Source organism: Lissotriton helveticus, chromosome 1_1, assembly GCF_964261635.1.
Source record: "Lissotriton helveticus chromosome 1_1, aLisHel1.1, whole genome shotgun sequence".
In the NCBI taxonomy this organism is placed as follows: Eukaryota; Metazoa; Chordata; class Amphibia; order Caudata; family Salamandridae; genus Lissotriton; species Lissotriton helveticus.
The window spans coordinates 950,276,752-950,348,840 of record NC_136057.1 but is presented as its reverse complement, the minus strand read 5'-3'; positions in this window follow the sequence as shown (position 1 = coordinate 950,348,840).

Here is a 72,089-nt window from a genome sequence, read left to right as displayed (position 1 = left end):
CCATACAACATAACAAATCAGAATTCAGAACTCCTTAAAATTAACTTACTTTCCATGACGTCGAAGGATGTCCTATGAACAGCTTACACTCTGTTGTGCTGTTATTACTTTCAGCCCGCCACTTTCTGAAAGAAAACCTCCATCGTTTTGAAAAATATGTTACATACAATAAATGACTTCTCGCTCTCTACCACACGTTTCCACAAGGCCAAATCATGTAAGAGCCATTTATAACTCTTGGAATTCTTGTAAGCCAATCCCGTCATTTTGTATTTCCGCAACTTTCAGAATTAAAATGTTGAAGATCATTTTCACAATCCTGGACTAGTAATATCTTACCCTTCTTGCTCACTCATGTTCTACATTTCCTATGACACTGATACTGCTTACTATGAAGCAGACTTACACTACCTCTATGACTACTACAATTATTTAATTCTCTACATCACTTTTAATCACAAAGCAATATAAAACAGTAGACAGCATTGCAGACTTACATTCCCTGTACTCCATGTTTTGATTGGCTGCTTCAATTAGCTTATAAAAAGAAACAGTTTTTCTGAACTCATTCAAAGTGCAGTTATTTTTCCATTACGTCAAGTGTTATGGTAAGAAGTTATGTCTCTGTACTACACTTATCCTCAAGGCCAAATCGTGTAGGAGCCATTAGAACCTCTTGAAATTCCTCAGAGCACATCCCGAGATTCTTTCCCTAAAATTTTGGTTTTAAAAACACCAGGTAAGAATTTTTAAGGTCATACGGCAAATTTTTTTTGAAAATTAAAACAGAATCGTTGCAGAATGACCAGCCATTTCTAGACTTTAAATAAGCTGTGTAATGTCCTGATGTTATTGAAGGACCGTCATGATATATAATTGCTGCAGTTACAAAAGTCCTTCCTGATATTGACAACTGTGAAGCCACAAATTTTTTAATTAAAGTTGTCCATTTTGTTCCATCAGGCCTACATCGTTGGAACATTAAAATGACATACTGGCCATATGTTCGTATAAATAATGTTGACATCATTTCAGATTTACATTGGCTACATTCCATGTTGTGATCAGCTGCTTTTACTAGCTTATTAAAGGAGACTGATTTACTGTCTGGCAAAGTTAAATATATAAATCTTTCTGAGTCTACACTAGTAGTACTTGATACCCTACAGTTCTCGCAGTCATGCTGCCATTGATAAGAAAGCCCAAACAGGTGATCTACATCTACACCTTCAGCATGCAATACATCAAGCATATACATTAAAAACTCCTGACAATCTTGCTGAATATTTTGAGAGAATTGTGTTTGACCTGAACATCTGTCTAACAGATTTCGAATTTCAGACACACTTTCTATTTTTGTTCTATCAGTGCTACATTTCTCTAACACAGAATTTAACAAACTGCAAAATCTTTGATCAGAATTGACCACAATCTCTTCTTTTACATTTTCTAGAGAAAACAAAACATTAACCACTACATTAGCATAGCAGTTGACACCAGAACTGTTTTCAAATTGAAAACCAACAACATCTTCAACAGAATCCTTTTTGTTTCTGCTTATAATTTCAGGTTCATCGACTTTTCGTCTTTTTGCTACAACCTCCCTAGTATTGGTCACATTTCTTCGTTTCCGGCCTACCACACGTTTCTCAAACAAAGGATATTGAGGCAAATGTGGCGCATACTCTCTTCTTAACCTATTGTATTCCTTAACACAATCTAGATCCGCACAAATGTTTGTGACATCACACTCAATCAAGTACAATCCCGATAAAGTTCTAACTCGTGACAATGCCACATATGCCATACCCTCCTTGAACACAGAACTGCCAATATTCACCAATGCACTGTCTACACTTAAACCTTGCGATTTATGGATTGTCACCGCATATGCCAAGCAAACAGGAAACTGCTTACGGCGAACATATAAGTCTTTTACAAGCAAAAATCGGGCAGAACAACGACCAATTAGCTGTACTTCCTCAATGCCATCAAATTTAATTTTTAAAAATTCAATTCCATCTCTATTTCTGTATTTCACAAAATCAACAACATTACCCATTGATCCATTTACCAGACCTCTTTCAACATGTAAATTCCTTCTTAAAATTATACGGCAGTTTAAGCACACATTCAGAGTCTTTTCAAAACCTGCAGTTTTAGATATAGTCTTCTCTAATGAATCCAATTTTGATTTCAAATTCTCAGACAAAATAATTGTTGATCCCATATGCTCTACTCTGTCAATAGCTTCCAGTTTCACAATCTCTTGGTTTTCTAAATGCAACATTTTGTTGTTGAAGATGGCACATTCTGCAAGAGTTGGCATCAAACATATTCCGGATTTCTTCTCAGTAATTTTCTGAAAAATATTCTCAGGCACAACATCTTGTTCTGGATATAAATTTGACAGTAATCGTGCATGTAAAGCTTCTTTCCCATGCTCGGTCACTTTTCCAATTCTAACATCTTGTAGAATATTCTTGTAAACTTCATCCTTCGCCTGACGCATATTTTCATGCAGTTCAGCATAATTGAAGTTTAACCATATATTGACGTTGCCAATGCTCCCTAGGCACTTCCTGGTATCTTCATGCGTGAGCATTTTGAACACAGGTTGTCCTTTCACTGGTGTCAGCTGCAGAAGATCTCCGAAAACAATGATGTGTTTGCCACCAAATAACACATCATACTCTGTTTTGAGAACTTCTTGCATTCTCAAATGCACAAAGGCAAGCATGACATTGGAAACCATGCTTACTTAGTCAATGATAAGAAGTTTCATTTTCCTCAAGACTCTTGAAACTTCACAACAAGCATCTCCAGATAGTTTGTGATATTGTAATTTGTTGTCATGCTCCACTGGCAGCATCAGTAAACGATGTAAAGTAATCCCTTTAATGTTATGTGCTGCCAGCCCAGTTGGAGCGGTAACAACACAAGACAGCGGTGATTCAGTCCTTTTCTGCAGATAAGATGCAATTGCTTTAATCAGAAAACTTTTTCCAGTTCCCGCTTCTCCACTCACGTACAGTCGGACAGGCTTCAACGACGTACATGAGCACTCTTTCTTCTCATGACTTAATCCATTATCAATTTGCTTGGTAACTTCGTCATATATTTTCCTCTGCTCAACGTTGAGTTGTCTTTCCAAGTCTTCTAAGTTAACCGCATCCTCCTGAGCATGTGCCATGGCTCTTTCCACTTCATTCATGGCAGTGGCAGCTTCATTTTCGATAACAGGTCCTCCTAGTGGATCCTGACTCAATGAAACAGAACTCTGACTGTCCTGAGAACTGTCTCTGGCAATCTCGGCTGCAACGCATTCAACATTTCTACATATTTGGGAAAAGCAGGACATTCTATGGTCTCCTTGGCGGCAGTGAAAGAGTCTTCATAACAGAGGAAATCTCCAAGCAGTTCCTCTTCTGCACGCCACGGCTTGAAAAGTTGCAAAAGTGCTAAATAGAAAAACTCCTTTTTTTCAGGAGATTCGCCACTCAATTTTCGATGGTTTACCAAGTGGCATTTTCTTTGCTTGACCAGACATCCCTCACTTCCAATTACAGCATACACTCCTTTCTCAGTATCTTCTTTGATGTTCCTCTTGAATATGTAATTTTGTAGAACCTCATACAGAGAAACATTCTCGAGGTGACTGCTTCGATTTGGATAATATGTATCCAACATGTTGGTCTTCAAAATGTCGGTACTGTTTGGCTCCTTTTCTGCCAAATACTCAATTTCCCGCACAGGTTTCAGAACTCGATTACGCGTTGCAGCAAGACCAAGACTCGCCCAAACGATACCCCTAGATTTGGCATAGAGACTTGCTGAAGACAACCGGTCAGAACATTCGTAAGCTCCGATTTCTCGATGCGACAACATCTTCAGACTGAAACTGTACAACTTCTTACTGAGGCTCTTTTCATGGGAAATGTCCTCCCACATATCCTTCAATTCTGTCTTTTCTTTTTTGGTGATGTAAGATGTCACATACCGAGCCACAGCCATACAGTTATCAGCCACAAACTGTATATCCATGTTAGCATTCCACATGGACAAAATCACTGGGTTGTAGTCGTTGATGTACTTGGACTCTTCGTTCCTCTTCAAATTGTATGTGTTTTTAGGTGATTTCTTCATCACATTATGTCGCAGCGAAGACATCAAACTGTTTACTCTTCCTTTAGAAATCACCGGTCGTGGAAAGCCGAAACGACATTTGGTGTAGAACTTGTCCTTGTTTCGGAATTTACGACGACAGTACTTTCCACAACGATGGCTTTGGAAACGTAGAACTTTTTCTCTTAGGCTTTTCTTCTCCTTTGCGTTTGGAACAGCACACGTAGAATACTGTTGTATGAAACTCATCACTGAGTCTTCTGGGTCTGTTCCAAATTTAGGTGCATCCTTGATCCACAGCAGCATATGTATATGAGGAGCACCTCTTGCTTGGTACTCCTTTCTCCAGAAGAAATCCAACACCTCTCCAAGAGGTGGATTCTTCTTATTCATGATGAAAGACATCATAGCTTCAAATCTATGATTGAAGTACCTGCATACATTGACTGGATCCAAAGAGCACAGTTCTCCGGATGTCTTGAATTTGATGTTTTCAATGTTTCCATTTGCCTCTCGTAGAAATTCAAGTAAGTCTTCCCAGCCATACTCGGCACAGCTCAGAGTGAGGAACCATGTGGGAGTTCCTAAGTTCCTCAGCATACATTTTAAATCACCATGACGACGGTACCAGTACTCATTAGTACCACGCTGACACGCCATGAGATTAATCAGGTGACAATCCAAAATACTGTCTTGGACATTGACTTTATCCATAAAGTCACTTGCCGAGATGTTTTGCATGTGTATACCACTTTTCAAGATGTGGTTAACTGCATATGACAGTCCAGACAGATCGCTTTCAAACAGGAGATGAAACAAATAGGGAATACATTGTCGAAACCTAGCATCTCCTGCATACAATCGCAAAGTCCGGTATTCAGAAGCAGGAATTTGATGAGGTCGCTCATCATATCTTCCTCCCTGACCTGTTGGAAAAAGCTGTGGGAAACACAGAGCTTCCAAACTTTCCTCCCAAACACTAATGGGACTCCCTTTGGCTTGTTTCATTTGAAACAACTCAATAGCATTTCCCATGACTTCCTTGGAATGCAAAGGATGAACACTATAATGTTCATATATTTCTTCACTAGTAGAGGGTTCTACTTTCTCAATTTGACCAGCACACAAATCACTATCCTCTTCCTCACTTACTTCCTCTTCTGCAACATATACATTCTTATAGTACTTATTATTTTTTTTCCAATACAATGTTGCCTTTTTGACTTTCCTAACATCCACTAAATTTTGCCATATTTTCTTATTCTTTGTCGGAACCCCATTAACTAAGATAACCAGAGGTTCCTCTTCCACTTTTTCTACTCCAATTGTGTTAATGTTTTTCTTCAAATCTAGAGGCAAATAAACAACTCTTCCCTTTAATCCTCTCTGTAAATCTGATGGAGGCAATTTCCCTGTCTTTGGCTCCATTCTTACAATAACCTGAAAGGGATGGATACTTTGAATCAAAATAGATTCATAAGTATTTAAATCCTTCAATTTAGAAGGAATCTCAACCAATTTCAGATTATTATGAACTGCTCTAGCAGGCATCTGGTTTTGATTTAATTTGTTACAACAATAAGTACACACACGTTGATCCGATGCCAAATCAAAACAATTTTCTACCATCAAGTATGTTGTGAAATCCTTCCATTCACTATTATTTTCCCTTTCACTTTTTGCATATAAATCCACTAACTTAGTATGATTCTTATAATAAGTGCGTCGACAACACACACAAGTGAAATTAGGCCTCTCACTTGATTTCACCTGAAACGTCGCAATTTCCCTCTGAAAATTATCTGTACTGGAAACCTGTACACTATCTTCCACATTACCCTCTTCTTCTTGGTCAATTTCAACATTCTCCTCTTTACTTCCAAAGTAACAAAACTCAATTTCTGCACGAATATTCTTCACGTCTACTTCTGAACCATGCAAAAGAGCAGCGCATAATTGTTTAAGCATAATTGCTGGACTCTTAGCATAATACAACATTCTAACTAATTTCCTCACTTTATTATGATGCACTGCTAGCATCCTAAAATGATGAAAAACACTCTGGCATACTCTCCTGGAAAGACAAGCCAGTGAATGACCATGCAAACCTGTCACTTCTCTCACTCTGCAAGGATCTAATTCTTGCAACAACATCATTTTCTGCTTCAAACTTTTCTTATTAAATGTCCTTACAAAATCACAAAGCAAATTGATGGAATCCTGTCGTACACTGCAAATACTACTACACTTCCAGGTGTACACAGGTCCCTTAGGACGTCTTCCTAAAACCTCATTACCTAACATCTCTTCTGCCTCTGTTGTCACAAGTTTTTCTTTTTCAACTGGACAACCATCTTTCACCTCATAAGCTCGACCGCTGGTGTCAACTGCATGCACCAAATCATTATCCTGGAAATAACTCTCCTCATTGAAAAATGCCTCACAACTTGAACTATGCATCCATTCTCCGGAAAAAACTTCACAAAAATTACTACGATTAACTATTCTCTTCCATCTACTATTTCTTTTGAAATCATAAATTGCCTTGTTTAGCTTCCTAATTCTATTGATTATCAAAATAAATAACGTTCGTTTAATTTCAAATGCCTGATCAATAACTTTCTCAACCTTTTTTTTTTTCTCTTATAAAAAACCACTTTCTGTTGACCTTTCTTAATATTTTTTAACAAATTGCCAATTATCCTGTTGCGGAACATTCGTTTACGAATGTCCCTAAACTGTTGTTTCCTTCTACTATCATGCACAGAGTTATCTCTTGCTCTAGCAGTAACATTTTTCATTGGCCTTTCCTTTCCGTTTAAATTGCTTCTCTTTTTCTGGACTGAAACATTTTCTGTAGTAATACTTTTTTTACTACAAATATTACTTATGAATGATTTCGTGGTCTTACCCGGTGCTTTCTTGGTGACTTGACAACTTTTTTTTGAAGAGGACTGCTGCAGTATTTGATACACCTGCTGTCTTTGACGTTTTGTAGCCTTTCTAATATGGCCGGGATGCCCGCCACCCCCTCCCAACACATATCCCCAAGGATGGGAAGTCGGACAATTGTTGAACTTTTGGAAGACGGGAGGGAGTCACCCTCCCGGCCGTATTTATTAAAATATGAAACAAAATGTAAAACATTAAATAAAAGTTTCATCATTATGCATTATGTACAATTTGTCATTTATTACATTTCGATGCAGTCATGTACTTTTAGCTAACATCCTGAAAATGCATACACTCTAATTCAAATTGTACATCCTAGCATTAAGGGCCAACGGCAAGGTCTTAACCGGTGTCAGATCCCTACTACCAACTCCCGCCCTCACTGTGTGAGCGGCGCATGCGCAGAGGGCTCTACCCTCATTGCCAACTGTAACTTCCCTTGTCGTGGTGGGGGCCCCCTTTCTACTCGACGCCATCTTAAGGGTCGTCCGAGTTCCCGTATGAGGTCTCTGTAGGAAGGACAGCGTGGACTCTCCCCCCCAACCCCACACTCTCTATCCGCCGTCGCGGATATCCGGCCCCCGGGAAATTAGTAAGGAGGGGCATATAACCGCCTCCCCCCCTGGGAGGGGCCCATGGCCATCTCCCCCTAGGCGCCCCATCCTTAGTGGGTGCCGCCTCCCCGTGGAAGGGACCAATGGCCGTCTTCCCCCGTGCGCTCCCATCCATTGTGGGTGGCGCCCCACTCTAGGGACCTTTAAATTACTGCTCACCGATCATGACCTTACCGCCCGACAAATAAATACGACAGTTGTTTACCTATTAAAAAAGAAAAAAATTCACATCATCTCACTGTTATTACTGATCTTTCCTGCAAGAAGAAGTTTCTCCAATGCGAACCGTATTTACATTCTCAAAATTCCTTTATTCACTCCTTCAAGGAAAAAAGGCCTATACTTTCACCACTCAGAAAAACTTTATTTTTCTCCAAACATTTGCTATCAGGGGCTGGTGGGTGGGTCAAAATTGCTGCTTGTTCCGTCGAGGGCTCACGAGCAACGAGTGGGTGCAGCCTTCCGATCCGAGGAACAAGAGGACGATCTTCTGGATTCCCGCTCCTTTATCCTTCTGCGGGAGGGCGTGTACCCGTCCCCGATACGCCTACTGGGCGTGGTCTTCCATCGAGGTGTCTAGGACAACCCCTCTCGGGCGGGGGAAGGCGCGCCCCGGCTACGCCGCTTTGGGCATACCAGCCGGGCTACGCCCACCCCGCCCAAAATGGCTTCCCGGGAGGTTCGGGCACCCATCCATACGTTCGGGGGGACCGAGCGTTCGCCCCTTTCCATATGGCCGGGATGCCCGCCACCCCCTCCCAACACATATCCCCAAGGATGGGAAGTCGGACAATTGTTGAACTTTTGGAAGACGGGAGGGAGTCACCCTCCCGGCCGTATTTATTAAAATATGAAACAAAATTTAAAACATTAAATAAAAGTTTCATCATTATGCATTATGTACAATTTGTCATTTATTACATTTCGATGCAGTCATGTACTTTTGGCTAACATCCTGAAAATGCATACACTCTAATTCAAATTGTACATCCTAGCATTAAGGGCCAACGGCAAGGTCTTAACCGGTGTCAGATCCCTACTACCAACTCCCGCCCTCACTGTGTGAGCGGCGCATGCGCAGAGGGCTCTACCCTCATTGCCAACTGTAACTTCCCTTGTCGTGGTGGGGGCCCCCTTTCTACTCGACGCCATCTTAAGGGTCGTCCGAGTTCCCGTATGAGGTCTCTGTAGGAAGTCCAACTGAAGAACAAGTTCCTGATCAACTTGTATCCCTGGGCACAAGCTTATGCTGAAACACAGCTACAAATTATTTCCAAAACGTTGCTTCACTCAATTTCATTCAAAAAAGTTTTTCTTTTATTTAGTTATCATTGCTGGATAACGACATTCAAATGTTGCTTCACATATGGTATCCAACCAAACAAATTGCTTGTTGCAAAATTCACAAATGTTTGTAAACATGGCCTCCCATGGCCTCCCGATGCATTTTGGCGCTGCTATGCGCCTTTGTCAAGGGATCTGTAATTTAAATATCCATAATTAATACTACATCCTAAGCCAACAACATAACCTACAACTCGCTACATAGCGAGTTAACTAAAGTTACTGCTTGTACTTATTACAAAGAACAAATGTATATAACAACCAGTTAATTTAATCGTAGCTCATACAAGCATCAACTGTGTCCCAGAAAGCTAATATGCCACTTTATGAGTAAACTCCACCCGCACGGGGATAACTTTACCAAAACGATATTACACTTACGTAGGATAACCGCTATGAAACGCTATGGAAAGCGCCCCAAATATCTAAAACTATGCCGTGTACGGCGCTCCCTACTGTTATGCGGGAGGCATTGGGGGATGTCGTCGCTTGTTCTCAACTAACCACCCATGTTTATGAGCAATTCATTACGCGCACATTGCTTTTACTAACAATACGTACTCATGACAGACAGGCTTACCGAAGTGGATAACTAATCGCTCACAGGAGACTGCTGCGCACCGGCATAACCATCACGGCGCGGCAAATGACCTGTGGCGGAAGTAGTTAGACTAAGTTATACTCGCTGCTCTAGCGCTATGCATCCTGGAACATGTATGCTAATACTGGTGTAATGCCTTAAATTTACAATGGAAAACAAAAAAACACAGCACTTCATACATTGCAGTTATAAGAAACACAGATACAGTTATAAATAGCAAAGAAATTCCACCCTTTCGTTGAGCCCAAACGGCTTAAGGGATTTCAAACGGTAAATCCAATGATTCTCTCTCCTCAAGAGTTGGGTTTTGTTATTAACCCCTTCACGTTTATCAACAATTTCCAAAATGCAAGCTTTCAATTCTGTAATTTCGTGTTGAGCTTCCACAAAGTGAGTGGCCACCGTTGATTTGAGCATTTTTGTACGAATGTTACTTTTGTGCTCGTTAAGGCGGATTTTCAACTTACGCTCTGTGTGTCCAACATAGTGCAATTTACAAGGGCAACTCAATAAATAAATCACATTCAGCGTGTACCCGTCCCCGATACGCCTACTGGGCGTGGTCTTCCATCGAGGTGTCTAGGACAACCCCTCTCGGGCGGGGGAAGGCGCGCCCCGGCTACGCCGCTTTGGGCATACCAGCCGGGCTACGCCCACCCCGCCCAAAATGGCTTCCCGGGAGGTTCGGGCACCCATCCATACGTTCGGGGGGACCGAGCGTTCGCCCCTTTCCATATGGCCGGGATGCCCGCCACCCCCTCCCAACACATATCCCCAAGGATGGGAAGTCGGACAATTGTTGAACTTTGGAAGACGGGAGGGAGTCACCCTCCCGGCCGTATTTATTAAAATATGAAACAAAATTTAAAACATTAAATAAAAGTTTCATCATTATGTACAATTTGTCATTTATTACATTTCGATGCAGTCATGTACTTTTGGCTAACATCCTGAAAATGCATACACTCTAATTCAAATTGCACATCCTAGCATTAAGGGCCAACGGCAAGGTCTTAACCGGTGTCAGATCCCTACTACCAACTCCCGCCCTCACTGTGTGAGCGGCGCATGCGCAGAGGGCTCTACCCTCATTGCCAACTGTAACTTCCCTTGTCGTGGTGGGGGCCCCCTTTCTACTCGACGCCATCTTAAGGGTCGTCCGAGTTCCCGTATGAGGTCTCTGTAGGAAGGACAGCGTGGACTCTCCCCCCCAACCCCACACTCTCTATCCGCCGTCGCGGATATCCGGCCCCCGGGAAATTAGTAAGGAGGGGCATATAACCGCCTCCCCCCCTGGGAGGGGCCCATGGCCATCTCCCCCTAGGCGCCCCATCCTTAGTGGGTGCCGCCTCCCCGTGGAAGGGGCCAATGGCCGTCTTCCCCCGTGCGCTCCCATCCATTGTGGGTGGCGCCCCACTCTAGGGACCTTTAAATTACTGCTCACCGATCATGACCTTACCGCCCGACAAATAAATACGACAGTTGTTTACCTATTAAAAAAGAAAAAAATTCACATCATCTCACTGTTATTACTGATCTTTCCTGCAAGAAGAAGTTTCTCCAATGCGAACCGTATTTAAATTCTCAAAATTCCTTTATTCACTCCTTCAAGGAAAAAAGGCCTATACTTTCATCACTCAGAAAAACTTTATTTTTCTCCAAACATTTGCTATCAGGGGCTGGTGGGTGGGTCAAAATTGCTGCTTGTTCCGTCGAGGGCTCACGAGCAACGAGTGGGTGCAGCCTTCCGATCCGAGGAACAAGAGGACGATCTTCTGGATTCCCGCTCCTTTATCCTTCTGCGGGAGGGCGTGTACCCGTCCCCGATACGCCTACTGGGCGTGGTCTTCCATCGAGGTGTCTAGGACAACCCCTCTCGGGCGGGGGAAGGCGCGCCCCGGCTACGCCGCTTTGGGCATACCAGCCGGGCTACGCCCACCCCGCCCAAAATGGCTTCCCGGGAGGTTCGGGCACCCATCCATACGTTCGGGGGGACCGAGCGTTCGCCCCTTTCCATATGGCCGGGATGCCCGCCACCCCCTCCCAACACATATCCCCAAGGATGGGAAGTCGGACAATTGTTGAACTTTTGGAAGACGGGAGGGAGTCACCCTCCCGGCCGTATTTATTAAAATATGAAACAAAATTTAAAACATTAAATAAAAGTTTCATCATTATGTACAATTTGTCATTTATTACATTTCGATGCAGTCATGTACTTTTGGCTAACATCCTGAAAATGCATACACTCTAATTCAAATTGCACATCCTAGCATTAAGGGCCAACGGCAAGGTCTTAACCGGTGTCAGATCCCTACTACCAACTCCCGCCCTCACTGTGTGAGCGGCGCATGCGCAGAGGGCTCTACCCTCATTGCCAACTGTAACTTCCCTTGTCGTGGTGGGGGCCCCCTTTCTACTCGACGCCATCTTAAGGGTCGTCCGAGTTCCCGTATGAGGTCTCTGTAGGAAGGACAGCGTGGACTCTCCCCCCCAACCCCACACTCTCTATCCGCCGTCGCGGATATCCGGCCCCCGGGAAATTAGTAAGGAGGGGCATATAACCGCCTCCCCCCCTGGGAGGGGCCCATGGCCATCTCCCCCTAGGCGCCCCATCCTTAGTGGGTGCCGCCTCCCCGTGGAAGGGGCCAATGGCCGTCTTCCCCCGGGCGCTCCCATCCATTGTGGGTGGCGCCCCACTCTAGGGACCTTTAAATTACTGCTCACCGATCATGACCTTACCGCCACAGACCGGATAGTTGACCGACGATCCGGTCCCCCCCAACTCCTCCTATAGGTCATGCTTCCTCAAACCTCTTAGCCATGCAACAAAGTCTCCTATGAGTAAATCATTCCCCTCCCTGGATAGGTGAACCCCATCGTTCAGATACATTTGGTCACCCCGGATACACCCATGAGGAATGACATGCAACTGTGCAGAACGGAACAGTCTACCAATCTTATTATTGACCCGTTTAACTGAATGGTTCAGAGCTGACACCGAAAGGCCCCCCTGCCACCTCCTTCTAGGAATCATGTGGGACCAGGCAATCGTGCACCCCGGGACTCTTTTAGCCAACCAGCTAACAGCCGACAAGATTCGTTCAAGTAACACTTTTCTCCCCAGTGTCACCAAATCGTTGCCTCCCAGGTGTACTATGACTATAGATGGCGGTGACCTATGCCGCCCTAAAAGTCCCTCGAAAAATGACTCAAATTTGTCAAAAACGAGCCCACCTTTCCCATGGAAAGCCACTCTGAACCCGTATTCCCCAGGTGCGTGAATCGCGTCACCTTCTTTGAATACGTCACCGGCACGCCTCACGTATGAGTGGCCCACGACCCATACCATCCTCACTCCAGTCGGTGATCTCTGACCGCTGGTCTCTTGATGCAGGGTCGACCTCCAATTCCGCCCTGCATGGCAGGCTCGCGAAACTGCAAAGTAAACAAAAGACAGAAAACGTGAGTGCATGTCAATTGATCACTTACAACATGTGCAAGCGCACATACCTCTTGAAGCAATTCGAGGACCAACGGCCCAATTGTTTCACTTCCTCGGCACTCTGACCCCTGGCTGTAGCCTCAGTAGCAGCCCCTATCCTGAAAGAGTGGGTCCCAAAATCGCACGGGTCCATGTCCGCGTCAGCGATTGCCAGTGCCAGCACCCTCTGAAACTGAAATCTCGTCAGTGGGGTGCCATCCTTGTGTCGGAGCAAGCTCCCCCCCCAAGCGGCCGCTCTTAGCGCCAAATAGTCTTCCACACACTTCAAAGGACAGACGGGGGACCCACGCTTGCGCTGTACGACCACACTATCTCCCGTAGCCCCCTGGTCAGTCTTGGACATGGCTATCATGATTACCATCGAATCACCCCTTATCTGGATGTGATCCCTGCACAAACCTCCCTCCATATCTCTCTTGTTCCTTGCGACAAGCTCGCTCACCCTCATGGCCCCATGGAATGCCAATGTGAATGCTGCCCGGAACAGAACTGCTTCGTAATGGGAGGAACACGTCTCATCCAGCTTTGCTAAAAGCAGAGACAGTCTGTCTAAGCCAATCGGGTGCCTCGAATCTCTCTTGCGACCCTCAAGGCGCTGCCAGCCGCGAAGGGCTTTCTTCACCAAAAAAGAACCTGTAGGGTCTTCTATGCCGTGTACCTGGGCCATGAAGGAAATGGCCGACCTATGCCTACCGGCCGTTGCTGCTGATCGGCCCTCTCTGTGTAGTGCAACCAGGTACCCCAGGAAGTATTCCTCCTGACCCCAATTCTGACTCCCTGCAGGACCCAAATATGTGCAATAGGAACGAAACGCTCCTTCGTATGCTTTCCTCGTCCTGGGGGCTAGACTCGCTGCCACGAGGTCCTGTAATCCGAGGCACCGATTAGCCATAATGCTTCTGGGAATGGTGCTGCCTCTAGGTCTGCTGTGGGCAGATAACCCCTGAATGCCTGTATATGTGAACGAGAGAGTGCATCAGCCGCATGATTCAGTACACCTGGCACATGTTTCGCCCTGAACAGTACATTCAATCTCATGCAAAGCAGCACAATCTCTTTCAACAATCTCAAGATCATTTTGCAGCGTGCTGCCTGTTGGTTAATGCAATCAACGACAGTCATATTGTCGGACCAAAACACCACTGAACGGCCCCTGAAGTCGTCAGCCCATGTCATCAGAGCAACCCAGATGGGGAATAACTCCAGGAACCCAATGTTACCTGTGAGACCGTTGAAGTGCCACCATGTTGGCCATGTTTGTGCCGACCATCGATCACCAAAGATGGCGCCAAAACCCACGCTCCCTGCCGAGTCGGTCCATAGACCTAATTCCTCCGAAGACTCTGGCGGGGAGCTCCAGACGACTCGACCGTTGAAGTCCGCCAGAAATGCCAACCAAATACGCATATCCTGGCGAACCTCCCCAGACAGTCTTGTACGGTGGTGAGCCTCTTTGAGACCACCCATAGCCTGCGCGATAGAGCGCGAAAACGGGCGGGCCATAGGAATCACCCTCAAGGCAAAATTAAGCTGACCCACTGTTTGTTGTAACTGGTGCAGGGTCACTTTCTCCCCACCCAGGCATTGCATCAAAGAAGCCTGGAATTTGAGCACTTTGTCCACTGGTAGTCGGAAACACCCCTCCACCGAATCGAGCTCAATTCCCAGAAACTCCAGTGAAGTAGATGGTCCGACCGTCTTACCTGGTGCCAATGGGACACCGAATTCATTCATGAGGATGCAGAAATCATACAGCGCCTGTGCGCAATTCATATTCCCGGCTGCCCCCAAAAACAGAAAGTCATCCAGATAATGCATAACATGTCTATGCCCTGTAGCTTCGATAAATGCCCATTCCAAAAAACAGCTAAACATCTCAAAATATGCACATGAAATGGAGCAACCCATGGGCATGCATTTATCCATGTAATAACTTCCCTGAAATGCAAAACCTAGCAGGCGCTGATCCTGCGGGTGCACCGGAAGCAACCGAAACGCTGATTCGATATCACATTTCGCCATCAGCGCCCCAGGGCCTAGGTGGTTCAATATGGCCACGGCATCGTCGAACGATGCGTATCGTACCGAACAAACTTCTGGGTCAATGGCATCATTCACCGAGGAACCCCTAGGAGCAGAAAGGTTATGTATGAGTCTAAACTCCCCCGGATCTTTTTTCGGGACAACCCCTAACGGGGAACAGATGAAATCGGCCACCGGCGGGCAGGAAAAGGGGCCAGCCACTCGTCCTAAACTGACCTCTTTTGCTATTCTCTTTTCTGCCACGCCTGGGTCGTGCCGTACCGATAACTGGTTTCTACAAAAGGAGTTCCCCCGAACTTCCCCCGCCGGGATGTGGAAGCCATGTAAGAATCCCTTCCTCAGCACCCCAGCGGATACATGATCAGGGTATTTGTTTAACCACGGAATCATAACCATGAGATCAACGGGTGTAGGCAATCGGTTACAAAGGTCCACCTCACTCCTGCTTAGGTCCTCCTTTTCCTCCCGTCCCGCCATTCTTTGATCTACATGCACTTTCCGGGTGTGAGGAATTCCCACAGCCGGCACACACATGCTTAAACTTGCATGTCCCCTGTGGTCTGTTACAATTGCCTCGATTGAAGCCCCAACAGACCCCTCCTTTGCCGCCATTCCCGCCAACTCTAGGCTGATAGCCCCCACCTGTGCCTGCTCAGTCATAACCTCAGGTTTACGTTCCCCCATAACTGCGGTAAATATAGAGAAGGCCTTAACCCAGTTCGTCACTGTCTCTTCCACCCTGAACTCGGCCATCTTGGCGCGCCAGACACTAGGGTGCCACAAATCTTTCTGCGTTTTAGCATACTCCATCTCACGATGGTCCGTTAACAATGAAAACATGTTGACATATTTGTCTCCCCATATTAACTCTTTCGTGGCCAAGGGAATGTGCTGTGCAACTTTTTCCCGCCTTGAGGGTATCGAGCCCTCCCCCACCATCGGCAATGCGAGCTTACCCGGATCGGCTGTTGTTGCCGCCGTCTTTTCTTGACCAGCTGCTGGTACTCCCGGCGCCACCTGTGGAGGAACAAGAGGAACACTCGCCTTCGCGACATCTCTCGATTGCCGCAACTGCTTTATTAACACTCTGGCTTCTTCGGCCGGATCTCCCGGGGTCGCTGTGCCCCCCACCTTTGTTCTGAGCCATGCCGTCAACTGTGCGGCCAATTCTGGGGGTATTTCCTCGTCCTCGACAGAGGTGATCACCACCGGGATAGGCTGGCCTACATCTGGGTTCTGAACCGGGTTATCGAACGGTACGAGGGGGGCGATGAGAGGTACCTCTGGAACTGGGACCCCCCCCAAAACCGCCCTTTCCTTGACCCGCTTCCCTCTTCCCCCGGGGACTATTCCCGGCAAAGCCGGGCCTATCACCTTTTTTGGCTGACCTGGGTCGTTCAATGCGGCCAATTGCTTCTTTACCTCCGCTAAACCTCTCCCGAGCGACTGGACTTTTTCCGAGCTTTCGGTCCATACAAGCCATCCGATTCGACAACAGGCGTAACATCCTCTCTGTCTCCGAACCCTTTCCTGCTTGCTTGCTAGGCATGGTTTCGAGTCTTCCGCCCTTGGTCGATCCACGAGGTCCTGAAATCTGTGGGCCCTCGAAACTGAAAGAGAAAAAACAAGATTACCACGTTCAAAATTGCTGCTTGTTCCGTCGAGGGCTCACGAGCAACGAGTGGGTGCAGCCTTCCGATCCGAGGAACAAGAGGACGATCTTCTGGATTCCCGTTCCTTTATCCTTCTGCGGGAGGGCGTGTACCCGTCCCCGATACGCCTACTGGGCGTGGTCTTCCATCGAGGTGTCTAGGACAACCCCTCTTGGGCGGGGGAAGGCGCGTCCCGGCTACGCCGCTTTGGGCATACCAGCCGGGCTACGCCCACCCCGCCCAAAATGGCTTCCCGGGAGGTTCGGGCACCCATCCATACGTTCGGGGGGACCGAGCGGTCGCCCCTTTCCATTCGAGCCTTAGTTGGCATTTTCAAATTTTGAAATGGTGTGCAGTTGAATCTGTGGTAAAATATAATAAAACATTTTATTAACCATTATTACCAAACAGTAAATCAATAACAGTCGTCAAAAACTTAACACACTACTTGACATTTTTACATACAATATTTTTTAGTGCTTTGGCAAATTTAGAATAGACAAATAGCAGAAAAGAAATGGAATTCTTCTTCATTTACCTGTCCTGTTTTATATGTGAATCTGATCTAATTTTATGAGCATATTTTAATATTTTATTGAAGACACTACACATAACCTGTTTTTGAAGGTGTGTTTAATTTAAAATTAAACAGTTTACATTTTTACTTTTCATTTATTGTACATTTTAAAAATAAATGTTTATAGTTCCATAGGCTCAAGCAGGTCAGCTTCCCACCCTATGTCATACAATTCTGACAAATCTGCATCCTCATCATGTTCTTCTTCATCCTCAGGATTTAAATCATCCAAGGGATCTACTTCCACTGATGTTTCAATTACGAGTTCAATGATGAGGTCGAGATCAACTGATTGCTGATTGTCGCTCATGTTGATGTTGTCGTTATCTTTAAAGAAAGATAACAACAATGAGATGTTGCAGAGTAAGAGACAAATCTCAGAGATTATAATAGTAAAATTGTTTAACAAGAGTAATATTTTGCAGCTATTATTTAGCCATGTCCAGCGATGCTGAGGAGGTGAGGCCTATGTCCAAGTTTTCAGTGAACAGGACTCATCTCTTCTTAACCTTGGATAAGCCTCACCGACTCTGTGTCCCCTGCTCATACTTAAATGTACAGGGGCAGATTTATGCTAAGTGGCGCATCCCCACGGATGCACCAGTTAATGTGCACCGCTGCTCTGCCAGCCATAGTGTGCCGAATTTACAATGTGGAGCACCATTGAGCAAAAACAGCACAGATGCGTCACGCATCTGTGCCGCAAAAGCAGCACATTGCAGGAATCACGTCATAAGCGCAACATGTCTACTGCAATGCACAGGAGGCCCCTCACATTGCATGGTGCATCACTTCTTATGCCTGCTTCAAACAGGCGTAAGGATTTGATTCAGCAATTCTATAAAGCTGACTCAGTGAAATCTTCTAAATTTCACTGTGTTAGTTTTACAGGGCTTTCATGCAAATTAATGCATACCTTGCAACAAAACACCTATATAAAAACTGACCCAGGTTTCATGTGGCACAGGACTTTACAGCATGACACATCTGCCTAGATGCATCAACTTGTAAATATGTCGCCACATAGCAAATCTTTTGAACCGCCGCTGCGTCACAAAAGTGACGCACAGTGACACAAAAGAGTCATACACCTATCATAAATCTGTCCCTAACATGTTAAATGATTGATTCAGGATGACATTAAGGTGTGGCCTATCCAGAGGTTTGTTTAAGGTGAGGCCTACTCAGGGTTGCAGATTAAATTTACGCTTGTTGAAGAGTATAGAGGAGATAATACATGTGAAGACCTACCAATGAAGTAAGTCATGTCCACTTCACTCTTGAACAAAGGCCAGACCTCTTCTGTGTCCGTGGACAGACCTAAACCTCATCTGCACAATGTCATTCGTAAACTTAGGAAACACAGGTGATGTAATTGAAAAATGTGGAGTTTCTTTTCCTCATTTCACAATCACATCACCTGTGTTTCCTTTGCTTAGGTATCTCATAGTGCAGATGGACTCTAGCATATGAAAGAGTACACATAAGCTGAGCAGTGTATACAACAATTTTGACATTTACAGAAGATTCAGCTTCTTATCTTGTTGGAGATAAAATGAGGCCTGTCTTGCAACATGGTGCATGTTTTACATCACTGCTGCATCGGTTTCATGTGGCACAGGACTTTACAGCATGACACATCTGCCTAGATGCATCAAGTTGTAAATATGTCGCCACATAGCAAATTTTTTGCACCGCCGCTGCGTCACAAAAGTGACGCACAGTGGCGCAAAAGAGTCATACACCTATCATAAATCTGTCCCTAACATGTTAAATGATTGATTCAGGATGACGATAAGGTGTGGCCTATCCAGAGGTTTGTTTAAGGTGAGGCCTACTCAGGGTTGCAGATTAAATTTACGCTTGTTGAAGAGTATAGAGGAGATAATACATGTGAAGGCCTACCAATGAAGTAAGTCATGTCCACTTCACTCTTGAACAAAGGCCACACCTCTTCTGTGTCCATGGACAGACCTAAACCTCATCCGCACAATGTCATTCGGAAACTTAGCAAACACAGGTGATTTAATTGAAAAATGTGGAGTTTCTTTTCCTCATTTCACAATCACATCACCTGTGTTTCCTTTGCTTAGGTATCTCATAGTGCAGATGGACTGTAGCATATGAAAGAGTACACAGAAGTTGAGCAGTGTATACAACAATTTTGACATTTACAGAAGATTCAGCTTCTTATCTTGTTGGAGATGAAATGAGGCCTGTCTTGCAACATGGTGCATCTTTTCCATCACTGCTGCATCGGTTTCATGTGGCACGGGACTTTACAGCATGACACATCTGCCTAGATGCATCAATTTTTAAATATGTCGCCACATAGCAAATCTTTTGCACCACCGCTGCGTCACAAAAGTGACGCACAACGGCGCAAAAGAGGCACACACCTATTATAAATCTGTCCCTAACATGTTAAATGATTGATTCAGGATAACGATAAGGTGTGGCCTATCCAGAGTTTGTTTAAGGTGAGGCCTACTCAGGGTTGCAGATTAAATTTACGCTTGTTGAAGACTATAGAGGAGATAATACATGTGAAAACCTACCAATGAAGTAAGTCATGTCCAATTCACTCTTGAACAAAGGCCAGACCTCTTCTGTGTCCGTGGACAGACCTAAACCTCATCTGCACAATGTCATTCATAAACTTAGCAAACACAGGTGATGTAATTGAAAAATGTGGAGTTTCTTTTCCTCATTTCACAATCACATCACCTGTGTTTCCTTTGCTTAGGTATCTCATAGTGCAGATGGACTCTAGCATATGAAAGAGTACACAGAAGTTGAGCAGTGTATACAACAATTTTGACATTTACAGAAGATTCAGCTTCTTATCTTGTTGGAGATGAAATGAGGCCTGTCTTGCAACATGGTGCATCTTTTCCATCACTGCTGCATCGGTTTGATGTGGCACGGGACTTTACAGCATGACACATCTGCCTAGATGCATCAATTTGTAATTTTGTCGCCACATAGCAAATCTTTTGCACCGCCACTGCGTCACAAAAGTGACGCACAGTGGCGCAAAAGAGGCATACACCTATCATAAATCTGTCCCTAACATTTTAAATGATTAATTCAGGATGACGATAAGGTGTGGCCTCTCCAAAGGTTTGTTTAAGGTGAGGCCTACTCAGGGTTGCAGATCAAATTTACGCTTGTTGAAGAATAAAGAGGAGATAATACATGTGAAAGCCTACCAATGAAGTAAGTCATGTCCACTTCACTCTTGAACAAAGGCCAGACCTCTTTTGTGTCCGTGGACAGAGCTAAACTTCATCTGCACAATGTCATTCGTAAACTTAGGAAACACAGGTGATGAAAGTGTTTTTTTAAAGCCTTTGCACCATTTTTGGGTCACTTTTAACATGGCTATGTAACTCAAAGAATCAAAATACAAATTTGCCAAGCACAGGTGCGAGCATATTTACAAGGAATTTGCACCACGGGGAAAGGTCTTAAATTAAAATGGGAAAAATAACATCAGAGACACTCAAATGCCTTATAAATATGCCCCAAACAACCTATGAAGCTCTAGCAGTACATATCCAGAAATGTAATTGATTTCAAAAAACGTTTTTAAACACAACATATAAATCAATTGTATACCTACATTCATGGGGAAATGACTTAAAATGTCCTTAAGACACATGAAAGCGTTTTTTGATTGCCCTTGCACCATTTTTGGGTCACTTTTAACAAGGCTATGTAACTCAAAGAATCAAAATCTAAATTTGCCAAGCACAGGTGGGAGCATATTTACAAGGAACTTTCCCCACGGAGAAAGGTCTTTTAATTTAAAATGAGAAAAAAATAACATCAGAGACACTCAAATGCCTTATAAATATGCCCCAAACAACCTATGAAGCTCTAGCAGTACATATCCAGAAATGTAATTGATTTCAAAAAACGTTTTTAAACACAACATATAAATCAATTGTATACCTACATTCATGGGAAAATGACTTAAAATGTCCTTAAGACACATGAAAGCGTTTTTTGATTGCCCTTGCACCATTTTTGGGTCACTTTTAACATGGCTATGTAACTCAAAGAATCAAAATCTAAATTTGCCAAGCACAGGTGGGAGCATATTTACAAGGAACTTGCCCCACGGAGAAAGGTCTTAAATTAAAATGGGAAAAATAACATCAGAGACACTCAAATGCCTTATAAAGAAGCAGACACCATTATTTCCTTGTCATAAATTTTAAAAGCATTCCTTTTCCTCAAAAACGATTTTCAAGTCATAATTTGAAAACACTGCACAGCTCCTATGTACAAAAACACCCTGTCAGTACTAATACTTCACATTATCTCCAATTACAATTTCTCAAAGAAACAAAATCTATTTGTAAAACACTTGAGACAAAGCAACATTTTAAAAACACAACTTTCTTCATAATTTTCTCCTTAAAGCATACTATTCTCTATCTAAATTAAATAAATCTTTTCTCACCTTAGCAAATACTTTATGAGTTTCAAAACAGTCTCAGAAATACACCAATTTGTCTTCAGCAGAACAAAGGGTATGCACTCCAGAGGCTGTAGCTATAGAAAGCACAGAAATGCTGTAATTCATCACACATATCTCTCATGTCACCCAATCAAAACTCTTCCCTCACTTTTTTCAAATCAACACCCTTCCCCCCTCTGCCCTTTCTGCTTTTTTTGCATAGCAACCACCTCCTGAAAGACCTCTCATGTTTGCAAGTTCACACAACAATGTTTCAATTGAACTCTGAACTCTCAGTGCACCTGCGTATCCAGTGCAATCTTTCATTAAATGATTTTTTCTTGACCATTCAAAATACATCTTTCAAAGAACTCATCCATGCACCCTAACTTTCTGTTTTCAGCAATCAAAATCCACCAATCACTGTTACTGCTTCATCAACACAGAAACTCCACAGTTTTTTTCATTTTAAACTCTTATTTTTTCAACTCCCATTTCATTACCACACTTCATCTGACTGCAGCAGAACCTTCTCTCACCATGTTTTCTGTCTGGATTGTTGGACATAGTAACATCTATTGGGCTCAGAGGTATGCTGAGAACAGAAATTTACCTAACCTCAATTTACAAGATGTGGAAATTAAGTGGTTTGGCCACAGAGGATTAAAATGTCACCAATTGATACCATTGGTGAAAACCTTTATGCATTTGCCAAAACCTGACCTGTTAATTGTGCACTGTGGAGGAAATGACTTGGGCACTTTGACTGGAGTAGGTCTGGAAATGCTTTTAAAGGACACCTTTGAGCAATTACTGGCACTTTTTCCTCAAACTGCCTTGGTATATTCAAATATATGCCAAAGACAGAAATGGAGGTGGTCGAACCAATTTTGTCCACAAATTGAGAAGTCGAGGAAGCATGTAAACAAATCTGTTCCAGCTTACATGAGAGACCATGGAATGGGCTCCATGTACAACAATAACTTGCGTTACTACATGCAAGATATCTACAGAGGAGATGGAGTTCACTTCTCAGATGAGGGCAACAGAGTTTTCATTTTGAATTTAAGACTGTGCATTGGTACCTACTTATAAGTACCTAAATGTACCATAAACCCAAAAGCTCTTCTCAGAGCTACCCTACATCTGATCACTCACAATTATTATTTTACTCTAACTTTTTTCACAAATTTTCAACAAAGTACGCTCCCCGGAGCGCTACCCGGTACGCGAACCGGAAGCTAACCGCGCGAAATGTAATTTTTTTTTTTTTTTTTTCGCACATATGGGCCTCCTCAGCCATCCTCAGAAAACCTAGGGGGTCAAAATACGTCTACCGTGTCCCCTTCTACCCATTCTGAACATTATGTGCCCTCCATCTTGTATCTTAATTCGACCGAAACACAAAATGGTGGACTCCCATAACGCTTAAGGTTCGCGTACCGGGGCGCTCGCCAGTTCGCGTACCGGGGCGCTCCCGGGAAGCGCTCCATTAAAAAAGGTGGGAAAGTAATTTACAGAAGAAACCCTTGAGACACTTTCACCAAATATAGATTTGCTCATACTACATACCAATCCCTACCATTTTCACAAATTTGGTTGAAATTCCATTTAGCCATTTAGCCTGTAGACCTCTCTAAATACCCTGAGGTAAATTACTTCACAAAACACATCTGAAGTGTTGGAATTGACAACCAATTAAAATGTTACTTTCATTTTCTATTTTTTTTTTACCTGACATTTGATTGGTTATGTACCTGAATATATATAAAGGAAGAGAAGGAAACACAGCCATTTTGACTACTACTTCCTGGTGTACATTTCAATAGGATTTTCACTAATCACTTCAACTTCTTTGTAAAGGTAAGTTGTTATTTTAAAAACTGAAGTATATTTTGCACTATAAGTTAATATGGTAAACTTTTTCTGATAGTTATATACTATCCCTCTGTAGTAGTTATAGATTTAGATAGACTTCTCTGTTACAGTTATGGATGGAGTTAGGTTTCTCTTGTATAATTATGAATTTACTTACGTTAAATCACATACACTTTTTTATATTCCTACTTCCACTCTGATACTATACACTGCCCAAAGATAAATTCACTGTTAAAAACTGCCTATCTAAAATTAATCCCAACAGTGCCCTATCTCTACTAATATATTCTTTATCCAAATTTCAGACAAAATGGAAGGCGAACACAAAGTTTCATTTGAAATTGTCCTGCAAGAGACCAACCAAGAAATAATTGATCCAAATTATATAGAATTTATGGATGAAACTTGGGATCAAGAACTACTGCAATGTGTGCAAGCAGTAGATGTCCTCCTTGAAAATGAGGACATTTTACACACTCAAACATTACAAGCTATGTTCAATGAAAATAACGACATTTCAGACAGTGAAATGTTAGACATTTTATTAAATTTTGAAACACAATCACAATAATAAATAATTGCTTAAAAAATAAAGAAATAAAAAAATAATCAACAAAACCAACAATCAATTAACATACAGTATTTGAAAAGTCTATCATTCTTTTTTCCTTATAGTACGCTCCCCGGGCCGCTTCCCGGTTCGCGAACCGGGCGCTATCCACGCAAAAAAAAAATATATTTTTTTTTTTGTTGCCCCGCAGGGCCCTTTTAAAGCCTCCACATCAAACCTAGGGGGTCAGGGAGGATCTACTATGCCCCCTTATGGTCATTTCCCCCTTTGTTTTGGCCTCCTCTTGTCTCTTGATCCTACCGAGAGACAAGATGGCGGCCGCTCCAGACTGTTTAGAATGTTGACAGACACCGAAGAGCCAATCAGCTTCGCTTCGCGAAGTTCCGTTACACATCAAGTACACGAACCGGGGCGCTGCCCGGAGCGAGTTTACAGATATATATCTTTTTTTGAACGTTAATTTCTCAAAATCCACTGGAGCACATATATTGAGACCTAGCAAAGGCACATCGGGCTAACAGTCCCTACAATTTTGCCAAGTTTCGTGCAAATCCATTCAGCCGTTCGGGCTAAAAGTGAGGCCAACCGCCCTATGGAAATTAACATGGGGAAAACACGTTTTGGGACCCCCCTTTTTTCTCGGCCCCCCCTTGACGAACCCCCCCCAAATTTTCAGGGCCTGCCCAGAAACAAAATGTTCAATTTTCCTGAACATTTCAGCCAATTCCGTCCACAAACGCCAAAGTTATTAGACATAGAATTTTCAAAAATCCCATAGAGAAAAAATCCTAACTATATATACCTACTGGCGACCGCCTCTGTGTAGGCTGAAACGTTATGCTGCCGTGGCGTGCTAAGAAATAAAGTAACTCACTGCATCTGGGTCTTCCGTTTTTCCTTTGGTGTGATGGCTCTGGACTACGGGCGTCGTCTGGAGGATAACGAATATGCAATATATATATATATATATATATTACCTACTGGCGGTCGCCAGTAGGTATATATAGTTAGGATTTTTTCTCTATGGGATTTTTGAAAATTCTATGTCTAATAACTTTGGCGTTTGTGGACGGAATTGGCTGAAATTTTCAGGAAAATGGCACATTTTGTTTCTGAGCAGCCCTTGAAAATTTGGGGGGGGTTCGTCAAGGGGGGCCGAGAAAAAAGGGGGGTCCCAAAGCGTGTTTTTAACATTGAGTTTTCCATAGGGCGGTTGGCCTCACTTTTAGCCCGAACGGCTGAATGGATTTGCACGAAACTTGGCAAAATTGTAGGGACTGGTAGCCCGATGTGCCTTTGCTAGGTCTCAATATATGTGCTTCAGTGGATTTTGAGAAATTAACGTTCAAAAAAAGATATATATCTGTAACAGCGGACCGGGCAGCGCTCCGGTTCGCGTAACGGAGGTTTGCGAAGCTGATTGGTTCTCCGGCGTCTGTAAACATTCCAAACAGTCCGTAGCGGCCGCCATCTTGTCTCTCGGTAGGATCGAGAGACAAGAGGAGGCCAAAGCGAAGGGGCAAATGACCATAAGGGGGCATAGTAGATCCTCGCTGACCCCCTAGGTTTGATGTGGAGGTTTTAAAAGGGCCCCGCGGGGCAAAAAAAAAAAATAATAATAATAATCGAACGGCTGAATGGATTTGCACGAAACTTGGTAAAATATTAGGGACTGGTAGCCCGATGTGCCTTTGCTAGGTCTCAATATATGTGCTCCAGTGGATTTTGAGAAATTAACGTTCAAAAAATGATATATATCTGTAACAGCGCTCCGCTTCGCGTAACGGAGGTTTGCGAAGCTGATTGGTTCTCCGGCGTCTGTAAACATTGCAAACAGTCCGTAGCGGCCGCCATCTTGTCTCTCGGTAGGATCGAGAGACAAGAGGAGGCCAAAGCGAAGGGGCAAATGACCATAAGGGGGCATAGTAGATCCTCCTTGACCTCTTAGGTTTGATGTGGAGGTTTTAAAAGGGCCCCGCGGGGCAAAAAAAATAATAATAATAATAATCGAACGGCTGAATGGATTTGCACGAAACTTGGCAAAATTGTAGGGACTGGTAGCTCGATGTGCCTTTGCTAGGTCTCAATATATGTGCTTCAGTGGATTTTGAGAAATTAACGTTCAAAAACAAGATATATATCTGTAACAGCGCTCCGCTTCGCGGAGATAAAATTATCTCTGTATTACCTAGCTGTTGCTAACACCAGTTAGCGACGGCTAGTAGGAGATAGCGACCATCTTGGGCCCCACTTTGCATGTGAGTGATATTTATCACTAATGACATGCAAAGTGGGCATGCCAAGATGTTAGCGACTGGAAACAGTCGCTAACATCGCTATCTCCTATTACCAACTTTTGAAAATATTCGCGATAAGCGCGAATATCTCCAAAAGCTACCACCTGCCCTGAGCAGTTCTTAGCCATGTTATCCAATGGGAGGTGGATAACATGGCTAAGAGCATTAGCTCGGTAATGCATGAATATCGCTGAGTTTTCAGCGATATTAATGCATTGCGGTCGTTTTTTATCGTATTTGCGATAAACCTTGATAATAGCAAGGTTTATCTGCGATAATTTCTGAAGATGCTTAGCGGTAAAAAATTTGTTGCTAAGCATCGTTAGGGATAAATATCGCTTAACTTTGGTAATATGCCCCAACGTCTGTTAACGTTCGATTCGAAGGAAATCAGGAAGTGTTGAAAAACATTGTCTGCGCCATCTTGCCTTTTTTCAAATGCCACACTTTTGTCGTGCACGGCAGTCATTTTAGATGCCTTGACCAGACCCACTCTCTGCACGCTGTCGATCCTTAGCATGGCTCCCCACCCTCGCAAGCATCTCCCCCAGGCAGTGGTCACCCCCGCTCTCTGTCTTATGCATGGGTAATAAACCACCCCCCATCTGCGCTGCTCTTCACTGAGAATCACACCCTGTGCCCGCCCGACACCTCCCTTTCGCCCTATTCACTACCGCACCCTCTGACACTCCTTTTCCTCTGTGTCCGATTGTCCAGGCCGGTCCTAGGGTATCAGCTAGCCCTGCAGATGTAGTTTATGGCCCCAGCTGTAAAGAATCACCCCTCTTCAAAGGAGTTATAGTAGATCAAGGCCCACACTCGATGAGATCCGTCACAGCAGACGCGTTCCTATTATCTGAAAACCATCCTGTATTGTGATTGGGGAGGGGACCGAGCCTGAAGCGGAAGATTCCAGGGATGACTCTTTGTACATCAAAGTTTTTACAATTATGTGTCACATTAAAAATATATAGCACTCCAACAAAGTAGTAAGATTATAAAACTTTAATAACTTATAAATATATACAAGAAAACAAAAACAGTAATAACATATAAACATTTTTAGGGAAAAACAACGAAGTAGCGGTCGGCTGTGCGAATAGTCCCAACGCAGCACAACGTCCAGATTTCACTGATTTCGGCATCCGGCGTGGGGCGTCGCGGGGGGTGGGTCATCAGTAGCAAACTGTTGTGCGAATAGTTCCAAGGCAGCAGAACGATGGCACCAAGGTGATGTCCAGTAAGTTGCCGCACTGGTTTTGGTATCCTACAATGCTGCTCCGAATAACGGCGTGGAGCGTCCCGGGGGAGGCGGCGTGAACGGGCCTCTCCAGGTGGAGTCTCGTCTGTTGTAGTGGGGCGCCCCTTTACCGTTTCAGTTGCCATTCCGTCCGCTTTTGGTCCACTGTGTCAAAAGCCGCAATTCAGCTGAGTTGCGCCCACTCTTGCGGTGCAGCGATAGGCGGCTGTCACAGGACTCTCAAAATGGCGGCAGGCTGTTTCCTTTTTGGGCCTGGTCCACTGAAATGGCCCTGGGACACCTTGGAAATCGGACGCTTGTCTGCTAGGTCTTGGACCCCATTCTCGAAAGCGTCCCCTCCGCCTTGAGGATTCATCAAAAGTTTTGGGGGCCCCCGACTCCTGCAGGCTTCTGGTGGGGAGCGGCTGCCATGATTGCTCGCGGAATGACTACGACGGAGCCACGAGATGGTGGTGCTTTCATGGTGACGCCAGCTTCAGTCTGAAACATCCAGAAACAAGGTGGGGCTTTCATCGTTTGGGAAAAAAAAAAAGTTTTCATCCAATGAAAAGTGTTGTTTTTAGGTCATATGATCAAGCCTTCCATCATTAGGAAACCAAAAGTAAAATGAACCAATGAAAAGTTTTATAAACAAGTCACATGACCTGTTATGCGGCATAGGGTATAAAATGCGGAGAAAATACGTTGGCACGTGAGGCGGCGTCAGTAGCGGACCGATGTGCGAATAGGCCGAAGGCAACACAACGCGCCAAGATCCGGATGGCACCGAGGTGGTGTCCAGCAAGTTGCAGCACTGGTGTGGCCATCCTACAATGCTGAAAGTCGGCGTGGGGCGCCCTGTTGGCCTGTGAGTTCGCGTCAGTAGCGGACCGATGTGCGAATAGGCCGAAGGCAGCACAACGCGCCAAGATCCGGATGGCACCGAGGTGGTGTCTAGCAAGTTGTCGCACTGGTGTGGCCATCCTACAATGTTGAAAGTGGGCGTGGGGCGCCCCGTTGGCCTGTGAGATGGCGTCAGTAGTGGACCGATGTGCGAATGGGGCCAAAGGCAGCGCAACAATATTTTCTGAATAGAAGACACCACAAGGCGCTGAGATGCCAAGATCCGGATGGCACCGAGGTGGTGTCTAGCAAGTTGTGGCACTGGTGTGGCCATCCTACAATGGTAAAAGTCGGCGTGGGGCGCCCTGTTGGCCTGTGAGATGGTGTCAGTAGCGGACCGATGTGCAAATGGGGCCAAAAGGCAGCGCAACAATATTTTCTGTATGGAAGATACCACTAGGCGTTGAGATGCGAAGATCCGGATGGCACCGAGGTGATGTCTAGCAAGTTGCTGTACTGGTGTGGTCATCCTACAATGCTGAAACTCGGCGTGGGGCGCCCCATTAGCCTGTGAGATGGCGTCAGTAGCGGACCGATGTGTGAATAGGCCGGAACCAGCACAAGGCGCCAAGATCCGGATGGCACCGTGGTGGTTTCATAGTTGAGAGGCACTTCATCTGCAGTGGGGCGCCGAGATCCGGATGGCACCGAGGTGATGTCTAGCAAGTTGCTGTACTGGTGTGGCCATCCTACAATGCTGAAAGTCGGCGTGGGGCGCCCCATTAGCCTGTGAGATGGCGTCAGTAGTGGACCGATGTGCGAATGGGGCCAAAGGCAGCGCAACAATATTTTCTGAATAGAAGACACCACAAGGCGCTGAGATTCGGTTGGCACCGAGGTGATATCTAGCAAGTTGCCGCACTGGTGTGGCCATCCTACAATGCTGCTCCGAATAACGGCGTGGGGTGCCCGAAGGGGGGGGGAGGCGGCGTGAACGGGCCTTCCTAGGTGGAGGCTCGTCTGCTGTAGTGGGGCGCCCCTTTACCGTTTCAGTTGCCATTCAGCTGAGTTTCGGCTGCTCTTGATGCTACAGCGACAGGCGGCTGCAACAGGACTCTCAAAATGGCAGCTTGTTCTTTGGATTTGGGCCTCGTCTACTAAAATGGCCCTGGGACACTTTAGAACTCGGACGCTCGATTTTTTTTTTCCTTTCCTGTACATGCAAAAAAAGGTAAATTCCCGGTACGTTACACGCTTCATCTGCCACGATGTACTCTCCAGAGGAACCGAAAAAATATATAGTTATGGTAACTATACCATGCATCATCATATGGAGAGGTGGCACCAATTAATTATAGTGCTGCATAAAAGAGAGATTTGGAGGAGAACCCCCGACCTGCCAGTACATTCATCAAAGAAGTGGCACTGACAGCATCAGAGGCAAGGGAAATGGTCCCAAATATTTACAACTTTGGAAAGATTAAAATGACATGTTTAGATTGTGGCAAATTAATTTCATGTGGACAGATGAGTGTTACTCTAATAAATACAGCATATGAACATCATCATAGTCGATGGTTGGTAGAGACATTTTGACTATATCCTGGACCTGCCCGTCCTCGCCCAAAATGGCGCCGGAATAAATGGGACTCGTAACTCCTTGTTGTGTACTGGTTGCAGAACCTTGAAATCACGAGATACGTATGCAGTTTTGAAGCATATGGCGGGCGGGGACGAGAATTGATTGAATATTTCAACATCCCTATTGATATTAAGTTCTGATGTGTTATTGATTACTGTACTATTGAAAGTTCGAATTAACGTCACCCATGGTACTTGCCCGCAAATGTATATCTAGATAATTTTATTGTAACTGGCCATGTCGTATTTTAATTATAAAATGTACGTCCACCGATTCCGCAACTGTTAGACACCTTAGTTCTTGCAACCTAATGGCCCGCCCGTTACGTTCCTCTACAGTGTAAATGTCTACTCATCATATACGATTACAGTTTGCTCCGTGGCCGGCCCACGTGGTTATAGGCTCGTATTTGTATAATGAAATTTTCACAATAAAGGTTTTTAAAAGAAAACATGGTAGTAGTATATACATTGGTAAAGTTTTTAATAATAGTCACTGTTTTAGAATCATTAAAAGGCAAGTGAAATAAAGCAGACCAATTACATGAAGGGTAAAAGGTATAATACGCAGGAACGCAGTAAAGATAAATGGTCAAGGGCTGTTGTGTTTTCTACTCCTGCAACATAAAATGATCGATAAGAATCTCATATTCAGGCGTATCGGCGACTAAGACAGCAGGTCGACCCTCTTTTGCTCAACGGCTCCGTCATGGGACGAAGAAACGCTCTTTTTCTCGAAAAAAGAATATATTTTACTTGCAGGACAGTTGTAAATTTTCCGGGAAAGTACATTAGCCTGGAACATTATAACATATATTTAAGAAAAAATAATGTTCGGAAGTAATAAAAAGCGTAATTTTTAGGTCATATGACCAAGCCTTTCATCATTAGAATAAGAAAACTAAAATGAACCAATGAAAAGTTTTATTAACAAGTCACATGACTTGTTATGCTTACGTTACGCACTGCGCGTCGCGCCCCGGATGACTTCCGGATGCGCTAAGGCGGCGCGTCATATGACGCATTACGCGACAACGCAGGTCCAGAATATAGTCAAAATGTCTCCACCAACCAGCGGTCGGAACACAACCCCTTTCAGCAGGCTAAATAGTTCTGTTAAATGACAACAGAATGGACAGGCAACAAGAACCATCAGTCAAAGAGGGGAGGGCTAGTTCTTCTCTACCGGGTTACATTGGGGCGCTACCGGAACTGATCGAATTGGTAGTCTACAGTGTTTCTGGATGTTTCAGACTGAAGCTGGGGTTAGCATGAGAGCACCACCATTTCGTAGCTCCGTCGTGGCCATTCCGCAACCAATCATGGCAGCCGCTCTTTATCGTTATTTTGGGCGGGGTGGGTGGCGGAGCCGAGCTGTTTTGCAGCCATCATTGTGTGGAGTTCAGTTCATCTCACTAGTTTCGTATTTGTCATGAGGGGTTGTTCCTAATGTTTCTATTTTAGCGAGGTCAAAAAGAGATCCCATTAGTGGCCTACTGATTTTGCTCGATTCCTTTTCTTTTTTTTTTACACGATTTTTCGTTATCTGCAAAGACTAAACAGAGTATTGCGACTCTGTGTTTGTTTGTAAATAGAGAATGAACCAAAGAGAACCAATTCTAAAACAGTAAATGCTTGGATAACAATCAATCAAATGGAGAGAGAAGCAGGCACAACGTATTACAACGGGGGCAAAGGCCTGCGTTAACTACCTTTCACTATCTGCAAAGAGAGAGTAATCCTAATAGAAATGCGGGGGGGGGAGGGGAACCATTCAAAGCAGATTAGTGTGCATAAACACGAAAATGTTTTCACTTACCACGTACTTGACATTCGACAGCTTATGATATTTGCTATTAAAAAACCATTGAAATTCACTGAAAAAAACATAGGTTATAGACCATATATAGTTAGGAATTAGCATTTACAAAACCTTGAAAATTCACTGAAAAAACCATAGGTTATAGACCATATATAGTTAGGAATTAGCATTTAAAAAAACTTATTTTACTCACACAAAACCATTGAAATTCCATATATAGTTAGTTGCACTAACTATATATCGCGCACCCGCAATCCACTGCTGATGATGTCACATATTACATCATTCATGACATGGTCAGTGACATCACTGATGACATCACTGATGACATCTCAAATGACATCACTGATGACATCACTGATGACATCTCATTTGACATCAATGACCACATCACTGATGATATCATTCATGTGACAATACAATGCATCTCCTCACATTTTAATATAACCTCTGTTTCACCCAGTGTTAAATACAGAGTATAATTTTTGAAACCATTGACACACCAATACTAGTTACTACATACGCACTCACTGATTCCTACATCTACACACACATTCACTCATTCACCCATACAATCATTCATACATACAATCACTCATCTTTATAACACTATCATATGCACTCATACACCTATACAGACACTCACACTCTGCCACTCATCCATGGAGTTACTCACACACCTAGTCAGTCCTGTAAAGAATCAATCACACTTCCATTTTCTTGTCTATACAGTTAAACATAGAGCACCTTACATTTTCAAACATATACTAACACATACTTACTTTCTTATACAATCATTGATACAAGTACACATTGATCTGCACAGAGTTACACACCTCCCAGCCAGCCACACACACACTCAGTCTCCCATACAAATACTTGGACAATCAATCAATAACCCATATAGTTAATCATATAGCTACTGATCAACACATGCAGCAGTTTACAGAACAACAGACATAATGATGCACAAATTAAGACAGTTTAGTCACTAACCCATGCACTCAGTGAGACACATTTAATCACTCACTCATACATTCAGTCACGCACCTACTAAATCCTTCGTCCAGACACTTATACATCTACTCATTCTTCAATATGTAAAACATATTTAAACTTTACAGAAACACACAGTCACTGGATGATGTCATCAGTGATGTCATCAGTGATGTCATTTGAGATGTCATCAGTGATGTCATCAGTGATGTCACTGACCATGTCATGAATGATGTAATATGTGACATCATCAGCAGTGGATTGCGGGTGCGCGATATATAGTTAGTGCAACTAACTATATATGGAATTTCAATGGTTTTGTGTGAGTAAAATAAGGTTTTTTAAATGCTAATTCCTAACTATATATGGTCTATAACCTATGGTTTTTTCAGTGAATTTTCAAGGTTTTGTAAATGCTAATTCCTAACTATATATGGTCTATAACCTATGGTTTTTTCAGTGAATATATATATATATAGATATTACCTACTGGCGGTCGCCAGTTGGTATATATAGTTAGGACCTAGTTTCCATAGGAAATCCGCAACATCTATTGGGGATAACTTTGGCGCTGGTTGATGAATCTTCACAAATTTCTCAAAGAAGATGGCCCGCTCCGCTCCTCTGGCACAATCAGGGGGGCAGAAGCAAGAAATATGGCACAATCAGGGGGGCAGAAGGCAAGAAATACGGCACAATCAGAGAGCATCTTGCTCCGGTTCGAAAATCGGATCCCTAGTGCTGCTCAGGTGTCCCACAAGGATATTAACATATTTAAACATTATCCGCTAATAGAATTATCATTTTAAAAACTTTGCAAATTCACTGAAAAACTCATAGGTTTCAGGCCTTATTTACTTAGGAATTAGCATTTAAAAAACCTTGCAAATTCACTGAAAAAACATAGGTTTCAGGCCTTATATAGTTAGGAATTAGCATTTAAAAAACCTTTGAAATTCACTGAAAAAACCATAGGTTTTAGGCCTTATATAGTTAGGAATTAGCATTTAAAAAACCTTGCAAATTCACTGAAAAAAACATAGGTTTCAGGCCTTATATAGTTAGGAATTAGCATTTAAAAAACCTTGAAAATTCACTGAAAAAACCATAGGTTTCAGGCCTTATATAGTTAGGAATTAACATATTGAAAATACTCCTATATAGTTAGTTGGACTAACTATATTTGGCGCACCCGCAATCCACTGCTGATGATGTCACATATTACATCATTCATGACATGGTCAGTGACATCACTGATGACATCACTGATGACATCTCAAATGACATCACTGATGACATCACTGATGACATCTCATTTGACATCACTGATTACATCACTGATTACATCATTCATGTGATAATACGATGCACCTCCTTACACTCTAATATAACCTTTGATACACCCAGTGTTAAATACAGACTACCATTCTTAAAACTATTGACACACCAATACCAGTTACTACATAGGCACTCACTGTTTCCTAGGTCTACTCACACATCCACTCATTCACCCATACAATCACTCATACATAATGTAAATGTGCTGGACTTGTAAAGCGCACAGCTGCCCGTGAGCGTCCCGGCGCTTGCTTAGGGAACCCGTCCTGGTATTCCCCTGTGAGAAACCCCGGCAGGGTGTCCACAAGGTGAAAGCCAGGCATCCCGCCGCGAGGGGCCGTAGTGGAGATTAAGCAAGCTATTGCCCAGAGTCGCAGAGTGACATACAGTCACTCATCAATGCAACACTATCATATGCACTCATACACCTATGCAGACACTCGCACACTGCCACTCATCCATGGAGTTACTCATACACCTAGTCAGTCACACTTCCATTTCCTCATCTATATAGTTATACACACAACACCTTACTTATTCAAACATATACTAACACATACTTACTCTCTTATACAATCACTGATACAAGTACACATTGATCTGCACAGTCACACACCTGCCAGCCAGCCACACACACACTCAGTCTCCTACACAAATACTTGGGCAACCAATCAATAACCCATATAGCCACTCATATAGCTACTGATCAACGCATGCAGCAGCTTACACAACAACAGACATACTGATGCACACATTCACACAGTTTAGTCACTAACCTATGCATTCAGTAAGACACATTTAATCACTCACTCATACAGTCAGTCACGCACCTACTAAATCCTTCATCCAGACACTTATACATCCACTCATTCTTCAATATGTAAAACATATTTAAACTTTACAGAAAAACACAGTCACTGGATGATGTCATCAGTGATGTCAAATGAGATGTCATCAGTGATGTCATTTGAGATGTCATCAGTGATGTCATCAGTGATGTCACTGACCATGTCATGAATGATGTAATATGTGACATCATCAGCAGTGGATTGCGGGTGCGCCAAATATAGTTAGTCCAACTAACTATATAGGAGTAATTTTAATGGTTTTTCATATGTTAATTCCTAACTATATAAGGCCTGAAACCTAAGGTTTTTTCAGTGAATTTTCAAGGTTTTTTAAATGCTAATTCCTAACTATATAAGGCCTGAAACCTATGTTTTTTTCAGTGAATATATATATATATATATAAATATTCACTGAAAAAAACACAGGTTTCACACTCGTTATAGTTAGGAATTAGCATTTAAAAAACCTTTGAAATTCACTGAAAAACCAAGAGGTTTCACACCAGTTATGGTTAGCTGAACATTTTACTCATATAAAACCATTGAAATTCCTACGTTATAGTTAGTTGGACTCACTATAACTCGCGCGCCCGCAATCCACTGCTGATGATGTCATATATTACATCATTCATGACATGGTCAGTGACATCACTGATGACATCACTGATGACATCTCAAATGACATCACTGATGACATCATCCAAGGAATGTGGTTTGCTTTGATATTTAAATATGTATTATAAATACACTACTTTGCATTGAAGAATGAGTGGATATATAAATATAAATGTGTGGATGGTGGATTTAGTAACAGTGTCATTGATTGTTTCCTTGACTAATTTGTAGAGCCTCACTATATATAATGTGTAGTTACTAAACTGTGTGAAAGTCTTTATTGCTTTGTCTTAATTGCTATGTTAAAGACTATATTTGTTATTGGTTTCTTAACTGAGTATTTGTATGGGTAAATGAATGTCTATGTGGTTTGGTGGGGGTGTGTGATTGCTAAACAATGTGTGAATAGTTCATTCAGTAGGTATATGATGTTAAGACTGCATGTTATAACAGTTGTTTCAGTGAGTGTATATGTTTATGGGTGTGGTGGTGATGAAATAGTTCTCTCAATGGTACATCTCCATTAAACTTGAAAAAAAGGCAGTGTATGTGACAGTTATATCTAATTAAGTGTGCCTAAGACTTAGTGATTGTATGAGTCACTGTATGGATAACTGTATACTTGTAATAGTGATTTTATAACACACTAAGTGTGAGTTACTATCTATATAAATAGATTAAGTGGTGTTTGTGTAAGTGGGTAGGTGAGTAAATGTAAGTATAATCAATTGTTTGCATAAGTCAGAAGGATGTCTTTATAAGTGAATACAATGTGTGCTGGTGTGTAATGTTGAAATAGGCGTATAAGTATATTTGATAGTGTTCTGTTGATTATTCACTGCATATAACACTGAATCTATAGGTAAGTGATTAGATGTGTGTATAGTTCTATGAATAACTGAGTGGGTGTTTAGAAATTTCTATTGGTGTGTCAATGGTTTCAAATATGACACTTTCTATTTTACAGTGAGTGATGAAAGATTATACTAGTGTGTGATGAGGTGTATTTGATTGTCACATGGATGATGTCATCAGTGATGTCATCAGTGATGTCATTTGAGATGTCATCAGTGATGTCATTTGAGATGTCATCAGTGATGTCATCAGTGATGTCACTGACCATGTCATGAATGATGCACTTTTTGTGACGTTCGGTGGCGCAGAAGACTGAGTGATATTTATCAGGCAGGGCTAAGCCACTTTTTGTAGCGTAATACTGCCTGATAAATATCAGTTCCTTTAATGCAGTGTCCTGCGTTAAAGGGGTGTGCAATGGGTGTTGCTGGGGGCGTTCCCAGCAGCATCCATGGACTTGAGTAATTTATAGCATCCTCAAAGTCAGTCTTTCAAAAATTCCAAAGTATAGGACATGATAATCCAAATCCAAATGTTTCTCAAGAAAAGTCATAAACCGTGTCCGTGGGTCATATCTGCCCAAACGCCAATATTCCGAACGATTGAAAATGACTTTCCTTGAGAAACATTTGGATTTGGATTATCATGTCCTATACTTTGGAATTTTTGAAAGACTGACTTTGAGGATGCTATAAATTACTCAAGTCTGCCCGAATTGTGTTTGTAAAATTGATACCTTGTCACTTTGAATAAGAATGTACTTACGTCTCGTCTAACATTTGGAAGAAATATCTAGTTATATGACAACAGGATACCGACATAACTTGAAGAAAATAAGAACGCCCTGAAGAAGTTCTGTTGTACAGAACGAAACGCATCGGCTGGCTGTGGTACATAAACTTAAGGAAAATAAAAGCATTTGAATATACACCAAGATTCAGCGCTTCAATAAGGACTCTAAGTGATATGATTTGATTGGACTTGTTGTGCAAGTGGTGCTGTGCCAAACTTTGGAATATTCTCCTCTACTCTCTACTACTCACTCTCTACTACTCCACTACTCTCTAATACTCACTCTCTACTACTCATTCTCTACTACTCTACTACTCTCTACTACTCCCTCTCTACTACTCACTCCCTACTACTCACTATCTACTACTCTCTACTACTCTCTACTCTCTACTACTCACTCTCTACTACTCTCTCTCTACTACTCACTCTTTACTACTCACTCTCTACTACTCTCTACTACTCACTCTCTACTTCTCACTCTCTACTACTCTCTACTACTCACTCTTTACTACTCACTCTCTACTACTCTCTACTACTCACTCCCTACTACTCACTATCTACTACTCTCTACTACTCACTCTCTACTACTCTCTACTCTCTACTACTCACTCTCTACTACCCTCTCTCTACTACTCACTCTTTACTACTGACTCTCTCCTACTCTCTACTACTCACTCTCTACTTCTCACTCTCTACTCACTCTCTACTTCTCACTCTCTACTATTCTCTACTACTCACTCTCTGCTACTCTCTCTCTACTACTCTCTACTACTCACTCTCTACTACTCACTCTACTACTCTCTACTACTCTCTACTATCCTCTCTCTCTGCTACTCACGCTCTACTACTACTCTCTACTACTCTCTGCTACTCATTCTCTACTACTCACTCTCTACTACTCTCTACTACTCACTTTTTACTACTCTCTACTACTCACTCTCTACTGCTCTCTACTACTCACTCTACTACTTACTCTCTACTACTCTCTACTACTCACTCTCTACTGCTCACTCTCTACTACTCTCTCCTACTCATTCTACTATTCACTCTACTACTCTCTACTACTCACTCTCTGCTACTCTCTCTACTGCTCTCTACTACTCTCTACTACTCACTCTCCACTCTCTATTACTCACTCTCTACTCTCTACCTATCTACCTCTCTCTACTTCTCTCTCTACTAGTCTCTACCTCTCCACCTCTACCTCTCTACCTCTACCTCCCTACCTCTACACCTCTACCTCTCTACCTCTCTCTACACGCACACATATACATATATATATATGCATATATATGCATATGCATTTATATATATGTATGTGTATATATATATACACATACATATTACCTACTGGCGGTCGCCAGTAGGTATATATAGTTAGGATTTTTGAAAATTCTATGTCTAATAACTTTGGCGTTTGTGGACGGAATTGGCTTACATTTTCAGGAAAATGGAACATTTTGTTTCTGAGCAGCCCCTGAAAATTTGGGGGGGGTTCGTCAAGGGGGGCCGAGAAAAAAGGGGGGTCCCAAAACGTGTTTTTAACATTGAGTTTTCCATAGGGCGGTTGGCCTCACTTTTAGCCCGAACGGCTGAATGGATTTGCACGAAACTTGGCAAAATTGTAGGGACTGGTAGCCCGATGTGCCTTTGCTAGGTCTCAATATATGTGCTCCAGTGGATTTTGAGAAATTAACGTTTAAAAAAAGATATATATCTGTAACAGCGGACCAGGCAGCGCTCCGGTTCGCGGACTTTACGCGTTACGGAGCTTTGTGAAGCGAAGCTGATTGGTTCTCCGGCGTCTGTAAACATTCCAAACAGTCCGTAGCGGCCGCCATCTTGTCTCTCGGTAGGATCGAGAGACAAGAGGAGGCCAAAGCGAAGGGGCAAATGACCATAAGGGGGCATAGTAGATCCTCCCTGACCCTCTAGGTTTGATGTGGAGGTTTTAAAAGGGCCCCGCGGGGCAAAAAAAAAAAAATTATAATAATCGAACGGCTGAATGGATTTGCACGAAACTTGGCAAAATGGTAGGGACTGGTAGCCCGATGTGCCTTTGCTAGGTCTCAATATATGTGCTCCAGTGGATTTTGAGAAATTAACGTTCAAAAAAAGATATATATCTGTAACAGCGCTCCGCTTCGCGTACTTTTCGCGTAACGGAGCTTTGCGAAGCTGATTGGTTCTCCGGCGTCTGTAAACATTCCAAACAGTCCGTAGCGGCCGCCATCTTGTCTCTCGGTAGGATCGAGAGACAAGAGGAGGCCAAAGCGAAGGGGCAAATGACCATAAAGGGGCATAGTAGATCCTCCCTGACCCCCTAGGTTTGATGTGGAGGTTTTAAAAGGGCCCCGCGGGGCAAAAAAAAAAAATAATAATAATAATCGAACGGCTGAATGGATTTGCACGAAACTTGGCAAAATTGTAGGGACTGGTAGCTCGATGTGCCTTTGCTAGGTCTCAATATATGTGCTTCAGTGGATTTTGAGAAATTAACGTTCAAAAAAAGATATATATCTGTAACAGCGCTCCGCTTCGCGGAGATAAAATTATCTCTCTATTACCTAGCTGTTGCTAACACCAGTTAGCGACCGCTAGTAGGAGATAGCGACCATCTTGGGCCTCACTTTGCATGTCAGCAATATTTATCACTAATGACATGCAAAGTGGGCATGCCAAGATGTTAGCGACTGGAAACAGTCGCTAACATCGCTATCTCCTATTACCAACTTTTGGAGATATTCGCGCTATGCGCGAATATCTCCAAAAGCTACCACCTGCCCTGAGCAGTTCTTAGCCATGTTATCCAATGGGAGGTGGATAACATGGCTAAGAGCATTAGCTCGGTAATGCATGAATATCGCTGAGTTTTCAGCGATATTAATGCATTGCGGTCGTTTTTTATCGCATTTGCGATAAACCTTGATAATAGCAAGGTTTATCTGCGATAATTTCTGACGATGCTTAGCGGTAAAAAATTCGTTGCTAAGCATCGTTAGGGATAAATATCGCTTAACTTTGGTAATATGCCCCAACGTCTGTTAACGTTTGATTCGAAGGAAATCAGGAAGTGTTGAAAAACATTGTCTACGCCATCTTGCCTTTTTTCAAATGCCACACTTTTGTCGTGCACGGCAGTCATTTTAGATGCCTTGACCAGACCCACTCTCTGCACGCTGTCGATCCTTAGCATGGCTCCCCACCCTCGCAAGCATCTCCCCCAGGCACTGGTCACCCCCCTTCTCTGTCTTATGCATGGGTAATAAACCTTCCTCCATCTGCGCTGCTCTTCCCTGAGAATCACACCCTGTGCCCGCCCGACACCTCCCTTTCGCCCTATTCACTACCGCACCCTCTGACACTCCTTTTCCTCTGTGTCCGATTGTCCAGGCTGGTCCTAGGCTATCAGCTAGCCCTGCAGATGTAGTTTATGGCCCCAGCTGTAAAGAATCACCCCTCTTCAAAGGAGTTATAGTAGATCAAGGCCCACACTCGATGAGATCCGTCACAGCACACGCGTTCCTACTATCTGAAAACCATCCTGTATTGTGATTGGGGAGGGGACCGAGCCTGAAGCGGAAGATTCCAGGGATGACTCTTTGTACATCAAAGTTTTTACAATTATGTGTCACATTAAAAATATATAGCACTCCAACAAAGTAGTAAGATTATAAAACTTTAATAACTTATAAATATATACAACAAAACAAAAACAGTAAAAACATTTAAACATTTTTAGGGAAAAACAACGAAGTAGCGGTCGGCTGTGCGAATAGTCCCAACGCAGCACAACGTCCAGATTTCTGGACGGCACCCAGGTGATGTTGCCTGGGTGCCGCACTGATTTCGGCATCCGGCGTGGGGCGTCGCGGGGGGTGGGTCATCAGTAGCAAACTGTTGTGCGAATAGTTCCAAGGCAGCAGAACGATGGCACCAAGGTGATGTCCAGTAAGTTGCCGCACTGGTTTTGGTATCCTACAATGCTGCTCCGAATAACGGCGTGGGGCGCCCCGGGGGGGGAGGCGGCGTGAACGGGCCTGTTGTAGTGGGGCGCCCCTTTACCGTTTCAGTTGCCATTCCGTCCGCTTTTGGTCCACTGTGTCAAAAGCCGCAATTCAGCTGACTTGCGCCCACTCTTGCGGTGCAGCGATAGGCGGCTGTCACAGGACTCTCAAAATGGCGGCAGGCTCTTTCCTTTTTGGGCCTGGTCCACTGAAATGGCCCTGGGACACCTTGGAAATCGGACGCTTGTCTGCTAGGTCTTGGACCCCATTCTCGAAAGCGTCCCCTCCGCCTTGAGGATTCAACAAAAGTTTTGGGGGCCCCCGACTCCTGCAGGCTTCTGGTGGGGAGCGGCTGCCATGATTGCTCGCGGAATGACCACGACGGAGCCACGAGATGGTGGTGCTTTCATGGTGACGCCAGCTTCAGTCTGAAACATCCAGAAACAAGGTGGGGCTTTCATCGTTTGGGAAAAAAAAAAGTTTTCATCCAATGAAAAGTGTTATTTTTAGGTCATATGATCAAGCCTTCCATCATTAGGAAACCAAAAGTAAAATGAACCAATGAAAAGTTTTATAAACAAGTCACATGACCTGTTATGCGGCATAGGGTATAAAATGCGGAGAAAATACGTTGGCACGTGAGGCGGCGTCAGTAGCGGACCGATGTGCGAATAGGCCGAAGGCAACACAACGCGCCAAGATCCGGATGGCACCGAGGTGGTGTCCAGCAAGTTGCAGCACTGGTGTGGCCATCCTACAATGCTGAAAGTCGGCGTGGGGCGCCCCGTTGGCCTGTGAGTTCGCGTCAGTAGCGGACCGATGTGCGAATAGGCCGAAGGCAGCACAACGCGCCAAGATGCGGATGGCACCGAGGTGGTGTCTAGTAAGTTGCCGCACTGGTGTGGCCATCCTAAAATGTTGAAAGTCGGCGTGGGGCGCCCCGTTGGCCTGTGAGATGGCGTCAGTAGCGGACCGATGTGCGAATGGGGCCAAAGGCAGCGCAACAATATTTTCTGAATAGAAGACACCACAAGGCGCTGAGATGCCAAGATCCGGATGGCACCAAGGTGGTGTCTAGCAAGTTGTGGCACTGGTGTGGCCATTCTACAATGGTAAAAGTCGGCGTGGGGCGCCCTGTTGGCCTGTGAGATGGTGTCAGTAGCGGACCGATGTGCGAATGGGGCCAAAGGCAGCGCAACAATATTTTCTGACTAGAAGACACCACAAGGCGCTGAGATGCCAAGATCCGGATGGCACCGAGGTGGTGTCTAGTAAGGTGCACTGGTGTGGCCATCCTACAATGCTGAAACTCAGCGTGGGGCGCCCCATTAGCCTGTGAGATGGCGTCAGTAGCGGACCGATGTGCGAATGGGGCCAAAGGCAGCGCAACAATATTTTCTGAATAGAAGACACCACAAGGCGCTGAGATGCCAAGATCCGGATGGCACCGAGGTGGTGTCTAGTAAGTTGCACTGGTGTGGCCATCCTACAATGCTGAAAGTCGGCGTGGGGCGCCCCGTTGGCCTGTGAGATGGCGTCAGTAGCGGACCGATGTGCGAATGTGGCCAAAGGCAGCGCAACAATATTTTTGGGATAGAAGACACCACAAGGCGCTGAGATTCGGTTAGCACCGAGGTGGTGTCTAGCAAGCTATGCAGCTGAGTTGCATGCGCACTTGCGGCAAATAGGTCGAAGGCAGCACAACAATGTTTTCTGAATAGAAGACACCACAAGGCGCTGAGATTCGGTTACCACCGAGGTGGTGTCTAGCAAGTTGCTGCACTGGTGTGGCCATCCTGCAATACTGCTCCGAATAACGGCGTGGGGTGCCCGAAGGGGGGGGGGGGAGGCGGCGTGAACGGGCCTTCCTAGGTGGAGGCTCGTCTGCTGTAGTGGGGCGCGCCTTTACCGTTTCAGTTGCCATTCAGCTGAGTTTCGGCCGCTCTGGATGCTACAGCGACAGGCGGCTGCAACAGGACTCTCAAAATGGCGGCCTGTTCTTTGGATTTGGGCCTGGTCCACTAAAATGGCCCTGGGACACCTTAGAACTCGGACGCTCGATTTTTTTTTCCTTTCCTCTACATGCAAAAAAAGGTAAATGCCCGGTACGTTATACGCTTCATCTGCCACGATGTACTCTCAAGAGGAACCGAAAAAAAATATAGTTATGGTAACTATACCATGCATCGTCATATGGAGAGGTGGCACCAATTAATTATAGTGCTGCATAAAAGAGAGATTTGGAGGAGAACCCCCGACCTGCCAGTACATTCATCAAAGAAGTGGCACTGACAGCATCAGAGGCAAGGGAAACGGTCCCAAATATTTAGAAGAACTTTGGAAAGATTAAAATGACATGTTTAGATTGTGGCAAATTAATTTCATGTGGACAGATGAGTGTTACTCTATAAATACAGCATATGAACATCATCATAGTCGATGGTTGGTAGAGACATTTTGACTATATCCTGGACCTGCCCGTCCTCGCCCAAAATGGCGCCGGAATAAATGGGACTCGTAACTCCTTGTTGTGTACTGGTTGCAGAACCTTGAAATCACGAGATACGTATGCAGTTTTGAAGCACATGGCGGGCGGGGACGAGAATTGATTGAGTATTTCGACATCCCTATTGATATTAAGTTCTGATGTGTTATTGATTACTGTACTATTGAAAGTTCGAATTAACGTCACCCATGGTACTTGCCTGCAAATGTATATCTAGATAATTTTATTGTAACTGGCCCAGTCGTATTTTAATTATAAAATGTACGTCCACCGATTCCGCAACTGTTAGACACCTTAGTTCTTGCAACCTAATGGCCCGCCCGTTACGTTCCTCTACAGTGTAAATGTCTACTCATCATATACGATTACAGTTTGCTCCGTGGCCGGCCCACGTGGTTATAGGCTCGTATTTGTATAATGAAATTTTCACAATAAAGGTTTTTAAAAGAAAACATGGTAGTAGTATATACATTGGTAAAGTTTTTAATAATAGTCACTGTTTTAGAATCATTAAAAGGCAAGTGAAATAAAGCAGACCAATTACATGAAGGGTAAAAGGTATAATACGCAGGAACGCAGTAAAGATAAATGGTCAAGGGCTGTTGTGTTTTCTACTCCTGCAACATAAAGTGATCGATAAGAATCTCATATTCAGGCGTATCGGCGACTAAGACAGCAGGTCGACCCTCTTTTGCTCAACGGCTCCGTCATGGGATGAAGAAACGCCCTTTTTCTCGAAAAAAGAATATATTTTACTTGCAGGACAGTTGTAAATTTTCCGGGAAAGTACATTAGCCTGGAACATTATAACATATATTTAAGAAAAAATAATGTTCGGAAGTAATAAAAAGCGTAATTTTTAGGTCATATGACCAAGCCTTTCATCATTAGAATAAGAAAAGTAAAATGAACCAATGAAAAGTTTTATTAACAAGTCACATGACCTGTTATGCTTACGTTACGCGCTGCGCGTCGCGCCCCGGATGACTTCCGGATGCGCTAACGTGGCGCGTCATATGACGCATTACGCGACAACGCAGGTCCAGAATATAGTCAAAATGTCTCCACCAACCAGCGGTCGGAACACAACCCCTTTCAGCAGGCTAAATAGTTCTGTTAAATGACAACAGAAGGGACAGGCAACAAGAACCATCAGTCAAAGAGGGGAGGGCTAGTTCTTCTCTACCGGGTTACATTGGGGCGCTACCGGAACTGATCGAATTGGTAGTCTACAGTGTTTCTGGATGTTTCAGACTGAAGCTGGGGTTAGCATGAGAGCACCACCATTTCGTAGCTCCGTCGTGGCCATTCCGCGAGCAATCATGGCAGCCGCTCTTTATCGTTATTTTGGGCGGGGTGGGTGGCGGAGCCGAGCTGTATTGCAGCCATCATGGTGTGGAGTTCAGTTCATCTCACTAGTTTCGTATTTGTCATGAGGGGTTGTTCCTAATGTTTCTATTTTAGCGAGGTCAAAAAGAGATCCCATTAGTGGCCTACTGATTTTGCTCGATTCCTTTTGTTTTTTTACACGATTTTTCGTTATCTGCAAAGACTAAACAGAGTATTGCGACTCTGTATTTGTTTGTAAATAGAGAATGAACCAAAGAGAACCAATTCTAAAACAGTAAATGCTTGGATAACAATCAATCAAATGGAGAGAGAAGCAGGCACGACGTATTACAACGGGGGCAAAGGCCTGCGTTAACTACCTTTCACTATCTGCAAAGAGAGAGTACTCCTAATAGAAATGAGGGGGGGGCAGCATTCAAAGCAGATCAGTGTGCATAAACACGAAAATGTTTTTACTTACCACGTACTTGACATTCGACAGCTTATGATATTTGCTATTAAAAAACCATTGAAATTCACTGAAAAAACCATAGGTTATAGACCATATATAGTTAGGAATTAGCATTTACAAAACCTTGAAAATTCACTGAAAAAACCATAGGTTATAGACCATATATAGTTAGGAATTAGCATTTACAAAACCTTGAAAATTCACTGAAAAAACCATAGGTTATAGACCATATATCGTTAGGAATTAGCATTTAAAAAACCTTATTTTACCCACACAAAACCATTGAAATTCCATATATAGTTAGTTGCACTAACTATATATCGCGCACCCGCAATCCACTGCTGATGATGTCACATATTACATCATTCATGACATGGTCAGTGACATCACTGATGACATCACTGATGACATCTCATTTGACATCAATGACCACATCACTGATGATATCATTCATGTGACAATACAATGCATCTCCTCACATTTTAATATAACCTCTGTTTCACCCAGTGTTAAATACAGAGTATAATTTTGGAAACCATTGACACACCAATACTAGTTACTACATACGCACTCACTGATTCCTACGTCTACACACACATTCACTCATTCACCCATACAATCATTCATACATACAATCACTCATCTTTACAACACTATCATATGCACTCATACACCTATACAGACACTCACACTCTGCCACTCATCCATGGAGTTACTCACACACCTAGTCAGTCCTGTAAAGATTCAATCACACTTCCATTTTCTAATCTATACAGTTAAACATAGAGCACCTTATGTTTTCAACCATATACTAACACATACTTACTCTCTTATACAATCATTGATACAAGTACACATTGATCTGCACAGAGTCACACACCTCCCAGCCAGCCACACACACACTCAGTCTCCCATGCACATATTTGGGCAATCAATCAATAACCCATATAGTTACTCATATAGCTACTGATCAACACATGCAGCAGTTTACAGAACAACAGACATAATGATGCACAAATTAAGACAGTTTAGTCACTAACCCATGCACTCAGTGAGACACATTTAATCACTCACTCATACATTCAGTCATGCACCTACTAAATCCTTCGTCCAGACACTTATACATCCACTCATTCTTCAATATGTAAGACATATTTTAACTTTACAGAAACATACAGTCACTGGATGTTGTCATCAGTGATGTCATCAGTGATGTCATTTGAGATGTCATCAGTGATGTCATCAGTGATGTCACTGACCATGTCATGAATGATGTAATATGTGACATCATCAGCAATGGATTGCGGGTGCGCGATATATAGTTAGTGCAACTAACTATATATGGAATTTCAATGGTTTTGTGTGGGTAAAATAAGGTTTTTTAAATGCTAATTCCTAACGATATATGGTCTATAACCTATGGTTTTTTCAGTGAATTTTCAAGGTTTTGTAAATGCTAATTCCTAACTATATATGGTCTATAACCTATGGTTTTTTCAGTGAATATAAACATATATAATCTGCATATCTATATAAATACAAATATAAATGCATGCATACATATACATATATGCATACATATGCATGTTATTTACCTGAAAGTTTGAAAAACACTAATAAAAGCAAAGCTAAAAAGCCACCTCATTACAAACAGAATGGCTTTAACTTAAACGAGGGCGAGATCTATTGCATTTTCAATGCTTGTTTACTTTGGTTCCATCAAGAAGGCATTCAGATGTGTCACACATTTGCCATTAATTCTGAATGTTAGCACTCTAGTTGCTCATTAGATCACTGTAGTAAAGCTACTGCTCACCAGGGAAGTCTGCTGCTGGTATTCAAAGTGCATGTTTCAGTCTGCATGTCCGAATTTTTCTAATGAAATAGAAGACAATTTGAGAAGTCACTGAAAATGTGCCCTAATTTTTCTTTCTGAAGCACTAATCATACTTTCTATGGCAAAATGAACCCCCTCATTTTGTTCCTTTTTCAATTAAAGGTTTTCAGACTTACCACTTCATTCCATTTTAAGATGGCTTCTGGTGTGCCATACTTTTGTCATAAGTAAGACTGTTAGCGCTCTAGTTGTTCTTTAGAACACTCTGGGACATTTTGTCATTGGGCTATACTTGGGCTACATCTGGGTGATATTTGGGCTACATTTGGGCTCTTTTGTCTCTGGTGTCCATCTTGGGAGACTGAATGTCAGAATTTTTTAATGAAATGGAAGAGGATTTGAGAAGTCACTCCACATGTGCCCTACTTTTTCTTTCTGGAGCACTAATCATACTTTCTATGGCAAAATATACCCCCTCATTTTGTTCCTTTTTAAATTAAATGTTTTAAGAGTTACCACTTTATTCCAATCAAGATGGCGTCAGGTGTGCCATACCTTTGTAATAAGTAGGACTGTTAGCGCTCTAAATGTTCTTTAGAACACTCTAGGAGGCTGCAGTAGAACACAAAGGAATCAACTGACAGTCTCTGTCCTTGATGGATGTACATGTTTTACTGAGAATGTCAGACTTCATTCTCACATGACTGAGAAAGATAATGTGAATTTAGAAAATATGCTTTCAGTTTAGCTTATAGATCCCCTTCCAAACCACTGTGGGAAAAGCATGAGATAATAGATTTCTTTCAAACATGATTCATGATATCCCAGCAGAAGGCTTTTTCACATAGCAAAATCACCGTAGAACACACCACAATTCCTAAAATGAGTATGGTACCATCAACAAATGATTTATAATGTAACTAAAGTCCTAAAACCTTCTATTAACTGCAATGCTTTTTAATGAGGTGCTATCATGTATATTGGTCCCAGGATGGCGTACCCCGCGATTTTTCAAATCCTGCCCCCTTTTTGAGTTCTACACATTTGTTTTTCTGCTTTGCTGTGCCTCAGTCTACCGAGGTACAAGATGGCTGCCCACAATTTCTGTTTTGGAGTGTTGACAGACATTGGCAGCCAATCAGAATGCAGGTACAGAGTACAGTAAGCTTACAGTAAGCTTATATAGATATATATTTTTTCAAATTCAATTTTCTCAACAACTACTAGAGAGATTTACACCATTTAAACAAAAGGCCCTACTGCGTACCAGTCCCTGCCATTTTGCCAAGTTTGGTGTAATTCCGTTCAGCGGTTCGGGCTGTAGCCGTGTCTAATCGTCCTATGGAAAATAACATAGGGAAAACACGTTTTGGGACCGCCCTTTTTTCTCAGCCCCTACTTGTCGAATCCCCCCAAAACTTTCACGGAAGGAGCGGAGCGGAGCAGAGCGGAGCAGAGTGGAGCGGGCCATCTTCTTTGAGAAATTCGCGGAGATTCATCAACCGGTGCCAAAGTTATTTCCAATATAATGTTGCGGATTTCCTATGGAAACTAGGTCCTAACTATATATACCTACTGGCGACCGCCAGTAGGTAATATATATATATATTTTTATTTATTTTTTCACTGGAAAAAACATAGGTCTAAGGGGTGTTATCGTTAGCTGGGCTGTTTCACACGTACAAAACCATACCATGCTAACTATAACTCGCACACCCGCAATGCACTGCTGATGAGGTGACATATTAAATCTTTCATGACATGGTCAGTGACATCACTGATGACATCACTGATAACATCACTCATGACATCATCCAGTGAATATGGTTTAGTTTGAAATTTAAACATGTGTTATATATATATATATACCAATCTGTATTGAAGATTGAATGGATATATAACTGTCTGGATGGAAGATTTAGTAGCTGTTTGACTGACTGTTTAAGTGAGTAATTAAAAGTGTCTCACTTAATTCATGGATTAGTAACTAAACTATGTGAATGTGTGCATCACTGTCTCTGTTGTTGTTATGTAACATGCTGCATCAGTCGCTAACTACATGAGTGTGAATATTAGTTATTGATTAGTTGGGTGAGTATTTGTATGGGACACTGAGTTTGTTTGTGGCTGGATGGGGTGTAACTCTATGCATAGATGTTTGAATTGTTGATTGACTAGGTGTATAGGTTGAAGAGTGCATGTTGGGTGACTGAGTGTATTTATTTGTGTGTTGGTGTGTGGATATATGTTTTAGTTGTACATCTTCAACAAAGTAAAACAATAAAAGGCATTGTATGTGAGAGTTGGTGTATATAAATACATATATGTAAGAGTCAGTGATTGTGAGAGTAACTGCATAACTGAGTAAGATGACTGCTGATGTGTCAATGTCTATATATGTGTATAATTGCATTTGATAGTGTTCTATTAATTAGTGACTGCATGTATAAGTGATTCTGTTTTTGAACGGGTAGTTGTGTACGTAGACTTAGAAATCAGTGAGTGGGTATGTAGTAACTGGTATTGGCGTGTCTATGGTTTCAAATATGGTACTCTGTATTTTACAGTGAGTGATGAAATGTTATACTAGTGTATGATGAGGTGTATCAGATTGTCACGTGGATGACATCATGTGACATCATGTGACATCATCAGCAGTGCATTGCGGGTGCGCGAGTTATGGTTAGCAGAACTATCTATAACAGAGGAATTTTTATGGTTTTGTATGAGTAAAATGTCCAGCTAACTATAACACCCCTGAAATCTGTGTTTTTTTCTGTGAACTTCTAAGATTTTTTAAATGGTAACTTCTAACTATAACGTCTCTGAAACCTCTGTTTTTTCAGTGAATTTCAAAGCTTTTTTAAATGCTAATTTCTAACTATAACATCTATGAAACCTATGATTTTTTGCAGTGAATGTTAAAGGTTTTTTAAATGCTAATTTTTAAGTGCAATAGTAGTTATACCTATTTTTTTGTACTGATTTTCTACCGTTTTTTAACTGATTATTTATAAATATTTTATTCATTAAATAGCATTATATATTTTTCTGAAAATTGCAAAAAAATATTTAAAATATTTCAAACTGAAATATTATTTAATTATTTTGTTTTATTTTTTTATTTTAATATATTTATATTATGTTCTGAGTCGCGTACCCAAAGCATACACATCACTGTGGGTGTGCGGATTCTAGCCACCATTTTAGAAAAGTCGTGAGGGATCCACGTACGTTGTGCGACGGCTGCCTGTTTTTCAGTTACATCATATACATTTAATATTATGTGATGTGCGCGATGGGTATGCGACCAGTCCACGACTCCTGTTCCCGCGCATTCGCGGCTCATGCACATTATGGTACACAATGCTTGCGAGGTGGCGGGTTCCACATAACGTCATATACGTGCTGGGGCGCGCTGGGTCCATGACCCCCGCAATTTTTATTTATGTTATAAAATGATTGATATGTGTTTTAAATACACATATTAGGGCAATACATTATCTAAGATATTCATAAAAATAATATATTTGTACTTATAATAAACTTATATTATTTTTAAATATATTTTTTCGCGAAGTTGCGTCGAGAGCGTGCTTTGTGAGCGCACGGATCCTATGTGACCTCAAAAAAGAAGATTTCATTGGTTCAAAACATTTCCCACTGTAACTATTGAAGGACCCCACCCATTTTAATCATTCTTGTTGGAGCATCTTTAGAGAGACACCTCTTTTCCTACAAAAACCCTTTTTGCTAGTTTTTTTGGGTGTTTTTCAAAAAATATCACGCAAAATGGCATCTGGACAGCAGCAGCAGCAGGAGGAAGTATCTTCTGAAGAAGAATTCTTGCAGGAGGCACCACGTCCACAGAGGCCGGAATCTGTTGTGTGGAAATTATTCACTTTTCCACTTGGAGAGAAGAAAGTAAATGCGAGAAAGGTGATGTGCAAAATTTGTGACCGAATCCTGTCAAGAGGCAGTGAAAAAAAACTACTCTTATGGCACCGCTTCTATGTACATGCATCTCCAGACCACACATCCTCTCAATCTTGCTTGGGAGGAAATGAGGCGAGCTGCAAGTACGTCTGAAGTGTCATAAGGAACAACTGCAATGGACATTAGGCCAGATTTCGCCTTTCTCGAGCAACACTGCGTAAAGTGTAAGAAACTTATATGCTTTGATGTGCAGTCAGTGGATGCAGTTTGTGCTGCGCAACGCAACCATCGTTGTTAATTTTTTGTTGTTGTTGTTTTTGGAATGATAATTAATTCCAAAAGTTTCCTGTTTTATTCGTTTGTTTGTTCATTTTTCGAAAAAACACCCCCCAAAAATACAAAATTGTCCCAAAAAAAATACAAAAGAAAAAAAAGTTCTTATCAGAACGACCTTATCTGTTTAAAGAAAGAACTATAATTGCAAGTTAATGTGTGAAAGTTTGGTTGAATATGTGTATACAGCATGATTGACTGAAAGAATGCATAAGTATTGTATATTGAATTTATAGGTGAAGATTTATGAGGGAGTACTGCAGCGTGACACTGCAAGCTCTTTAGCTGTACTGCGGCATTTCTGAAGCACAGGCATGCAAGGATGTCTGTGTCGTGCGGAGATTGGTTTTGTGCAGGAAGGGACACCTTCCTGCACAAAAACAATCAGTAAAGGCATTTTCCTCTTTCAACGTATGCGGTGGAATGCAGCATGCATTGAAAGAGAAAAGAATGAGGAGAAATTAAAACAATTCTCCTCATTGCACCTTGCTGCACCAATTCTAGAATGGAGCAGCATTCAAACACATCTCCAGATTTATGATTTCTCAAAAATCTGGAGATGTGTCTTGTTCTATGGGTGTTACGTGGGAACACCCACAGCAACATCTATGGAATGCCCCTTCAATGCATAGTTCTTTGTATGAAGGAGTCATATTTACAAGGAGAGGAAAAACCATGCAGTGTCGCTTTTCCTCTCCTTGTAAATATGAAGGAGTGCCTGGCGCCATCACTACATTACAAAAGTGACGTACTGGTGGCGCAGAGTGTTTGTAAATCTGCCCCATAAGTGCTTAGGTATTGGAGGAGTGATAGGATACATAGATAGTGCAGGATGGGTGACTGGAGAAGTGCATTGGACAGACAGAAGGATTCATAGACTGCATAGGTACTAACTGGGTATTTAGAAGAGCGGATCAATATTATGTAGCTGGTAGGAGCTCTGCATGCATAGTGCACAGAACATTGTAGCTGTACTAGTATTGGTGTGTCTATGGTTTTTGTATTTTAGGGTGTGAGGAGGTGCATCAGATGATCACATGGATGAAGTCGTCAGTGATGTCATTTGAGATGTCATCAGTGATGTCACCGACCATGTCATTAGTGATGTAATATGTGACATCATCATCAGTGCATTGCGGGGGCCCGAGAGATAGTTAGCACGACTAACTATAACAGCTGGATTTCTCTTGTTTTGTTCGAGTGAAATGTCCAACTAACTATATTGTCCCTGAAACTTGTGGTTTTTCAGTGAATTTTATATATATGTATTTAATCTCCTCTCACTCTTACAAGGAAGGAATCAGCACTCAGGTTGTAGTTTGGAAGTATTTAATCTGCAAAGGATGCGATCCACGCGTTTCGGCTCGTCCGAACCTTGATAACGATACAAGATGTCATTGCAGCAACCTTATTTAAATGTACAAATGTCAAAAGTTGCCAACATTAAAAAAGGACTACATATTACTTTAATCCAAAAAGCTGGAAGCCATATTGGCCTGGTCGCGATGTGAAAATTCAGGAATTGATACAATAAAGAAAAGAACACAAGTGTTAATATACACACAATGTCATTTCAGCATATTTTCCCCCGTGACCGCCATACCTGTATGTTCGTCAATGTGACTCATTCATAATAAACATTCTAAGGATTGCAAACATCAACATAAACAAGGGACTACACATTACTTTAAAGTGAAAGGCTATCGGCCATATTAATCTGTGCACGTTGCATATTATAATGGTTCTTACACGAACGAAAAGAAAAAAGGGGTGTACACACACTATCCCTAAATGAAGTACTAGCGATTATAGTTCCATTCCATTCACAGCTCATTTGAGATGTCATGAGTGATGTCATGAGTGATGTAACTGACCATGTCATGAATGATATAATGTCTGAGGTCATTAGCAGTACATTGTAGGGGCGTAAGTTATAGTCAGTTCAGGTAACTATAACTGCGGAATTTCACTGGTTGTGTATGAGTGAAATCTGAGTCTAACTATACCGTCCCTGTAATCTTTGTTTTTTTCAGCAAATTTCCAGGTTTTTTTACTGTTAAGTAAGATGCATATCACAATGGATGGTGGGGGGTTGGAAGCAGGGCCTGGCATTGTGCTGCCCCCAACCAAGCTTGCTGCTCCTGCTTTCACTCCTCCAAGCCATCCATTGTCCATGTCCCTGCTACCTTATTACAGCCCTGTGTGGCCGTTGTTCTGCCATTGGCCTTCCGGCCTTCTCTGAACAGTTAGCTTGCTGCACCATCTACCTCCTCCCTATCCTCGGTTGTCTGAATCCATGGACTAGCTTCCTCCCTCCTGCCATGCATGGTCTGATGTGCTGCCACTGCCCTCCATTTAGCATGATGTACCAGTCCACTCCTCCTGCCCTCTATTGCCCAATTATATGCCCCCTCATTGACCTCCTACTTAGCCTCTGTGCTTAGCTTGCTGCCTCTATTCTCCTTCCCCCTGCCCTCCAATGTCTGTGTGCATGCCCCTGCTCCATCCTTTTGGCCCCCATGTTCCATGGACCTTCCACTCCAATCTACTCTGTGTTCTGTTGAGCTGCCACTTCCCTCCCACCTGCCTAGCATTGTCAGATGACTGTAACCTCTCTTTGCCACCTCCACCCTGCCTGTCCACATTCTATGCCCCTATCCCCTTCTTCCTGATCCCCGTGGTCCATTTTACTGCCAAACACTTCTGCTCTCCCTGGTCTGTTGTGCTGCAACCGCTCCTCATGCCTGCCCCGTGTGGTCTGTTGTGAGGCACCTTCCCCTGAACTCTCTTGTCTGTGCCCAGGTCCTGACCCTCCCTTCTATCCTCCATGGTTCTTTGGGCATGCCCCTGCACCCTCCTTCTTGCCCATCATAGCCATTGTGCTGCCACTAACCCTCCCGCTTGCTATGCATGGTCATCTATGCTGCCATGGCACCTCCCACCTTCCCTGTGTGGTCAGCTAGCTGCCCCAGACCCCCTCCCACCTTCCCTCCATGGTCTGTGTGTATGCCATTATAGTCCCACTGTTACTCTCCATGGTGTGCCTTGAATCTAGTGCCCATCCTGCCTGACCTCCATGGTCATCTTGCTGCTCCTGCCCTGCCCCCTTGCCCCCAGCCCTCTGTTTCCATGTGCAGACCCCTATTCCCTCCGTCCTGGCTTGTCTGTTCCATTGTAATGCCCCTGATCCATCCCTCATGCCCTTTATGGTCAGTTATGCTGCAGCTTTCTCTCCTGTCTGTAATTATAATCAGCTAGCTACCATTACCTCTTCCCCTCTATTCTCTGTTGTCCATGTGCATGGTCCTGTCCCCTCCCTATTGCTTTCTATGGATTGTTGTGCTCCACTCCCGTCCCACATGTCCTGTATGGTGTATTGCGCTGCTGCAAACCCTGATGCCTGTCCTGTAGGGTCAGTTTGGTGGACCTCTCCATGTCCCTCCTGTCCTCTGTTATCCGAGTTCTTGCCACTACCCCAATTCCTCTAGTCTTCCATGATCCAATGTACCATACTTGCTAACATTTTGAACTTGGTAAGAGGGAGATTTTGAAAAAGACCTGGGGTATTGTTCTTACCCTATGACTTACATTGAAAAGAGGAGATTGTAGACAGGAGACAGATCAAAAAAATCCCATTTGGGCTTATAAACATTGAACGTTTCCTAGCTGAATCGGGTCTGTTGGCATGTATGGTTGTACTACCACTGCCTCTCCCTTCTGCCCACAATGGTCTATGTATTGCCACAGCCTCTCTTGCCAGTCCTGTATTGTTGGTTTGTTGCCCCTGATCCCCTTTACACTGCCCTCCATAGTCTGTTGTGCTTCCACTGCCCTTTCTGCCTGCCCAGTGTGGTTAAATTGTTGCCTCTGCACCCTCCTATCTGCCTTCTATTTTCAGAGTCCGTGCCCCTGGCCTCTGTCTCTCAACAGTATCCTAATGAACAACTAGATTGCTAACATTCAATATTTATTACAAAAGTGTGGAACGCCTGATGTCATCTTGATCTAATCAAAACTGTAATACCTGGAGAATTTCCTTTAGAAATTACATATATGAGAGGGTCTTATTTGCATCAAAATTATGGTTAGTGCTCTAAAAATCTAAAATGAGGACATATTTTCTGAGTTTTCAAATAGCGACAAAGGTTGACCACTTGATTAAATGTTGCACTTAGGGGAGAGGATGTGGTGTTACTTTCAGAGCTACAGATTTTGCAACTGGGGTACAAGGTTGGGGGTTCTTCTTCAGCTCTACATTCTGTGATTCTGGTCAAATCACTTAATCTCCCCATGTCTAAAACCAAAATGAATTTGTTCTTATGTGATGTAACCAATGCTCATGTAAATCACTGCAATACCTGACAAGTCTGCACTATATAAAACTGCAAAAACACAACAAATAAAAAGTGTTTTGCACACTACTGTCATTGGGCTACATGTGGCTACATCTGGGTGATATTTGTGTTACATTTGGGCTCTTTTGTCTCTGCTGGCCATCTTGGGAGAATTATTTGTTACGAAGTTTCCTAATTTCCTCATTTACTGCAGTCTCCTCAGTAGGAAATGCTTTCAGTTTTTTACTTTGACTCCATCAAGAATGTATTCAGATATGTCACACATTTGCCATAAATTCTGAATGTTAGCACTCTAGTTGCTTATTAGATCACTGTAGTAAAGCTACTGCTCACCAGGGAAGTCTGCTGCTGGTATTGAAAGTGCATGTTTCAGTCTGCATGTCAGAATTTTTTTATGAAAGAGGATTTGAGAAGTCACTATAAATGTGCCCTATTTTTTCTTTCTGCAGCACTAATCATACTTTCTATGTCAAAATGAACACCCTCATTTTGTTCCTTTTTAAATTAAATGTTTTAAGAGTTACCACTTTATCCCAATCAAGATGGGTTTAGGTGTGCAATACGTTTTACATAGGTAGGACTGTTAGCACTCTAGTTGTTCTTTAGAACACTCTGGGAAGCTGCAGTAGAACACAAAGGAATCAACTGACAGTCTCTGCCCTTGTTGGATGTACATGTACAGTCATGTGAGACTTCATTCTCACATGACTGAGAAAGATAATGTGAATTTACAGAAAATATGCTCTCAGTTTAGCTTATAGAACACCTTCCAAACCTCTGAGGGGAAAGCATGAGAAAATAGTTTTCTCTCAAACATGATTCATAATATCCCAGCAGAAGGCTTTTTCACATGGTAAAATCACCTTAGAACACACCACAATTCCTAAAATGAGTATGGTACCACCAACAAATGATTTATAATGTAAGTAAAGTCTTAAAACCTTGTATTAACTGCAATGCTTTTTAATGAGGTGCTATCATGTATATTGGTCCCAAGATGGCTGCTAACACTTCTTGGATGAAGTGCTGACAGTAAATCAGATCTCACAATGAGATGTGTAGTCAGGCTGAGCCCAGATATGCATATTTATTTTTCCATTAATATTTTAAAAACTACTGAACTGATTTATACCATTTAACAGAAAGGGCTCTTTCTGAACCAAGGGCTACCTTTTTGTCAAATTTGGTGTAATTCCGTTCAGCAGTTCGGGCTGGAGCCGTGTCTCAAGTTTCCCATGGAAAATTGCATGGAGAAAACACGTTTTGGGACCCTCCTTTTTTCTCGACCCGGCTTGCCGAATCCCCAAAAGTCTTTCAAGATAGGAGCAGACCGAAGCGGGCCATAAGTTTTGAAAATTACGCGAAGATTCGTCAATCGCCCTCAAGGTTATTGGGAATAGAATGTTTACATTTTCCCATGGTAATTAGGTCCTATCTAGGTCCTAACTATAACTACCTACTGGCGACCGCCAGTAGGTAATACACATACCGTATTTGACCACAGTCCTTTACTGCAAAAGAGAGGTGAAATTCCTCACCATACTATTTCTCATAATGTTGTACATTCTGTTTATACAAGACTTATTGTATCATTCCCAGGCCTGAAGAAGTTAAGGGCCATTTCCCCTTACGATAAAACACATGTTGGCTGGATGGTACTTTTGATTGATTGAATAAAAGACAAGAAATAGACTCTTTGGGACTTTGTTGACAATTGTGGTCTAATTACTTGATGAACCATGAGGCTCTCGGGGCTGCGGGCTAAAATGGTGGCTGCCGATAGACCCTAAGCATTGGATCTGGCGAGGACGGCGCTCCCGGGACCTGGGTTTCTCCTCGCCGACTCTCGCACCCAAGGTGAGCCGGTTTCCTGCGGGGGTGTTTGGGAAGCGCTCCTTGCGTCCGCTGTCTCCCACTCCATTCTCCACCTACTGTTGACGGCGCTGCTGAGAAGCAAGCAATAAATGGTATTCCTGGGCCCAGCCGCGAGGAAATCAAGCGGTATGCGGGCATTGCCGTGAGGACCGGGAGAGACACCCAGGCTAATGCGGCCGGTGATTGAAGATAATGTGAGGCGGGAGGAGCGCCAGCCGCCATTTCACGGCAACATAGCATCAGCGTGGCGGGGGAAAACCGAGGGGCGAGCCGTTAAGGCAGCCACGCGAAAAAGATAGCAGGTGTGGGGAGAGAACTGTACAATTGCAGGGATTCTCTTGCCCTTTGAACAGAATATCCACAATAGAGCCTGAGAGGAGATAGAAACAAGTGGCGCCTGACTCCAACATGGTGCCCGTTTTGGACAAAACGCCTCATAAAGTTGCTAAGGCCCCACAGGAGCCTGTTTACCTAGCATTGGAAAGGGGCACACCTCATTCTTCTTGTTATGCAAACTAATCGGGCACCTGGCAGTAAACAGACACCACGGCCGACCCCATTGGGGTAACAGACGCGCTCTATAAATTTATTAACATAACAACATAACATAACAAAGATCAGCGGGGACCAAGAGCTTCAGAGGCGGGACGGCGTATCTCAAGCCAAAGAGCGACCAGTGATCGGCGGAGAACTCAGCTGCTCCAGAGCAGGTGCCGCCGAGGAGAGGGGTCCCTCATCGGTGAAGTTTAAGGAGGCCGGCGGAGAGGGGAAGGACCGGCGATCACCGTAAAAACATCAAGACGGGCACTGTGAGCTGTTGAGGGGAGCAGGGAGCGCAACAGCCATACAACAGGGTCCTTAGTTTGAGGTATTAGCGCTGGACCCCCTACCCCCTCACCCTGCTGAGAAACCTAGCCAATGGGTTGTGAACCAGCGACAGAGAGGGTGCATGGAATGACATGGAACCTGGCAGTGTGGCACAAAGCATGTAAAGGGGCCAACATGAATATAGTGGCCAAACCCAAAAAAACAGTGGAATGCAGTGAGTTTTCAGAGCATACAGGGACACGAGAGACAACAAAGCTGCAATGTAATTATCCCACACAGTGATTGCTCCTGAAATACTGCCTGTACCTGCCTAAAATGACGGCCGCACCAAACCCTCCTGCTTCTCTCCTAACCTATCTCCCTCCTCCCCCTACCACCTACCCCTCTCCGCTCTACTCTTCTCCACTTTTCCGCTACTGACCTTTGCCCTCACCTGTCCTGGCCCTTAGTCCCCACCCTGTTTATCGGTGAATTTTCCCTCGTCAATTGAGATCTAGCTATTTTGTCTGATGCCCGATGGAGCTACCTGGTTTAGCTATAGGAGACACAGGCCGGGGATTCCCTCCTTGGACGTCATCAACCCAGTCGGTCTTTAGACAGACTTCCTTTCGTCTCTCCTGTTGTTTCTTCCCGCATCCTCCCTCTATTTATCTCTCTCCTTCTCTCCTCTCTCAATGTACTGAGAGTGAACTATTTTGTCTGATGCACGATGGAGCTACCTTGTTTAGCTATAGGGGAGATGGACCGTGGATTCCCTCCTTGGTCGTCACCTACTCAGTCGGTCTTTAGACAGACTTCCTTTTGTCTCTCCTTGTTGTCTCTTCCCTTATCCTCCCTTTCTCACCTCCCCTGCCCCCTCTACTACTTTTCTCTCTCCTTTCTCTCCTCTTCCAATTGTATTGCCTATTTTTTTGATGCATTATGTAATTGTTGTTCTTTTTCTGTTACATTATTGATTCTCATGTAAAGCGTTCTGATACCTTCGGGTCTAGCCAGCGCTATATAAAACTCTTTAAATAAATAAATACATAAATAAATTAATAAAAAATAAATGAACTATCATAGAAAACTCACAACGTATGTATAGGACTTTGGTTCATAGCAACGTGCAGGATTTCCTTCACGTACTTAGGGGTTATAGGGTGTTTTTTACCTACCTTTTACACCATACCAGTCAGGAATCCAACATACTACACACAGAAGTAGCCACGCGCCATTACTTCCCATACCACTAACACATGAGTGTTGAACCAATGCCCTTAGTCCTTATGATTTATTTCACTTTTCTATATATTTTTCAGAAAAATTCTTTTTGCATTTAAAGCATGTCTTCATGAAGGACAACTCTTAATTCGTGAACACACTTACAAACATACATAGAACATATATAGTTTACAGTTATTTTTACATAAATAACATGTACAAACCTACTGACATATATATATATATCTATGTAAATAACGTGTTTGACCAGTCCTTTACTGACATATAATACACTTGGCGAAAAATTACTTTTGTTAATATACAGTATGTCCTGCCATTATGTGTAGCCCTGGGAACGCGGGCTTAAAATGTTGTCAAGAGGAGAGTGGTACCAGTACTAAATCTTTCCCAGACACTAATGCTGCTAATGTCCTGTCCCATGGGCGTGGTTCAACACATTTCAACCCCCAAGCTTTTCAGGTGTTCTCTTCAGGACCTGGGCCTGGTCATTTCTGCTTCAATTATGTGGAAATGGGTTGGTTCCAATGTCAACTCTTATCACATCAGTTCTTTGTAGGAAATCGAATTCTGTTTAGATTTGAACAATTGAAAGACAAGGCAACTAGATACTTCCTTTCTAGGAGCATAGTGTTTTAGCTTGGCAACGAAAGAAAAACTGTCCTAAAATAGCTGTGCAACACTCTTAGTTACACTTTGACATTGCTGTGCTCTCTGTTATACTTACTGTAGGTAACAGTGAGTTAGTGGCAGTGGCGGATGGTAATTTTAAGAGGGTGGGGCGGGCTGGACACACTGACACACATGCATTCACACAGGTGCTGGCACAGACACACATCCATTCACAACACTCTACCAAATACTTAAACATACACGCACGCATGTACGCATCAAACATTTTTCTTTTCTTTTAATCACACTTACCTGCAGCTCTACCTCTGAGGTCCCAGCAGGGTTGAGACTGCTCCCTTCTCCCGATGGCTGACCTTAGGCTTATACCTTAGGTCAGCCAATGAGGGAAGGCAGCATTCTCTGCGTCATCACAGAGTGGGATAGGGTCAGTGAGACTACTGACCCGCCCCACTCTGTGTCGAAGTGCCACTGATTGACACTCTACTCTGGGCGTTTCATGGCTTAAAACGGAAGTGCTTAGGTTTAGGCAATGAGTGACGCTACCCCTCGTCACTGTGGGGGAAGGCCTCAAGGGCCTTTGCTGAGCTGAGGAGGTCATACCCACAGAATCCCTGACATCCTCAGTCCAGCAAAATTCAACTCAGGCAGCCAGGAGCCTGTGCATTTAGCGCAGGTCTAGCTCCTGCCTGCCTGACCTGAAAGAAGAGTGTCGGTCAGGCTGACCTTTGCTCAGCCTGACAGACAGTCTTCTTAGGGGCAAAAAGGTGAGGGGAAATGGCCCCTCAGCCCCAATCAACCGGTGCAGCTGGTCAGTGGGGTGTATGCCTCCGATGTTGGTTTGCAAGGATGGCGCTTAAGCTAACAGTGGGCAGTTGTACCCATCAGCCCTGAGAGCTTCTGCCTCTTATGTGCTGTTTCCACTTCCTTACCGTATGTATCCTCTCTTGGCTTGGATTGGTCAACCTATGGGAGAGGGCAGGAGGCAATTGGAAACATTATGGGTACACCGAAGGTCCACTCAGCTACTTGGCCGAAAGCTGCACCAAGACAGCCAAGGGCTCTTGTGCTTTACTCTGTGCTGCACTTTGTGGCTAGGCATACATTTTCAAAAGTAACATAAAGTGTTAGGAGTAAAGGCAGCATTGCCCCAAGGTTAATAATGAGCAACGACTGGTGGATGGAACTGTGCTGTATTTCAAGCTATGTCTGTCTATTCACAATATATTAAATCAGTGGGTCCTAGTGAGTAAGTATTAGATTGGAACATTGATCTAGAGTGCTGGGGCCAGGCTGCAGTCTCTCTGGAGCTTGTTAGTGTCAATCCCACTACTGCTGCGTAAAGTATACGTGATTATACAATCAGTTTTCCACTGTTTAATGATTTTAGATTTGTACATTTTTATTACTAAATTATTCTGCTTATGTTCTAGATTGGCTTTTGTTTGGTAATGTTTATGTTTGCATTGTGTATTTATTTACAGAAATCACACTGCTTCTTAGGGGGAGATTTACCAAATCTCCATGCGAGACTGCACTGGGTTGCGCGACAAGCAAGGCGCAGTAGAGCGCCATATTTTCAAATATATGGCTCTCTCCTCCCCTTTCCCTTGCACCAGCGCTGATTACAGCTGCTGTGCACCTCGCACCACCTTAGCGCCATAGCACTAGGGTGTCTGTGTGTAAATGTAAATGTAAATGTAAATGTAGCGGTATTTATAGAGCGCACAGCTACATCCCTGAGGTAGTGTCCCGGCGTTGTCCATATACCGCTTAGGAACCCTTCCTGGTTTTCCCTGTGAGTGTTCACTCCTGGGCACCCCCCAAGGTGAAACCAGGCATCCCAGCGCTTTTGGGGCCATTGTGGAGATTAAGGGCCATATATATCATTGAAATTCGCATTCGCAAAGGCCGAAATTCGCAGAATTTCGGCCTTTGCGAATGCGAATTCTCAATATGGTATGTATTATGCAAATGTGGTTCACAATAAGGAATCGCACAATTTGCGATTGCGATTGCATTTAAGGAATCGCAAAAATTGCGATTCCTTAAATGCAATGTATGAAGCAAAAAAATATTGCTAATTGACCCTAAGGATTCGCAAATTACCACCAACTTCCAGTTGGTGGTAAGTTGCGAATTCCTTTGAAAAAGCATTTTTTTAAAAAACAAAAGGTGCCATGTGACGCTCATACATGCCCTTAGGGCATGTATGTGGTGCGCCATATGCGCACACATGTCATTTTCAGGGGTGCAGCTGGGTGTCCTTTGGACACCCCTGCACCCTTGAAAATATTCCCAATTTGCGATTAGCAAATTGCTAATCGCACATTTCCCCTTCATTCCTATGGGCCTCCTGGCCCATAGAAATGATAGGGAAATTATTCCTTAATTGCGATTAGCAAATTGCTAATCGCAATTAATGAATTGTAAGAAATCGCTAAAAAGAAGCTGATTTCTACATACATACCATTTTGCGATTTCTAAATAGCGATTCCTTAAAAATCGCTATTTAGAAATCGCAAAGGGTGATGATGATACATATGGCCCTAAGCAAGCTATTGCCCAGAGTCGCACCCATGATTAGAATAGGCACTGAGGTGAGAATTGTCAGGTCCGAGGAAATTGAGCCCAAGACCCGCCAAGGCAGGTATTGAACCCTGGTCCCAGGGCAGACCTCTGCATCAGGGTCTGCCGCTCTAATCATTTGTGCCACTCTTCTGTGTGTGAGTCTGGCATAGGTTTTGTACCGGAAGGGTAGCCTTTCTGTACAAAATACTATGCTTAGACACGAGGGAAAGCTTTTCCCACTTTGTATGCGTGCTGCACAGTGCAGCATGCATGCTAAGTTGGAAATGGAAATAGGAATGAAAGCATTTTTCCTTCTTTGCGCATAGTTTAAAAGGGCGCAATTTTCTCACGCTAAACCCAATCTACTGTGTTTAGTGAATTGGGTTTAGCGTGAGAAACCATGGGTGATTCCATGGAAATGCTCATGCATCACCCTTGGTACTCCCCCATGGCGCAATGTAATGCGATGCAGCTCTGTGTGCTGCTTCCCATTACTTTTACGGTATTTTCAAAGTAAATTAGGAAAAAAAGTTTAAACCTAGCACTGTATGTCCTTCTTAAAAAATGGACAATGGTGTATTTAGTTAGCATTCGCAAGCAACATGTTGTTCTGATCCGCTTGTATTAGGAATCTCATGCAACTTTTCAATATTTTTGACCTTATTCATAACATTATTTTTTTCAAGATTAATGTAAAGTATAATATTTATACAGTTATCCCTTGGATCGAAAATCTTACTGTAGGTTGGTGTAGATTTAAATGTAAAAAAATACAGCACTGATGTGTCGTAACTTAAAAAAATATTTCCCTCTTGTGATCGTTCTTGTAGTAAATCATTCCTCAATAAGTAAAACACTCCTTTCGTAAGTACATTTGAAACATCTAAGCCAACATAGAACCACTTTCTGTCTCACTATCGTTAAAAAACGATGCTATTGATTAAACATCATAAAATCATCATATTACATATTTTATAAAAATGGTTCAGAATCATTAAAAGACTATTCCCTTAAATTACATATTCCAAAACACAACCGGTTGCATATTCATATTGTGGACAAAATCACTAAAAGCTCCTGATGACAGGACACCTCGGTGGGTTTAGATATGGTTCACACCACCTTCTTCACGACGTAAGGTTAAAAACAATTACTTCTGTGGCCCGCTTGTTACACCAGAGTTCCCTCATATCCCAAAGAGCCACCTGAATGGAATTTCTTCTTTCGTGCTACCGGCAGACCCTTCTTGCTGAAATATTATTTCTAGATCTTTTTCCACAGAGCCCGATCCTCTGTCCCTCAGTCAAATTATATCAGGGAATCCTTTTCATATTACCGACCAAACTCTCTTTCTACAATGTTTTCCTCTTTTACACACGGAAACGGGTCCTCTATCCCTCACTCCAATTAACCAGGGAACGCAATGCACTCTTTTGACTGTCTTCTTGTGATCTACCAAAGAAGAAACTTTGTGGCAAGAGAGTTCTGCCCGTGATATAAACAAGCATGTGCAATGCAACAAGTCTCCCATTTACGCGAGTCTGAGCTATTGGCATTGTAAATGACAATGCCTTTTATTTATCTTTTGGTTTTTGAAACATAAATAAAACGCATTGTTATTTACAATGTCAATAGCTTAAACTCGCGTAAATGGGAGACCTATTGCATTGCAAATGCTTGTTGAATTATTTGTGCTGGTATTGGTGTGGGGTGGCCTGGGAAACATTTCCCCAACGTATTTTGCAATTCAGGAACCCGTCTCAATACAGTCCTTTATTCTGACTATTTTTTGTTAAAACCAGAGCCGAGTGAAGTTCTGTCCTTCCCATGCTCACCCATGCCACCTTCAGTAAGCTAACATAGATCCATCTGAGATTGACCATGATCTGTCTACACTTTGTTTGCTGTTGGCTGCCCTCTCTGCTGCCTCCCAGACCATTTTGTCCAGATGTCGCTAGCCTGCGATGGCACATATATGTGTAATATGTGCAGCCTCCGTCCCCTCTCTGCTCTTTTTTTCATAGCTCACACTTCATAATTATTTTGATGTTACATTAGGTTTCTGTAATTTTTTCACCTAGTTGCCAATACCCGATCTATGCTAAATGAAACGAACATGCAAGTGCTGGCATATAGTGTTACACATGAATTGCGGTACTTGGACACCTATGACATTGACCACATTTACTGTAGGTAGTGCCAGAGTCACCTGATGTATATGGATGGTGTTAGTGTGCCCATATGTGTGGTGCTGGTGATGGAGCAAGAATTCACACGCAGAGCGACTTGCTTGTACTCAACCCTCTCTAATAACTCTTAACGTAATAATAAACATGTTTCGTGTACTAATAATTGCACCACATAAAGTTACTGGTATCTAGGGGAAGCTTTTCAATGTGCTTTTACTAACGATATTCCGCTTGCATTAATATGGCCGCTGCTACGCGGGATTTCTTACTGCGCATGCGTCTGTCACACTCACGTGACATGACGTACTTTCTGCTTTGGAGGGAATCTTTTGCTTCTGTGCACTAGAACTAAGATGGCTGCTTTGTGTTACCGCATGCATGAAGCTTGCACTACTGCTTTTGCTAAGCCGTTTGTCTTGCCTAAACACTAAACACAATAGTTAAAATAAAATAATGGGAATAGAGTAGAGACAAGTGGTATATAGTACATTCATTTATTCTGTGTTCTAAAACAGTTTTTTAACTATTTTTTTCATGTAACAATAATCTTGGGCCTGGGAGGTGCTATTACTCCATCTTGAAAACCCACACTGCGCATGTCAAACTCCAGAAGGAGCTTACGTCATTCGTAATTGAACCAAAGCCAAGCTTACAGCACACCAGAAGATGTGTCTGGGAACTTGACTTGATGACCCCAAGCAGAAAAAAATATTGTCAACATTGTATTTCTATAAGAACATTCATTATTGGGTGGAATAAAGATGCATGGGAAAATAAAAATTGATGGGCGGGAACGTTAATAGGATATTCAGAGGTAAAAGTTTCATTTTAGTATGGTGTGATGACCTCTCCCCGTCTCTTGTCCAATCAAATTTGGGGATCCTTACACTTGCAACATTGGGGGGTGGTACACTGACCTGAAAAATAGTATAACTAGGGTAGGCTTAGTTAGTTAATTTGTCCGACTTGTCCGAATAGCTGACCTGTCACTGACCCAACGCACTCAATAGGTGATCGTGAGCAGAGGTGCTGGTGGAGCACTCTGTCAGAAGATTCGATAACCCAATCGGGGTTTGGGAGCAAGGGTGTTGGCGGAACACTCTGTCGAAGAATTCGGTAACCCAATCGGGGTTCTGGCTGTTAGCTTCAGAGAGGGTTGTAGCGCTGACATAGCAACTTTAACTGTGGGTGCCGGTCTTATCCTATGGTGGTCCTGTCCTGATCCAAATCTTGTTGCACCTGTCCTGATTTCTGGTCGGTACCTGTCGTCTATGCTGACACTTGCACTTTGGGCTCTATCCTTTGACTGATCCGTGGCCAGGGTTAGTTCTTCACACCGTTCTAGGTAAATATTCTATGTGGGTATGTCTTGTACTGTTTCCTTCTCTCTTCCCACGCTAATGTCAAATGCATAAAGACTGCCTTATAAAATCTCTGCATATTTTCATTCTAATCGTTATTTTCTGAATTGAGAATTTTCTATTGATCAATGCGTGGATTACGACATTTAAAGAAGTTTAGATAAAGAGTTTAAACATTTCCAGAGTTTGTGGTTATTATATGAGTGCAATGTTATTATTCTACCTATTATTCTAACTCCTTTAATCCAAGCAGAAAAAAATATTGTCAACATTGTATTTCTATAAGAACATCCATTATTGGGTGGAATAAAGATGCATGGGAAAATAAAAATTGATGGGCGGGAACGTTAATAGAATATTCAGAGGTAAAAGTTTCATTTTAGTATGGTGTGATGACCTCTCCCCGTCTCTTGTCCAATCAAATTTGGGGATCCTTACACTTGCAACATTGGGGGGTGGTACACTGACCTGAAAAATAGTATAAATAGGGTAGGCTTAGTTAGTTAATTTGTCTGACTTGTCCGAATAGCTGACCTGTCACTGACCCAACGCACTCAATAGGTGATCGTGAGCAGAGGTGCTGGCGGAGCACTCTGTCAGAAGATTCGATAACCCAATCGGGGTTTGGGAGCAAGGGTGTTGGCGGAACACTCTGTCGAAGAATTCGGTAACCCAATCGGGGTTCTGGCTGTTAGCTTCAGAGAGGGTTGTAGCGCTGACATAGCAACTTTAACTGTGGGTGCCGGTCTTATCCTATGGTGGTCCTGTCCTGATCCAAATCTTGTTGCACCTGTCCTGATTTCTGGTCGGTACCTGTCGTCTATGCTGACACTTGCACTTTGGGCTCTATCCTTTGACTGATCCGTGGCCAGGGTTAGATCTTCACACCGTTCTAGGTAAATATTCTATGTGGGTATGTCCTTGTACTGTTTCCTTCTCTCTTCCCATGCTAATGTCAAATGCATAAAGACTGCCTTATAAAATCTCTGCATATTTTCATTCTAATCGTTATTTTCCGAATTGAGAATTTTCTATTGATCAATGCGTGGATTACGACATTTAAAGAAGTTTAGATAAAGAGTTTAAACATTTCCAGAGTTTGTGGTTATTATATGAGTGCAATGTTATTATTCTACCTATTATTCTAACTCCTTTAATCCCTTAGGACATAGGTATCAATGACAAGGATTGGTAAGTCAATGGTATAGGTCCTAAATGAAATTCATAAATCACTGATTAGAGTAAGAGCACAGGTTACCTGAATTAAACTCACGAAAAGTTTGTGTTGTGTTTTTATGGGCCCAGGTGAGTATGGTAAATAGAGTCAGGTGACATGTGCGCTCTATCACTGTGTATCAGGACTTCCTTGCCTTTTCTGGTGGCTGTCAAAGGCTCACTGTTGTCTCTAGAAGAGACAGTGTGCTCATACTGTTGGTGGTGTGTGTTAGAGATTCTCTTGGGGATGGCAGAGGGGTGTCAGAGTTTCCTGCAGCCTCTGGAGGGTGTAAACCCCATCCATCCCATGATCGGACTATGAAATGCCAGTTCTCTAATGGCATTTTATGGTCACCCGGTTTCTAAATCATGTCCACGTGTGCCCTGAGCTGATGTTGTCATGAGCTTTCAGTGATGTGTGACTGGTTCCTGCTGAAGGCTGTGGTATGTGGGATGGCGCCATTGTCTAACAACAATGAGGTGTATGTGCCTTTTTCTATTCTCCTGGGGTCAACTGAGTTAATAAGTATTAAGTGTTCATTGATTCGAAGAATGTACTGTGCAGAATATACATTTTAAAAACTCAAATACTGCCAAAGATTGATTTGGATGTTGTTTCTATAGCACCACAAAGTTTCTCAAGCTTGTTCGTTTTAGAGAAAAGTAAGTAGGTCTGTGCCACTTTAGGGGTGTTGCAGAGAGGTTATAATGACAGGTCTTCTTGAAATTGTCAGGTAGTAAACAGGAGAATCAAGTGCAAAATGGATGTATGACATTACAATGCATGCTTTTACATTGCATGCCTTTACAACTTAAGTATTAAAGCGCAGTCCATTACAAGGCATAGTGCTTTGGGGTGCTGGCTAGTGAATAGTTTAATTTACTATTCCAACTCCAGTCCCCGTGGACACTAGGGAAGGTTATTGGATAGTAAATTAACCTATTCCCTATCCTAGAGCGCCCCCCAGAGCAATGCGTTGTAATAGTTTGCGTTGTAATGGTTGCGTTGTAAAGGCTCTGCGATGTAAAAGTTGCGTTGTAAGTGTTGTTCACCGTGGAAAATATGTTTTCCCCTTTACCCACACAAACATTGCTATGTGCATGGAGCAGCGGGTCCCAAGGCCTTATAATCCACGTTTAACACCACATGAGACCTGGGCCAGCATCCGAGATGTGACCTCCTGCATCTAGAAGCCCCTGTATAAGAACATCCTTAAAGATAACAGTGTCATTTGTATTTTTTTCACACATTTTATGTTGTCGAGAGGAGCTCGCCACTCTAATGCTTTGCATTTGAATGTGTCAAAGTTTGTGTATGATGATGGCAGCATGACATCAGTTGTGTACTGTTAAAGGCAAAGCTGCCTCTCCACGTGGTTTCCCTTGAGCATCAGGCTCCGTGCCTAATGAACGGAAGGAAGGATGCATTTAAAGACGGTCTGTGCATATTACATCTCGCCTTATTCCAATCACGGTGAGCTGTGTGAGTGCTAAGGTCCTCATTTGAGTAGACATCCATGCATTAGACCAGTGTTCCTAACTTAACCCTTTCCCGCACCCCTTTATGTGTTTCATGTCCAGTCCAAGCCTCTTTGTGCTGTGTCCCTTAGCGAAAGCGATAGCGCTAATGCCCAAGAGAGAGTAGTATGGAGGGTACAGGAGGTCCAATTGCACAACTTTCAGCTCCAGGCTTTCCTGTTGTACTCTGGTTTAGCTCCCTAAAACCAGTAGAATCTAATCTGTTGCAGGAACTAGAAGCGCAACATGCAAACCAAAACAATGAACAAAAACACGCATGCACACACATCCCTCCCCCACCCCACAAGTGAGAAACTTGCCAGACAAACAAGCTGTCGCCATTGCGCGAAATTAAAAAAAGGTGCTTACCGACTAACTGAAGGAGACAGTATAACGCCACAAGTAAAAGATCCAGTCCTGATGGGCAGTCCCAAAAGGAGACAGGGCGGTAACAAGGAAGGACTACAGCCGCGGCCCGTGGAGGGAGTTGCGGTGGGGCAGAGAGGCGGGCAGGGGAGGGGCAGGCTGGGGGGGTGCTAAAAACCGGCATATGGATGATTGGAGGTAAGTAAACAATTTAATTAATAAAACGAATTTCGTAGCATGCCCTGCATCACAAAATGCGATGCAGGGCACGGAACGAAATTCGTTTTTTTAATGAAATTGTTTACTTTCCTTCAATTATCCATATGCCGGTTTTTAGCACCCCCCACCCTACCCCTCCCCGCCCCGCCTCTCTGCCCCACCGTAACTCCCTCCACGGGCCGCGGCTGAGGGACTAAGAAGCCTCATTGTCAATCGGAAGCCAGAATTTACCATGGACGATGATGCCAGGCAATGAAAGTATGGGCGGGGCTTCCACGGCACTTCCACATCTGTCCCTTCTACAATATGCCTTGCAGAGCAGGTAGCGCATGTGCGGCAACGCTAGGCTCGACCTAAAAAGGGTTCCCTGTTATAATTTGACAGAGGGACAGAGGACCTGGCTCTGTGGAAAAAGAGTAAGAAAGAATATTTCAGCAAGAGGGGTCTGCTAGTAGCTCAATTCTATTAAGGTAGTACCTGAGGAATATAAGGGAACTGTGGCCAGCAAGTAGACAACAGAAGTAATTGTTTTTAATGATTTTTCCTGACGAAGGTGATGTGAACCATATCTAAAAACACCCAAACGCTGCATTGACAGGAATGTTTAGTGATTTTGTGTACAACATGAATGTGTAATGGGTTGTTTTTTGGAACATGAGGTTTGCGTAAAACTCTTTTTATGATTGGGAAGCGTTCATTTTCATATGTAACATGATGTTTCTTTATAATCTTTGATAAATAGCACTGTTTTTTAACTATAGTGAGACATAAAGTTGGCTTTAAGTTGGCTTAAATGTTAGAACTGTACCTACAGAAGGAGGGTTTTACCTATTGAGGAATGATTTAATACAAGAATGAGCACAAGAGGGAAATATTTTTGTTTCACATTATACCCCTGTCCCTTTTGGCATATTAGGGCAGCTCTCCCTTTTTTGTGTGTGACATAAGGAAAAACATGGACGCAGGATTTAAATACACATGATGTTTAGGTCTTTGACACAAGCAACTTTAGGTGTCTGTTGGCAAGACCCATTGTTTCAATCCACACATCTATTCTCAGACTTGGCTTTGGATCAGCACCTAGATTGGTTTGTTCTCGTTCTCATTTGTCTGCTCTTGATTTAATGGCATCCCTCCCTATTCTTGTGCTTGTCCTGCCTAGGAGCGTGTTGGGCTCACAGTGTTCTGCTGGGTGAATTGTATCCTCCTACTATTTTACATACATCGGATGTCATGTGTTTCCTCACTCTCTCTCTCTGTTTTTTCTATCTTTCCCCTATTTCCATTTCCCATCCCTCGCTCCCCAGTGTTTCGTGCCCCGATCCCCATCCCACTCCACCTGTTGAATGTAAGTTTTTTGTTTTTAATGAAGGCCCTGCAGTTGCAAAATATTTCTCGTCAACTCACATCCTTTTTTCACTTAGTGTGCACTTATTATTATTTTTTTTTTTAAGTTTTAATTTACTGTTCCAATATGGCCTTTCCCATGATTGAATGGTAAAATAAACCAACCGTGTCACACACATGCTAATGCATGTGTCACAAGCATCAGAAACTATTGATAGACTTCGGCAGCCTTCTTGAAATGGGTTTTGTTTAATACAAAATCCATTCGTCAATTGCTAGCCATGCATGCATACACATCAATTGCCAAAAGCATTTCCAAGCCTGCAGCTCAACTGACCCGATACTTATTGGTTTTGG